At 45.5% G+C, this 72,089-nt stretch overlaps 1 protein-coding gene across 2 annotated transcripts; it reads right to left on the minus strand.

The window, feature by feature from the left end:
* Positions 1–31,293: 31,293 nt before the first annotated feature.
* On the minus strand, positions 31,294–58,887 carry B3GNT2 (UDP-GlcNAc:betaGal beta-1,3-N-acetylglucosaminyltransferase 2). 2 transcript variants are annotated; one of them, XM_050753503.1, is made up of 2 exons: positions 58,653–58,887; positions 31,294–33,809 (listed from the first exon to the last, which is right to left on the minus strand). In XM_050753503.1, exon 2 carries the CDS (start codon positions 33,798–33,800, stop codon positions 32,607–32,609), a length of 1,194 nt encoding a protein of 397 aa, XP_050609460.1. In that variant the 5' UTR covers positions 33,801–33,809; positions 58,653–58,887; the 3' UTR covers positions 31,294–32,606. The 2 variants fall into 2 exon arrangements, with proteins under 2 accessions (XP_050609460.1, XP_050609461.1); XM_050753504.1 differs by lacking the exon at positions 58,653–58,887 and adding an exon at positions 48,943–50,221.
* Positions 58,888–72,089: the final 13,202 nt, after the last annotated feature.

Consider the following 72,089-nt stretch of genomic DNA (forward strand, 5'->3'; position numbering starts at 1 on the left):
TTACATGGGAAGCACTGTCAAATAAACAATGATGTTCAGCCTTTTTTTTTTTTTTGAGTTATATTTGTAAGAACATGTCATTAATGTGCTCCAAATTTGTATGCAAATCCTAAAAATCTGACATGCTATCAACTCATCATTATGGCGATTATGTAAAATTGTTGTAGACCACAGAAAATAACTAAGTTTTAAAAATCAATTGTTTATTTAAGTATGGCCATTTTAAGTCCTGTTGTCCACAGTTAATTGCTTTACTTTGATACTTTTTTTCCTGAAAGCTCTTTGCAAATCCTAGATGTTGTATCTTCAAGGAGGTTTATGGAAAGGATGGAAAGAACTCTGACAAATACAGGTTTCTGACAACATTGAGATCATACCATTGGACTAGGCAAAAAGTTTCAAAACACTAAAAAACAAAACAAAACTAGAAAACCTGGACTCATAAAACCGCCCACCTAACATCAAGCAGAACGAGAACTAATTAGATGGGACTGAACTGGTAGAAGACTGAAATGATTTTTTACGACATTTTTTTGTTTGTCATATTGCTGATTTTTATGTTTTGTTTTCCAGAATTAAGAAAACTTTTTTCTTCTTATTTCAGGATATTTATAGCTTACAGCAATTGATTGTTTTCCAGAATTAAGAAAACTTTTTTCTTCTTATTTCAGGATATTTATAGCTTACAGCAATTGAGTAAAGTGTACTTTCATAATAGATTTAAAACATTTACCTCTCTACCTAATCTCTCTAGAATTTGGAAACTATTTGTGAGTATTCTTATTTTATGACAGTATAGTTATTTGCATAAGTTCAGTAAGATTGTTTTCATCTGCCACAAAACACAATTGGAAAAACTGGTTATTTTACCAAGGCTTTAACTAGAATATCATATTTTGAGACATGACTAGACTGCTTTGAGGGACTGAGGTTGACTTGTATGGAGCCAATAAAAAGCCCCTTGGAAAGACTGGCCTGGTACCTTGTCTACGCAGTACTCTAATAAGGTTCCTAACCTTGAAGTAAGTAAAGAATGTCACTTTCTGACAGGCCTAGGAACCTCAAGTTATTTGGGGGACCTCAGGAAGAGTGAAATTCACTCAATTTGTATTGGTCTTACAGTCTTTGGAGTAACTCCTAAGCCTCAAGTGGCTTTTAAAAGACTAATTTGACGTTTCTTATGAAGTTTCAGCAAAGCCAACTTAACAACAGTCTATATGATGAATCACTATCATTATTGCATTTTATGCACATAACCAGGCCAAGTAAATAACACTAAACTTATTTTACAAGCAAATTAGTCTTGCTATAAATATCTTTGGTAAAAATTAGAAAATGGCGAGAGAAAGCTTATGTTTCGGAACAAAACTATAGTGCACTAGATTCTAGCCCTGTCCATTTGTTTTTGAGGGGTTTGTTGTTGTTGTTATCTGGGCTGAACCCAGAATTTTAGTTTTCTCCAGTATCTGGCTGCAGCTCTCCAGACTAATCTTTCCAATTGTTCTCCCATCCTTCTGACTTGGAATCACTAGAAATTAAAATCATATTTTCCCTAATGGCATACAAGCTGAAGCTAGTCAGCCTGGCTTTGAAGAAAAATCATCACAACAGCTTATATTTGGACAAATGTTGCATACGCAAACTGCAAACCAGAAAAATCTGTGAGATTGCCGCTAATCTTTGTGACGGACTGCCCTCCAAACTCTGGAAAAACTAGTTTATAGACTACTCCAGACATTAACCTTTGTTCTTCTTTTTCCACAGAAATGCCTCTTATTAATGACCTGTTTGGCTTCATCATATAGAGGCATAGCTTTGACAACCCATCTGCAACGCCATCTTCTAGAATGATACACCATAGCTTAATTGGACTGGCCTATTCCCTGAAATGTGAGACTGGTTTAATTGCGTGTGGGAGAAAGTGCTTAGGTTTGTTCTTTTCTATGTGCTTATTCTCATCCTAATCTGTGTTATTTTCTCCCTTTGCAAATTCCTTGCCACTCAATTACTAACCTGATTTCTCTCTCCATAACTACCAATCCTATTTTAATAGGTAAAACTTCCTGAAAATAAAGTTTCAAATGGGAGACTAAAAGAAACCAAACATATTTCCATATTTCACCCCAAAATATATTTCTTTTTTTTTTTTTTTTTTTTTGAGACGGAGTCTCGCCCTGTGGCCCAGGCTGGAGTGTAATGATGCAATCTCGGCTCACTGCAACCTCCACCTCCCAGGTTCAAGTGACTCCTGCCTCAGCCTCCTGAGTAGCTGGGATTATAGGCGTGCGCCACCATGCCTGACTAATTTTTTGTATCTTTAGTAGAGACGGGGTTTCACCATGTTGGGCAGACTGGTGACTCCTGACCTTGCCATCTGCCTGCCTCAGCCTCCCAAAGTGATTGGATTACAGGCATGAGCCACCGTGCCTGGCCCCAAAATATACTTCTTTGACGTATTTTGAGATGGCTATTCAGAGGACCTGCAGAAAGCAATAGCCCTGAAAAGCTGCCTTTTGTAGGAGAGATTTGCATTTATAGAGAAAAATCTAGGTTAGTGAAATGAGCAGTCATGCTTCCTCTGAGTGCCTCCACCCATCCTTTGTCCAGATCTAGAAAAGATTATGTCCACCACAGACTACCATCTATCCTTTCTGAGGGTAGCTCCGAGACTATATTAGTCCATTTTCATACTGCTATAAAGAACTGCCTGAGACTGGGTAATTTATAAAGAAAAGAGGTTTAATTGCCTCACAGTTCCACATGTCTCGGGAGGCCTCAGGAAACTTATAATCATGGCAGAAGGTGAAGGAGAAGCAAAGACTTTCTTCACATGGTGGCAGGAAAGAGAGACCGAGCAAGAGCAGGGAAAAGTGCCTTATAAAACCAACAGATCTCATGAGAACTCACTCACTGTCATGAGAACGGCATAAGGGAAAATGCCCCCATGATCCAATCACCTCCCACCTGGTTCCTCCCTCGACATGTGGGGATTATGGGGATAAACTATTCAAGATGAGATTTGGGTAGGGACACAGAGCTAAACCACATCAGAGACGACCTGAGATACTTCCATCTGCATAATGAGACAGCCTTTGCTTGACATTCCTCTTCCATAACCTGTGCTGTCACCTCCCACAAAGCCCAGGGAAACTTGGTCCCAGGCCACTGGTCTTTGGACTCATTCATTTTTCCTGAAAATCATTTACTGCGCCTCAGAAGAATTGTCTCCCCACTCACTTATGAAGAAGGGTACACAAGCTTCTGTACCCTACTGGGTTATTGGATAATCATTCTCTCCTGTGATTCCTTGGTGCTATGCATGTTAAAAAAAATTTTAATATGCCCTTTCTCCTGTTAATCTGCTTTTTGTCAGCTGATTTTCTGCGAATCTTCAGAGGGTGAAGGATAAGTTTTGCCTTGGCCCCTACAAGAACAATCCTTCAACTATTTTTGTAATTTATGATGTTGACTTTTTGAAGAATTCAAGCCATTTGTCTTCTAAAATGTCACATTGTCTCTATGTGTGTCTGTGAGTGTGTTTATGCCTTTTGTTTTGTTTTGTTTTGTTTTGGACGGAGTCTTACTCTGTCACACAGGCTGGAGTGCAGGGGTACGATCTCGGCTCACTGCAACCTCCGCCTCCCAGGTTTAAGTGATTCTCCTGCCTCAGCTTCACTAGTAGCTGGGATTACAGGCATGCACCACCACACCGGGCTAATTTTTAGTAGAGATGGGGTTTCACCATGTTGGCCAGGCTGGTCTTGAACTCCTAGCCCCAGGTGATCTACCCGCCTTGGCCTCAGCCAAAGTGCTGGGATTACAGGCGTGAGCCACAGCACCCGGCTTGTTTTGTTTCTTAACGCATCATTAATCATTAAGGCCAAATCTGAGCAGCCTAGGAAAGCTCTGTTATATCTGAGTACACACATTTTACAGAAGAGAAAACTGAGTCTCAGAGAAGCTAAGTTACTTACCTCTGGGCTCACAGCTAATATATGGAGAGCCAAGATTCTAACCTAAGTAAGCTTGATTCAGCTTGTGTGTGTGTGATGCAATTTACTTTGTTCCTTTATCACCTGTGCTTCCTATTAAATTGAGGTTGGGGCTGGGCATGGTGGCTCGTGCCTGTAGTCCCAGTTACTTGGGAGGCTGAGGTGGGGAGGCTTGAGTCTGGGAAGATCATTAGTGCCATGATTGTGCTACTGCACTCCAGCCTGGGCAACAGAGTGAGACCTTGTCTGAAAAATATAATAATGAATAAATAACATAAATAAATAAAGGTTGGATGATTCAGGTTAAGCCATTTTGGTAAAATGATTTCATAGGTGATGCTTTATACTTCCTAGGGCATACCATGTCATGTCAGGTGTCCCACTCTTAGTGACCTACATTTGATTGCATGGTTAAAGTTCTGATCACCAGATACCTCCCTTTGCAATTAACAGGTAACTCATGGAGTGACATGTTGGCACCATGCAAATATCCTGTTCTGCCTTGTTCATTTTTGCAGCCCTCAGTTCCCAGCAGAGGCCATACCCAGTAGACCAATGACTTCTACCTTGGCAAACTATGATTGAGCACAAGCACCCAAACCTCACCAAGATACTTCCTCTAATGAATTATTCTGGAGAAATGGAGGCCCTGCAGGCCTGAGAGAAGGCAGGAGAGATCCCTGGAGCAGGTGCTGAGGGCTAACACAGCTTCTCCTGCCAATGCCTCAGGCTAAGTTCCCAGACACACTCTAAGTGCTTGGAAGGAGCTGCCTCCTTTTAGAGATTGCTGGGGGAGGCTACCCACAGCTTGGTAAAGCCAGAAAAACAAAAATTTAAAAAGCTGTCATTTCAAAGCTGGGAACAGTTTTCTGTTTTGCAATAAACCAAAGACTCAATCTCCCTTTGTACTTGGAAAAAAACCTGCCTGGTTCATTAATTTTATGCAAATATTAAGCAGGATATGTTTGAGCTAAATTGCTTTCTATAATAATGTAATAGGGTGCCTATGCTTTGCAGAGTCACATCTCTTCAGAATTTGTTTCCTTAGGCAGTGATTTTTGTTTTGGGTGTGTGTGGGTGTTGGGGGTGGGGGTTGTGCGTGTTGCCTAAATATGGTTTGAAAATTCTCTGTGCTTGAAAACTCATGCAAGTTCTGGTAGAGATGGACAACAGGGGCGCCTGTACATAGTCTCACTGGTATCACAGGTGCATCATATCTGGAAGCTTTTTCAAACTAAGTGAAAGAATCCAAGCAGACTGGTTCCTGAGTTATCTGAGTCCAAACCCTGGGCATTCCCAGAACCCCTGAAGGGACATACCCAGTGGTGGCTTAAGGCCATCTTAGCTGGCTACTGAAGTGAAATGTGACCTCATTGTGATACCAGTTGGATGTAGCATACAAAGTGTTGTTACATCACGATGCCTGCATAACGCTCCTGCTCTGAGAAAGCAGTGTGAGTGCTGACAGTCTGGACACGGAGGTAAAAGACACAGAAAGAGGGGCATCCCCGTCCCCGGCTCTTCCCTGGCAGCTTTGAGAGAGATGATGAGAGGGGATATGTTAAGACCAGATCCTTTCCAATTTTAAACAGGCTAAGACTCTTCTTTGGCCAGGCCTGGAGGGTGGCTATCTACGCAGTGTCATTAAAAATGGACCAGTGCAAGTTCTGTCACCTGCTGACCTGGATCCATCATTCATGGGTCAGAAATGGGCCACACTGAAGTGGATCTCTTCACTGGGATGAACATGTTATCCAAAGTTTTTTGATTCCTTAAATTCCTAAATACTGTAAACCTCTTGGCAATAAAGTTTGGGAACAGCCCACCATTCTCCACTTATTATTATTATTATTATTTTTTAGACGGAGTCTCGCTGTGTCACCCACGCTGGAGTGCAATGGCTCAATCTCAGCTCACTGCAACCTCCACCTCCCGGGTTCAAGTGATTCTCCTGCCTCAGCCTCCTGAGTAGCTGGGACTATAGGCACGCACCACCATGCCCAGATAATTTTTGTATTTTTAGTAGAGACAGGGTTTGACCATTTTTGCCAGCATGGTTTCGATCTCCCGACCTCGTGATCCGTCCATCTTGGCCTCCCAAAGTGCTGGGATTACAGGTGTGAGCCACCACACCCGGCCCCACTTATCTCAAACTAACCGTAAGCCCCTTCCCAAGTCACCAGGGGCAATGCAACCTGAGGATGTGCCCTCTTTGCAGTCTTGAGTCGCATTGAGACAGATTATCCGTGGAGAGTGGAGAGCGGGCAGGTGTGATTAAAGCGCAGGGCCTGGTCTGCCAAGGTGGCTCACACCTATAATCCCAATGCTTTGGGAGGCAGAGGTGGATGGATCGCTTGAACGGAGCAGTTTAAAACCAGCCTGGACAACACAGAAATCCCATCTTTACAAAAATAAAAAAATTAGCCAGACATGGTGTCACATGCCTATAGACAGTCCCAGCTACTCAGGAGGCTGAGGTGGGAGGTCAGCTTGAGTCCAGGAGTTTGAGGCAGCAGTGAGCCATGATTGTGCCACTGGACTCCAGCCTGGGTGACAGAGTGAGTCCCTGTTTCGGGGGCAGAAAAATGCACAGGGCCTAAGACCTCAAAATCTTAAGCCCCACCTCCACCCCATTGACTCCATCCACAAATGTTTACTTCTCCAAATACCCAAATAATCAGTGAGTGCTGCGCCTTCAAATTGATCCTGATTTCATCATAGATGCCAAGCATTCTTCATGATTGAGGTTTCAGATTGTGCACATTTTCTAGTTTTGTAGAAGACTGGGTTTTCTACATATTTTCCTCAAAATTTTTTTGTTTGATTTTGGAGTGAGATCAAAATAACTTTTTAGAGACTTTTAGTCGTCTTTTTCTCCATCTTCAGTTGTTTTGTTCAATTGTTTCCAATTCTTGCCCTTTTGTGAAAAGCTTTTGAAATGACTAATTGTCTTCCAATTGATCTTTAATTGCCTCCCACCAATTTAGATAAAAAGTATTCTCATTGTCATTAATTTTCTAAGTACTTTGTAACTGTAGTTTTGATTATCTATTTAACCCAAAAGTTATTTAAACGTTGTTTTTAGTTTTCTAAGAGAGTAGGGGTGGGTTTTGTGTTTTGTTTTGTTTTGTTTTTTGGCTATTCTACTGGTTGTTCTCTTTTAACTTTATTGTATCATGGTGTAATGGAGTCCCTGTAATTTGTTTTTGTAATTTGTTTCAGTTTTCTTGATAGCTTGATGATACAATCAAGCAATTCAGATTTCTTTCTTTCTTTCTTTCTTTCTTTCTTTCTTTCTTTCTTTCTTTCTTTCTTTCTTTCTTTCTTTTTTTTTTTTTTTTTTTGAGACGGAGTCTCGCTCTGTTGCTCAGGCTGGAGTGCAGCGGCGCGGTCTCAGCTCACTGCAAGCTCTGCCTCCCGGGTTCACGCTATTCTCCTGCCTCAGCCTCCTGAGTAGCTGGGACTATAGGCGCCCGGCACCACACCCGGCTAATTTTTTGTATATTTAGTAGAGACGGGTTTTCACCGTGTTAGTAAGGATGGTCTCGATCTCCTGACCTCATGATCTGCCCACCTCGGCCTCCCAAAGTGCTGGGATTTCAGGCGTGAGCCACTGTGCCCGGCAAGACTCCTCATCTCTAAAAAGCAAACCAAAAAAGCCTTTTCCAATAATTGTACACATTCTTCTTTGATACTAAACTTCTAAGTGCAAGTGGTAGTTTCTTAAAAGTTATTTGCAATGGGGAATCTGAAACCTAACAATGAATATTTTGTACACTGTTATCGTGAAATCTATAGGTCTCGCTCTGCTGCCCAGGACAGAGTACAGTACTGCAATCACGGCTCACTGCAGGCTCCAACTCCTGGGCTCAAGTGATCCCTCTGCCTCAGCCTCCCAAACAGCTGGGACAACAGGTACTTGCCACCACGACTGGCTAATTTTTCAAATTTTTGTAGAGATGGGCAGGGCAGGGCAGAGATCTCCTTGTTACCCAGGCTGATCTGAAACTCCTAGCCTCAAGCAATCCTCCTGCCTCAGCCTTCCAGAGAGCTGGGATTACAGGCGGTGATTCCTCCCCAGGCCTGTTTGTTTGTATGTTGATTTCCCCATAGTGTGATTGTAAATTTGTGAATATATATTTCTATCATTTTGCTTTATATGTCTTGAATATACGTTGTTAGAAACCTAAGTGTTTATGGAAATTTGTTATCATCTTCATGGATAGTATTTTTTACCAATATACAACATCCCTCTTTGTTAATTGTATGTTTTTGCCTTGAGATTATTTATCTGATAGTAATATTGCTATACTTTCACATTCACCTGCTACGTTTTTCTCTTTTAATTAAAATTTTATTCTTATGAAAGTAATACATATACATAGTTTTGCTTTGTTTTTAAGTATAGTAATAATACTATAAGACCTCCAACAAAAAACAGCAGGACCTGCCCTATCACTCTCTACCAACCAACCCCATTCTCAGAGGCAACCACCCAAATGTTTGTATTTATTCTACATCCCTAAATAACATGCATATACCTTCACTGACTATATATACTTCAGTTTTTCTCCTTGGAACTGACTTCTTCATAATGCTTGTTGTCTCATTAGTGAGCTAAATGACAAATAATATTGAGCATCTCTTCTTGTGCTTATGTGCCATCCATATATCCTGTTTGGTGAGGGGTCTATTCAGATTTTTACATTATTTACTTATTTATAAGATGGAGTCTCGCTCTGTCTCTCAGGCTGGAGTGCAGTGGTGTAATCTTGAACCTGGTGAACCTCCCAGGTTCAAGAGATTCTCCTGCCTCCGCCTCCTGAGTAGCTGTATAACTACAGGTGCGTGCAACCATGCCCAGCTAATTTTTGTATTCTCAGTAGAGACAAGGTTTCACCATGTTGGCAAGGCTGGTCTTGAACTGCTGACCTCAGGTGATCCACCCGCCTAGGCCTCCCAAAGTGCTGGGATTACAGGCATAAGCCACCGTGCACAGCCTAAATTTTTCCCATTTTAAGTTTGGGTATTTTATTTTCTTGTTGTTGAGCTTTGAGAGTTCATTATATATTCTAGATACAAGTCCTTTATTAGAAATATGGCTTGCAGGCTGGGCATGGTGGTTCATGCCTGTAATCCCAGCACTTTGGGAGGCCAAGGTGAGCGGATCACCTGAGGTCAGGAGTTCGAGACCAGCCTGACCAACATGAAGAAACCCCATCTCTGCTAAAAATACAAAATTAGCCAGGTGTGGTGGCACATGCCTGTAATCCCAGCTACTCAGGACATACCTCCTTTTGGGCTTTTTATTTATTTATTTTAGGACAGGGTCTCACTCTGTCCCCCAGGCTGGAGTGCAATGGCACCATCACAGTTCACTGCACCCTCCATCTCTTGGGCTCAAGAGATGGAGGCTGCGGTGAGCCGAGATTGCGCCATTGCACTCCAGCCTGGGCAACAAGAGCGAAATTCCATTTCAAAAAAAAAAAAAGAAAGAAAGAAAAGAAATATGGTTTGCAAAGATTGTGTCTCAGTCTGTAGCTTGTCTTTGTTCTTTTAACAGCGTGTCAAAGAGCCAAAGTGTTTCCTTTTTGTTGTTTTCTGAGGTTCATTGAAAATTACTGACATGAAGCTGATTGATAAATAGGAGAAAAGGCACACAAATTTATTTAGCATGTATACACAGGAGCCTTCAGAATGAAGACCCAAAGATACAGGAGAAAATGTTCATTTTAATATTTAGGTTCAACAAAGTGTAGACAGCTGTGAGGAAGTATGATTGGACAAAAAGAATATGATCTAATGCTAATAGGCTGAGTTAGGGAAACCCAGTAGCGCCTGTCTGGCTACATTCTTCTTGGCCTCTCTGAGCATGCATTCCTTCCTCTCTGGGATGGGGCGGGGGGCGGTCTTATGAGCTATAGTCAAACAAGGTAGGCCAGATAGTTTCTTTATGACCAGCTTTTACACAGAAAGGTGGATGGAAAATGAGAGTATATTTTTAGGTTTTATGAGTAGCTTTGGGGAGAAGAGGTTCTGCTTTCTACCACCTGCTTTAGGGAAGAGATTTCTAGTTTCTATGGCTAGCCCCAGGAGAGAATGGGACTGAGAGATAAGAGGGAAGAAGAAGGTCAGAGAAAAACTTTTGCTTCTGAGGCTGCTGCTGAGGTCTACACTTTGGGGTATTGTTTTCTGAGCCCCAACAGATGAAATTCAATTTATCAATTTACTCTTTGATAGATTGTTCTTTTTGTACTGTTTCTAAGAAATCTTTGTCTAACTCGAGGTCAAAAAGGTTTTCTTCTATGTTTTCTTCTAGAAGTCGATTCATAATCTTGGGTTTTACATTGACGTCTATGATTCATTTTGAGTTAATTTTGATACATGGTGCAATGTATGGGTTGAAGTTCATTTTTTCTGCCTTATGAATATCCAATTGTTCCAGCACCATTTGTTGAAAAGATGATGCTTTCTCTACTGAATTGCCTTTGTATCTTCATTGAAAATCCATTTCCAGTCTCTCTGTTCTATTCCATTGATCTATTTTCTTTCTTAACATCGGTATCACACTGTCTTGATTATTGCAGTCGCATAAGAAGTCAACATTGAAAATAGTATTCAGCCATAACAAAGAATGAGATCCTGTCATTTGCGGCAACATGGATGGAACTGGAGATCATTATGTTAAGTGACATAAGCCAAGCACAGTAAGGCAAATATCGAATGTTCTCACTCATACTTGGAAGCTAAAAAAGTGGATCTCATGGAGACAGCAGACTGATGGTGACCAGAGGCTGAGAGGATGGGAAGGGAGGGATGAAGGGAGATTGATTGATGGGTACAAAAATACAGTTAGATAGAAGGAATAGGCCGGGCGCGGTGGCTCAAGCCTGTAATCCCAGCACTTTGGGAGGCCGAGACGGGCGGATCACGAGGTCAGGAGATCGAGACCATCCTGGCTAACACGGTGAAACCCCATCTCTACTAAAAAATACAAAAAACTAGCCGGGCGAGGTGGCGGGCGCCTGTAGTCCCAGCTACTCGGGAGGCTGAGGCAGGAGAATGGTCTAAACCCGGGAGGCGGAGCTTGCAGTGAGCTGAGATCCGGCCACTGCACCCCAGCCTGGGCGACAGAGCAAGACTCTGTCTCAAAAAAAAAAAAAAAAAAAAAGAAGGAATAAGATCTAGTGTTCAATAGTTCCCTAGGGTGATTATAGTTAACAATAATGTATATTTCAAGATAGCTAGAATAATGAATATTCTCAACTTAAAGAAAAGATACATGTTTGAGGTGATGGATATCTCAAATGCCCCATCTGATCACTACACATTGTATGCATGTAACAAAATGACGTGTAGCCCCCAAATATATACAACTATTATATATCAATTTTTAAAAATATATATTTAGTATTTTTATTTCATCTTTTCAAGGATCATATATTTTCATGTCATTCTTTTTTTTTTTTTTTTGCTTTTTATTATTACATACCAATTTTTTAAAAAATAAGTCTTGAAATTGGGTAGTGTTAGTCCTTCAATTTTGTTCTTCTCTTCTAAAATGGCTCTTACTATTCTAGGTCATTTGAATTTCCATGTAAATTTTAGATTCAGTTTGTAATTGTCTGCAAAAAAGCCTCTTGGGATTGTATTCATAATTGCACTGAATCTATGGATCAATTTGATCTTTCCATTCATTTAGGTCATTTAAAATGTGGCTCATCAGGTCAGGCGCGGTGGCTCTTTCCTGTAATCCCAGCACTTCAGGAGGTGAAGGCAGGCAGATCACTTGAGGTCGGGAGTTTAAGACCAGCCTGGCCAATATGGTAAAACCACATCTCTACCAAAAATACAAAAATTAGCCAGGTGTGGTGGCAGGTGCCTGTAATCCCAGCTACTCAGGAGGCTGAGGCAGGAGAAGCACTTGAACCTGGGAGGCAGAGGTTGCAGTGAGCCGAGATCATGCCACTGCACTGCAGCCTGGATGACAGTGAGACTCTCTCTCCAAAAAATAAACATAAAAAATAAAATAAAATAAAATTTTGCTCATCAGTGTTGTGTAGTTTTCAATGTACAGGTCTTCTTATATCTTTTGATAAATATATCCATAAGTATTTTTTTGATGTTGCTATTAGTGGCATATTTTTAAATTTTTATTTATTTCCAATGGCTCATTGTTCATACCCAGAAAAGCAATTTATTTTTGTTTTTGTTTTTTACTGAGAAGGAGTCTCACTCTGTCATCAGGCTGGAGTGCAGTGGCACCATCTTGGCTTACTGCAACCTCCACCTCCCAGGTTCAAGCAATTCTCCTGACTCAGCCTCCCGAGTAGCTGGGACTACAGGCACATGCTGCCACGCCTGGTTACTTTTTTTTTTTTTTTTTTTTAGTAGAGACAGGGTTTCACCACATTGCCCAGGCTGGTCTCGAACTCCTGGGCTCAGGCAATCCGCCTGCCTTGGCCTCCCAAAGTGCTAGGATTACAGGCGTGAACCACCATGCCCAGCCAGTTTATTTTAATATATTAGTCTTGTATCTTGTAATGTTGCTAAACTCATTCATTAGTTCTAGTAGTGTTTTGTTTTGTTTATTTATTTATTTATTTATTTATTTTTTGAGACAAAGTCTCGCTCTGTCGCCCAGGCTGGAGTACAGTGGCACGATCTCAGCTCACTGCAACCTCCGCCTCCCAGGTTCAAACGATTCTCCTGCCTCAGCCTCCTGAGTAGCTGGGAGTACAGGTGTGTGCCAACACGCCCGGCTAATTTTTATGTTTTTAGTAGAGAAGGGGTTTCACCATGTTGGTTAGGCTAGTCTCGAACTCCTGACCTCGTGATCTGCCCACTTCGGCCTCCCAAAGTGCGGGGATTACAGGGGTGAGCCACTGCACCTGCCCCAGTTCTAGTAGCTTTTAATAGATTTGTCAGCTTTCTGTATAGATGCTCATGTTGTCTGCAAATAGTTTTACTTTTTTCTTTCTTTCATTGTTTTTTTGAGACAAGGTCTTGCTCTGTCACCCTGGCTGAAATGCAGTGGTGTGAACACAGCTCACTGTAGCCTCAACCTCCTGGGCTCAAGTGATCCTCTTGCCTCAGCTTCCTGAGTAGCTTGGACCACAGGTGCACAACACCAGCCTGACTAACTTTTTAATTTTTTGTGAAGACAAGTTCTCACCATGTTGCCTGGGCTGGTCTCAAACTCCTGGGCTCAATTGATCCTCCTGCCTTGGCCTCCCAAAGTTCTGGGATTACAGGAATAAGCTACCACACCCAGCCTACTTTTTCTTTTATCAGATGGCTATCTTTTGTTTCTTTTTCTTGCCTAACCCCACTAGCTGGAAACCTCAATACAATGTTGCCTAGAAGAGGTGAGATCTCACATCCTTGTCTTATTCCCAAGCATGGGAGGAAATCATCAGTCTATCACCATTAGGTATAATTTTGGCTGCGGGTTTTTCATACACGTCCTTTACCAGTCAGGTTGAGGATGTTCCTTTCTAGTTATTCTTTGCCAAAAGAGTGAATGCTGGATTTTTGTCAATGTGTTTTCTGTATCGATTGAGGTTATCATCTAGGTTTTCTGTTTTGTTAAAATGACTATATTGATTCAGTTATTTTTATTTTTTTCAGACATGAGGCCTTGCTGTGTTGCCCAGGTTGGAGCACAGTGGCTATTCTACGGCATGATTACAGTGCACTGCAGCCAGAAAACTCCCGGCCTCAAGCCATCCTTCCACCTCAGCCTCCCAAGTAGCTAGGACCAGAGGTGCACGCCACCACACCCAGCTTGATTCTTTTTTTTTAATTTGGAAAAATTTCTGGAAGATTGATTCATTTTTGAATGTTGAACCAGCCTGGTAACACTAGGATAAATCCCCTCCTTATTTATGATTGAATTCACTTTGCTAAAATTTTGTTTAAATTTGTTGGTCATTATGAGTATTGGTCTGTAGTTTTGTTATAATGTCTTTATCTGACTTTAATATGAGAGTAATGCTGGTCTCATAAAATGAGTTGGAAAATGTACCCTTCTCTTCAATTTTATGGAATAATGTATGTGAAATTGGTATTATTTCTTCTATAAATGTTTGGTAGAATTCATGAGTGAAGCCACGTGGGCCTAGATCTGTCTTATTGGGAAGGTTTTTAACTACACATTCAACTTCTTTAGCAGATGTAGAACTATTCAGGTAATCTACTTCTTGAGAGAACTTTGGTAGTTTGTGTCTTTCAAGGAATTTGTCCATTTTGTCTGGGTTGTCAAACTTATTGGCATAAAGTTGTTCACAATTGTGTAGGGGAAACTCTATCCGTGCTTTCTTTTGCTCTCACACCATGACAGTCATCAACACAGAAGCCTTCGGTGACCAAATGTGTGGGGGCTTTCCTCCACACACCAAGCAGCAGACACCAGCCAGGTGTCCTCTAATCTAGTTCTGACACCATCTACCTGGAGATAGTGTCAGATCCCACAGGTTGGGGGTTCCCACACTCTCAGACACCAGTCATAAATCCAGGCCTCTGGAACTTCTGACTGGCTTCAAGTCAGGGTTCCAGTGACCCCCTCTTTGGGTTTGACTAATTTGCTGGAGTGGCCCACAAAACTCAGGGAAACATACTTAGTTTACCAGTTTATTATATAAAGCATAAGGCACAGGATACAGATGAAGAAACACGTAGGTTGAGGTATGGGGAAAGGGGTGTGGAGCTTCCATGCCCTCCCTGGGTGCCGCTGTGCAGGAACCTCCACATGTGCAGCTATCTGGAAGCTCCCTGAACCCTGTCCTCTCGGTTTGTAATGGAAGCATTCCTTCCCCCAGAGTACAGGGTGCAAGTTCATATAGGAGGGTCTTAAGACCCACAAGGAGAGAGTCCTGCCTTGGAGCAGGTGAAGAGGGCAGGTCAGAGGCCTGTCCCTGAGGCCTAATACACCCAACAAAAGACTGTAACAAGGGCTATGGGAGTTATGTGCCAGAAACTGTGGAGGAAAACCAATATACATCATAACACCACAATAATGTTCCTTATGTTCCTGTTAATATTCGCAGAATGTCTAAGGAAGTCACCTCTCTCATTCCTGATTGATAATTTGAGTCTTCAAATGAGTCTTTTTTTAAAAAATAATCTGGTAGTAAGTTTATCAATTTTATTGATCTTCTCAAATAACCAGCTTTTGGTTTCATTCATTTTCTCTATTATTTTTCTGTTTTCTGTTCCACTGATTTCTGCTTTAATCTTCATTATTTCCTTTCTTTTGCTTAGTTTGGTTTAATTTGGTCTCTTTTTTCTAGTTTCTTAAGGTGTAAGCTGAGGCCATTGATTTGAGACCTCCATTTTTTTCTCGTATGGACACTTAATGCTATACATTCTCCCCAAATGGCTGTTTTAACGATACCTCCAACATTCTGATATGTTGTGTTTTCATTTTCATTCAGTTCAAAGAAGACTTTGTAATGTCCCTTTGATTTCTTCTTGACTCATGGCTTATTTAGAAGTGTGTTATTTAGTTTATAAGCATTTGAGGATTTCCCAGAAGTCTATTATTGATTTCCAATTTAATTTCATTGTGGCCAGAGAAGATACTTAACATGATTCTAATCTTGTAAAGTTTATTGAAACTTGGTTTATGATTCAGAATATGATCTATCTTGGTAAACTTTCCATGGGCACGCACTTGAAAATGTGTGTTCTGTTCTTGGGTGGCCTATTTTAGGCCATGCTGGTTGATAATGTTGAAATCTTCTATATCCTTAATGATTTTTCTATTTTCACGCTCTACCATTAATTGAAACAGAGGTATTGAAATCTCCAGCCATAATTGGAAGGTTCTTTATTTCTCCTTACCATTCTATCAGTTTTTGCTTCATGTGTTTTGAAGATCTATGTGCATAAACATTTAGGATTTTTATGTCTTCCGGGTGAATTGACCCCCTTGTCATTGTGAAATGCACTATCCCTGTGAAATCAACTTTGTCTAATATTAATCTAGCCACTCCAGCTTTCTCTGACTTTTTCCAACCTTTTTACTTTTACCTTTTTTTTTTTCTTTTTCTTTGAGATGTAGCTTCAGTCTTGTTGCCCAGGCTGGAGTGCAATGGTGCGACCTCAGCTCACCGCAACCTCCACCTCCTAGGTTCAAGCGCTTCTCCTGCCTCAGCCTCCCGAGTAGCTGGGATTACAGGCACCCACCACCATGCCCAATTTTTTTTTTTTTTTTGTATTTTTAGTAGAGATGGGGTTTCACCATGTTGGCCAGGCTGGTCTCGAACTCCTGACCTCAAGTGATCCACCCACCTTGGCCTCTCAAAGTGCTGGGATTACAGGCATGAACCACTGAGCCCAGGCTACCTTATGTGTTCTTTTGGTTTTTTTTTTTGTTTTTTGAGACAGAGTCTCGCTCTGTCATCCAGGCTTGAGTGCAATGGCACAATCTTCACTCACTGCAACCTCCCCCTCCCAGGTTCAAGTGATTCTTCTGCCCCAGCCTCCTGAGTAGCTGGGGTTACAGGCACCGGCCACCATGCCTGGCTAATTTTCGCATTTTTGTAGAGACGGGGTTTCACCATTTGGCCAGGCTGGTCTTGAACTCCTGACCTAAGGTGATCTGCCCGCCTTGGCCTCCCAAAGTGCTGGGATCACAGGCGTGAGCCACCGCACCCAGCCTACCTTATGTGTTCTTATATTTAAGCGCACCTCATGAAGGCAGCATGTAGTTGGGTCGGGCTTTGATATCCAATCTGATATTGTCTGCCTTTAATTGGGAGTGTGAGACTATTTTTATTTAATGTGATTACTGATATAATTACGATTAAGTCTGTCATCTTGAAATTTGTTTTTTATTGGTCGTACATGTTTTCTGTTTCTCTTTTCTTCTTTTTCAGCCTACTTATAGATTAATGGAGCATATTTTATGATTCGATTTTATCTTCTTTATTGGCTTATTAGCTCTAATTCTTTGTTTCTTTAATGGTTGCTTTAGAGTTTATAGTATACATCCAACTTATCAGAGTCAACTTCCAAATGGTATTATACAATTTCACATATCATCTAAGAACTTATGATATGTTCCTGTTAATATTAGCAGAACATCTAAGGCACAGGGTCTGTGAGACCAGGCTCCATCCTGCCCCAGTGTCAAGTCCGACCACCAGGTACTAGTCCCTCCTGTGGGGCCTTAACTGCTCCCCTCAGCATCTAGGTGCTGAAAGGGGAGACTTCAGGTACCACGGAATCCACCTGCCTGCCCAGGCAGTGTTGCCAACAGAAGGTCGACTATGAGAAAGGTGTTTCTCTCAATTAAGCGAAGTCTCTCTGAATGTGACTTCCACCACAGTTCCGGCTCCGACGTCTTCTGAATTCACACAGGACTCCCCTACGTCCCCCCCAGCCTGGCCGCCTTTCTGATGAAGGACACCTTGGGTCATGTGTCCCCTCTGCCTCTCTCCTCAAAGTGAATGAAAATCAGAAAAAAGCAAAACAAAACAAAACCCAATGAGCTCTCCTAAGGACATAAGACACAGCTGGAATGAGAGGTAGAAAAGCAGAAAGAAGGAACTGTGACTCCTGCATCAGGGAATTTCCCCACCATTACTCAGAGGGGACTGGAGTAGATCCAGGCTGTGTGGACCCTAAAGCTACACAGTTTTGTTCCTCTTTTTAAAATTTACTTATTTATTTATTTATTTAGACGGAGTTTCGCTCTTGTTGCCAGGCTAGAGTGCAACGGCGCTCTCGACTTAGAGGGGATTGGAATAAATCCAGGCTGTGTGGACCCTAAAGCTTATGCAATTTTGTTGCTTTTTATTTATTTATTTATTTATCTATTTATTTATTTATCTATTGATTTATTTATTTTAGACAGAGTTTCGCTCTTGTCGCCCAGGCTGGAGTGCAATGGCGCTCTCAGCTCACTGCAACCTCCGCCTCCTGGGTTCAAGCAATTCTCCTGCCTCAGCCTCCCAGGTAGCTGGGATTACAGGCTTGTGCCACCATGCCCAGCCAATTTTTGTATTTTTAGTAGAGATGGGATTTCACCATGTTGGCCAGGCTGGTCTTGAACTCCTGATCTTGTGATCTGCCACCTCGGCCTCCCAAAGTGCTGGGATTACAGGTGTAAGCCACTGCACCCGGCCTACAAAATATTTTCATAAACTACGACACACCTCTATAATATTTTTTCAGACCAGAGGGTAGGGTCTGCACACTGATTGCCACTTCACATAACAATCTTATGATATGATTTTCTACAGAGAGAACAGAAGGGATAATTCAATCTTTCCTCTAGCATGTTTGATCAAAATTTGCTTTTCATTGACAGTTTGGAAAAGTCTATTTCAGCTTCACAATGCATTATTGGTAATGCCATGTATATTGTTAGGAGTTTTGCAAATTTGAGGAAAATGTAACGGCAGAGGCAAATAGGAGTTGGAAGACTGGACAAGAGGCAACTCCCTCGAGGTAAGTGAGCACCCGTGGCTGCTTATCCCAGGTTGTCACTGCAGGGGCAGTCTGGGCCCAGGCAAGGGGCCAGGATGGACAGACATAAAGGATGTAATAAAGAGTTAGCAACTGTGTGGAACAACACTTCCCTGCTCTTCCTGCCTCCCCTCTCTGGAGACCTTTTGATTGTCACTCTGATTTTTTTTCCTACGACAAATGTTACTGGGTTCATTTATCCATTCATTCAACTACTATCTATTGGACACTTATTACGAACAAGGTGTGGAGGTGAACGCAACAGGGAACAGCCCTGCCTTTGCAGAACTTGTCACATAAACACTGGAAGAGAATGAAGATTACATTTATATTGTCAGTTGATTTGATGAGTACAAAATCTTATCAGAAACACTATGGGAATCTGAAACTATTATCTATTCACTCACATACTTCTTCAACAACTACATTCTACAACTACTTCTTTTTTTTAAGACATGCGGTCTCACTCAGTGACCCAGGCTGCAGGCTGCAGTGCAGTGGTGCCATCAGAGCTCATTGCAGCCTCAAACTCCTGGTCTCAAGTCATCTTTCAGACAGGGCGCGGTCGCTCGCGCCTCTAATCCCAGCACTTTGGGAGGCCGAGGCAGGCAGATCACCTGAGGTCAGGAGTTCAAGACCAGCCTCGCCAATATGGTGAAAATCCTTCTCTACTTAAAATACAAAAAAAGTTAGCCAAGAGTGGTGGTGCACATCTGTAATCCCAGCTACTTGGGAGGCTGAGGCACGCGAATCACTTGAACCTGGGAGGCAGAGCTTGCAGTGAGCCGAGATCGCACCACTGCACTCCAGCCTGGGTGACAGAACAAGACTCAAAAAAAAAAAAAAAAAGAAAAAGAGCAAGTCTCAAAAAAAAAACATCTTTCCTCCTCATTCAGCCTCCTGAGTAGCTGGGACTACAGGCAAAAGCCACTGTGCCCAGCTTACAACTGGGCAAGGCACAGAGGTGAACATGAGAGACAACACGCCCCTGCCTTGCAGAACTTTTAGTGAGTGGGAGACAATGTACAAAGTAATACACCCTTTGAGTGCAGTAGCAGGACAGGAGGCACTGGGACTCGGGAGTGAGTAGGCAGGTCTCTACCTTGTGTGAGCACCTAATCCGATGGCATGACATGTGAGGAAGGGGAGTGACTGTGCCCAGTAAATTACAGTCCTTCACCCCAGACTGCACCCTGGATTCCAAGCAACCAGCTCACAAGCAGGAGGGGGCTCATGGAATCATGAATCAGTGATAAAATTTCAGTATCAGCAGAGTCCCTAGGCCTTTATTCATCATCAGAACTGTGAAGGACACTTCAGGGACGGTCCACCCTCACCCTGGGCATGGGTAGGGGAGAGGAGGACATTAAAAGGAGACTTCTGGTAGGCATCATATGAAGGTCCTCTCTGTTACTGATATTGGAGGGGCAGTCTGAAATTGCAGTGAGCTGAGAACACACCACTGCACTCCAGCCTGGGCGACAAAGCAAGACTCCTTCTCAAAAAAAAAAAAAAAAAAAAAAAAAATTTTCACTGAACCTAAAAAAAAAATTTAGGCAGGGCCTCAATTCCAAATCTTATAATAACCAGAACAAACCGAACAGACTGCCCCTCCAATATCAGTAACGGACAGGACCTTCATATGTTATCACTGTTATCTCTCACCCAGGAGTCTTCGGACCCACACTGAACACAGAACAGCTGGAGAAAGGGGTTCCCTGCTTCCTAAGTCTTTTTTTTTTTTTTTTTTTTTTTTTTTGAGACGGAGTCTCGCTGTGTCTCCCAGGCTGGAGTGCAGTGGCGTGATCTCGGCTCACTGCAAGCTCCGCCTCCCGGGTTCACGCCATTCTCCCGCCTCAGCCTCCCAAGTAGCTGAGACTACAGGCACCCGCCACCACGCCCGGCTAGTTTTTTGTATTTTTAGTAGAGACGGGGTTTCACCATGTTAGCCAGGATAGTCTCGATCTCCTGACCTCGTGATCCACCCGCCTCGGCCTCCCAAAGTGCTGGGATTACAGGCTTGAGCCACCGCGCCCGGCCTCCTAAGTCTTTCCACTTAGATTTTTGGCCTAAGGTAGGTACATCAAGTTTCTTCCCCAGCTGCCTACTGGAAGCAATTATCACAGTCTTAAAATTGGGCGTTTCAGGGCAGGAATCTGGAGGCACCTGCAGCTGGGCTCACCCTAGAACTCAGGGAAGGAAGCAGGCCTTCTTGGTATCAGTCAGGACCGACTCCAGTCAGCTTAAGCAAAAAAGAAAAGGCTCACGTGGCTGGGAAGGCCGGGATGGAGGCAGGTGAAAGGGGCTCATGGGCGCTGGCACCACTCCTGGCCCCTCCTCCTTCCACATGTGTTGCCCTCACTCTCACTGTGGCAATGGGAGGCTTCCTTTGGGTAGTTAGGAAGAGGGCCAGGCAACTCCACCATGCCCATGTAGCGACACCAGAGGAAGAAGAGCTTCCTTCTCCCAGTCCCTGGGAGGGTTCCAACAGGCCCTGTTTATCACCCCACAGCCCCGGGGCACAGCCCAGAAAAAGGAGGATGGAAGGACAGGCAACAACAGGAGCTACCATAGTCCTCTGCATGGCAGCTATTTTCAAACATGGGAAACTTCTCCTCTCTGCATAAAAATAGAGCTCAAATGATCCAAAGTTGGAGAGGAGTCTGGAAGGCTGAGATTGCTGCCAACAACAGCCATTCTGCAGATAGAGTTCTGTGTGCCACACCAGGGCACGAGCGCCCCGGAAAGCAACTGGAAGCAGGTGGGCCTGGAACACACTGGCATCTCCCAACCCCCACTGAGGAAGGAGGGAACCCCTGCTCTCATCTACCGCGGGAACTAAGGTTGCTTTAACTGGTACTGCCTTGCCCATCGCGGGCAGGGGAGGCCTCCCACAGTAGGCCTGATGCTCCCTCTGCCCCCGCCCTGGGTCTCCTGCCCCTGGAGATTGCTCAGCACAGCAACCCAACTGCTCCTTGGAGAAAACTCCACCACCTCCCCCAGGAGGAGTTTCACCTCTGGCTCATTTCTGCCTCTAGGCCTCAGCCAGGTGGGTTGCTCCTCCGACCTGTCCCTCCAGGACGCGTTCTGGTCCAGGGATGTGGGCCAGGTGGGGTCCCCCGCAAGGTCACCTCGGAAGTAGGCACAACTTGCAAAGACAGAGGCATCTGTTGTGTTAGCACAGCTTTGTCCCTTACCTTTGAGTAATAGTGGGCTCCTCCTCCACCCGACCCCATACGCTGATGAGAAGCACGGAGCTCTTCTGGGCCCTGCTTAAGGCCACAGACATTTTGAGTAAGACAGTCAATCCTCGCGTAAGGAAGCGACCGGCCGGAGGAGGAGCAGCCCAAGAGGCAGAGGACAATGAACAGAGAGAGTCAAAGGACTGAACAGCAGAGGAGGGAGGCTGGGACAGAACTGGCATTTGTACAATTTACATATACAAATGTCCCCCAAGATATTTTTTAACATATACAAATGTCCCCCAAGATATTTTTTAACTACAAAGAGAAAGACAATACCTTACTGTGGAGGAACCCAGTGCACAAGGTTAATAGGACCAGGAATAGGACACAGTGACATCACGAGCCCCCAGTGTGAGGCCTCGAGACAGACAAAACATCATGTCTGTGGTATTCTTGCCAAAAATATATAACCTCATTCTAATCACGCAAAACACCATACAAGCCCAAATGGAAGGACATTCTACAAATAACCAGTACTCATCAGAAGTGTTAAAGTCATGAAAGACAAGGAAAGATTGAGAAACAGATGGGAGGAGACCAAGGAAAAATAACCAAATGCCATGTAGGGCCTTAAATAGCATCTGGGAACAGAAAGTGGGCATCTTAGCTGGGCATGGTGGTGTACACCTGTAGGATCACTTGAGCCCAGGAAGTCAAGGGTGCAGCGAGCCGTGATCACACCACTGCACTCACCCTGGGTGACAGAGTAAGACCCTATGTCAAATAAAAGAAAGAACAAAAAAGAAAATGGACATTAGTGAAAAACATTGGTAAAATTCAAGTCAGGTTTGCAGTGCAGATAGTAGAATAATAGCAATGTTGATTTCATTGTTCTTGGTTGGTCTAATGTTGATTTTGATAATTACGATATGGTTGTGTAAGATGTTAACATTGGGAATACTTCGGTAGAGGCATATGGGTACTCTGCATACTTTTTTTTGAGACTTCGTCTCGCTCTTGTCCCCCAGGCTTCAGTGCAATGGCATGATCTCAGCTCGCTGCAACCTCTGCCTCCTGGATTTGAGTGATTCTCTTGCCTCAGCCTCCTGAGCAGCTGGGATTACAGGCACGCACCACCACACCTGGCTAATTTTTGTATTTTTAGGAGACACAGGGTTTCACCATGTTGGCCAGACTGGTCTTGAACCCCTGACCTCGTGATTCGCCCACCTCGGCCTCCCAAAGTGCTGGGATTACAGGCATGAGCCACTGCGCCTGGCCTCTGCATACTATTTTTAGAACTTCTCAGTAAGTCAAAATTAATTCAAAACTGAAATGTTTACTTTTTAATTTAAAGCTTTCTAAGTGAGGCTGGGCACAGTGGCTCTTGCCTGTAATCCCAACACTTTGGGAGGCTGAGGCGGGAGGATCACTTGAGGTCAGGAGTTCCAGACCAGTCTGGCCAATATGGAGAAACCCTGTCTCTACTATAAATACAAAAAATTAGCTGGGTGTGGTGGCGGACACCTGTAATTCCAGCTACTTGGGAGGCTGAAGCAGGAGAATCACTTGAATCACTTGAATCCAGGAAACAGAGGTTGCAGTGAGCCAAGATCGTGCCACTGCACTCCCCTAGCTGGGGCAGCAGAGTGAGACTCTGTCTCAAAAAATAAAATAAAATAAAATAAAATAAAATAAAATAAAATAGCTTTCTAAGTGAAAGTTTCACCCAACACATCAATGTTATCTCAGAAAAGTAATTTATTGGGTTGGTCTACCAACAATGAACCACGCCAAAACCTGGGATAATGCAGAGAGTATTTCTAATTATCTGCCATAATAAACATCTGCCACAGCTGGGGTTTTTTGACTGCCATGGCAGCCCCTATTTGTTGAGCAGGTACTCAGTTGCAGGGACAAGTGCTAAACACTCAGTAAGATAAGCATCTCTCCAACTTCTGGAGGCAGGACCAGCGAGACAGGCTGCCCCCAACAATGAAATGCTCTCCCCCGGCCTCCAGAGCCTGCCTCGGTGGGGTGGTTTTGCATCTTCTGTTTGTCTTGTTCTACAAGACAGTGAGTGGGAAAGTTCCCCAGCTTTCTTGACAGTCCATCACAACCCCTCCTTCTTCATTCCTTCCATGGTGACTCACTTTTACAGACTTTTGCAATTAAATAAAGGCATTTCCCACCAACTTTAAGCCCAACAACTTTATCTTCAGTGTCTACCACTCATTTCTCATGTCCCACAAGAGGAAAGATTCATGTGATATTGTTGCTATTTAAGACATTTGAGCTTGTCCACATTCAAGTTTTTGTCTTTGTTTTTCTGAGGTTTTCCCTGGGTTCTCCCACCTCCCCAGCTAGGAAAACAGCAGCTGGCAGCTGCTGCTGAGGCAGTCACAGCTCTGGCCTCCTGGTTGACTGCAACTCGGAAGCAGGTAGGTCTGTTCTCAGTTTCCAATAGCTGAAATGACAAGGCAGGACCCAGGCTGGGTCCCTGTGCAGCGCCTTGGCACCTGTTGCCTGATTCCCGAATCTCCGCCCAGTTAGGTTTCCTGCAAGCTTTTCCCCACTGCAGTCTTCATGTTGTGTCAATAAAAGTCTACATTTTCATTCCCCTCTCTCCATGCCAGACTATAAATTATCCACTGATGAGTTAACACCTCATTACTACGCCACATTTTGCAATGAGATGGGAAAAGTAGAAAAAGGTACTCTGACCCCAGTTGCCTCGAACCCTTGAACGAGAGGAGGAAGAGCCCCAGAGGATCACTGAGTCAAAAGGACGTGAGAGCTGGGACTTTCTCTAGTGTCCAGGGAGGTCTTGGGTAGAGCCAAACTGAGCCTGGAAGGGCCTGGCTGCTTCCTACCCACCCACCCCGGGAATTTTGACAGCTGAAGGGATGCCACCTGGGCACGGTTGAGTGTCTGTGGACAAGCCCCAGAGGCCCCTTCCCAAGGCCACCTTCCCACTACTGAGCTCGGCAGAAGGGGCAAAGGAGGAGGATAGGGCAGAGGGAGACAGCTCTGTCTCAGGTCCTTTCCGCTCTGTTCCCGTAGACAACGGGCAGGGGCCTCACCCCAAGGCAGTCAGAGGAGGGGAAGCTTCTACATTTGAGTGCAGGAATGTGGGGGCGCTGACTCTGACCACAGGGCAGATATCGACAAGGACAAGCAAAATAGAATGTACTCTGATCCTAATGACGATGGAGGCACCGACCTTAGATACTCACGTTCTTGCCTTGATATGAGGGACATTCTTACTTCCGTCACACTCCTGGGCAACCCAGAGCCACTTGGAAGGGAACTGAGGGCCTGTCCCAGAGCTAAAAGCACTTAAAAGGATCAGGAGCCAAGCAACAGTCCTTTTATTTTTTTTGCAATAGAGACGCGTTCTCACTAAGTCACCAGGGCTGGCCTGAAACTCCTGGCCTTAAAGCAATCCTCTTGCCTCAGCCTCCCGAAGTGCTGGGATAACAGGCATAAGCCACCACACCCAGTTGACAATCCTTTTAAATCTGTGGAAAATACACCTTAGAAAACATAAAATGGAACCCCTTCCATTTCTACAAAACGGACCTCCCTCAGGCCTGGGGCCTCTGAAAGAGACCCATTTCCCCAGGAAGGGGATGGGGCAGGAGACTTGCTGGGTTTGAAGCTGAGAAGTGTACACAAATGGGCAAAGGGACCCTGGGAGTCTGTGCTGGCTTCAAGGACAGGGGGACTTGCACATCCAGGGAGACACTGAGGGCAGGTGCTGGAGAGGTAGAACTGTTTGAAAGGGAGGGTGGATTGGACTCCAGTGAAAGAGAAGGGCGAGGGCACCGACGCTGGGAATGGGTGAGCGAGGAGTAAACCTGGAAGGGTTCTCTTGGTATGAACGGCCAACAGCCCCTTCACGGAGGTAGACTCAAGAGTGGGCTTGACTCAGAAAGGAACGAGAGGCGGAAATATTTCGGGGAGAGCGCCCACAGAGATAACCCTGAGGACTGAGCGGGGAGGCCAAGGAAGGAGCCCAGGCAGAGGCTGTGGGGGCAGTGTGGGAGGCTCAGGCCCAGCACTTAGCAGCCAAAGGAAGCTTTCAGGCAGAAATTCCAGAACCTGGGCAACGGATGCCATATCCACAGCAGGAAGGAGAATTTCCAAGTGTGGAGATCAATGTGGTGAAGGCCTCAGGTCTGGGAAGACAGGAAAAAATGCTGGGGAGTCAAGCATGGGGGTGCGCGCCTGGAGTCCCAGCTACTCAGGAGACTGAGACGGGAGGGTCACTTGAGCTCAGGAGGTTGAGGCTGCAGTGAGCTAGGATTGCATCACCGCACTCCAGCCTGGGTGACAGAGACCGTATCTTTAAAAATTATAAATAGGCCAGACACGGTGGCTCATATCTGTAATCCCAGCACTTTGGCAAGCCAAGGCAGGAGGATCACTGGAGGCCAGGAGTTCGAGACCAGCCTGGCCAACATAGCGAAACCCCATCTCTACTAAAAATACCAAAAAAAAAAATTAGCCAGGCATGGTGTGGTGGTGCACACCTGTGGTCCCAGCTACTCGGGAGACTGAGGCACAAGGATCACTTAAACCCAGGAGGCGGACGTTGCAGTGAGCCTAGATGGCACCATTGCACACCAGCCTGGGCAATAAAGTGAGACTTTGTCTCAAAACAAAAAATTAAATTAAATTAATACATTTAAAATGCTGGGGGCTCCCAGGTTAGAATAGTGGATGGTCAAAAATGTTTGTCTCTTTCCCTAAATAACAAAGGATATAATAAAGAAGCCCAAGGCAGCACTGGCAGTGAAGACAATACCACCAAGAGAAATAATTCATTTTGTGAAAGATGGGAAACATCCGGCATCGTATTAATGGCCAAACTGGAAAAGGAAACCGCAGCCCAGCACATGACGGGGAGAAGGCTGCGTGGGATGTGGGTTATAGGAAGGCTTCCCTGGAAAGGCTCCCAGCTTGGAGGAGGCAGAAGGGGTGACTAACGGGGGGGCTGGCTTCACCAGCTCTTCCTCCTAGAACTCATATGCACACGCACATGCGCACATGCAAACACACAGGTTAAGTGAGCATGAGCTCAGATGCTTACCTGCTAAGGAATGTTCCCTAAACTGCGGGGGAGGTACAGGGTTCAGGGTGAAGCAGCTGAGTAGAACACCGCGAAACAGACCCGAAGCAAAGGGAAGAAAGGCAGCTCAAACATTCGGGGTCAAGTCTACCTGCCCCCCACCTGCTCAGTGCCTGAAAGGAAGCCACAGTGACCCTCACCCAGCCTTCCAATGTAGGAAGTGGCCTTGTGGGTTAACAGTCCAGAAAAAGAAACACCTCCTAGGAACTTCTACAAATCAGTTCAGCCCTTCATTAAAGGACCAAGCATCACTTAGAATTTGTTCTTCTCCATAAGAATTAGAAGAATTAGGGTGAACAACAACTCACCTAATCCCTGAGATAACTAAGAATTGTTAAAAAAAACAAAACAAAAAAAAAACACAACTCTAATTCATTTTCTTATAAACAGTCCTTACATCCATGAAGAACAGGCTCCTATGGAAAGAGAGGCAATCACAGAACAAACTGTTTAGGAAATTTTGTACAGAAAAAAAGATGACCAAAATAAAAAATTTCTAGAGGGCAGGTAGAATCATGACTTAAAACCAAATTGGCTTTGTAGTAGAGTGGAGTGATGGTCGCAGTAGAATTCTACAATCTACTAAGGCCAGACACGGTGGCTCTTGCCTGTGATCCCAGCACTTTGGGAGGCCAAGGCGGGCAGATGACTGGAGGTCAGGAGTTCAAAACCAGCCTGGCCAACATGATGAAACTCCGTCTCTACTGAAAATACAAAAATTAGCCAGACAGGTGACACGTGCCTGTAATCTCAGCTACTTGGGAGGCTGAGCCAGGAGAAGCACTTGAACCCAGGAGGCAGAGTTTGCAGTGAGCTGGGATTGCACCACTGCACTCTAGCCTGGGCAACAGAGCGAGACTCCATCTCAAAAAAAAAATAAAAAAATAAAAAAATTAAAATTAAAATAGTTCAGGCCGGGTGTGATGACTCATGCCTGTAATCCCAGCACTTTGCTGAGGGCGAGGTGGGTGGAGAACCTGAAGTCAGGAGTTCAAGATCAGCCTGGTCAACATGGCAAAACTCCATCTCTATTAAAAATACAAAAACTAGCTGGGCGCAGTGATGGGCGCCTGTAGTCCCAGCGATTTGGGAGGCTGAGGCAGGAGAAATGCTTCATCCTGGGAGACAGGGGTTGCAGTGAGCTGAGATCGTGCCACTAATTGTGCCCACTCCAGCCTGGGCGACAGAGTGAGACTCCATCTCAAAAAAAAAAGGAGTTCAGCTCCTTCAAGCCTCAGAGAGGCGCATTCTGAGGCACGTATTCTGCACCGTCCTCCAGATTCCCTGTGGGGCTGAGCTCCAATCCCACGGTGGCAGTGGCTTCACACTCCTCATCTGCTGCCTTTCCAAGGGCCGCTTCCTGCCGAACTTTGTACCTGCACTTCCCCCAAAAAAATCTACCCGCACTAGAATCCCTGTCTTAAAGTGTGTTTTCTGGAAAAACCCAAACCAAGGATAGGATGATGTTTATTTTGTACTTGAGATTTTTTTTTAAGAGGTGGTGGAAGTTGGTGCCCAGTAGAAGAGCTAGGAAAGCCAACTTCAGGAAGGGCTGAGGTGATGAGCAGGAAGAGAGGATGTGAGTTGAAGACAGGCTGGGAAAGGGCGAGTCACAGGATGGTAGGCTTCGGATGGTAGGTTTCCAAGGCAGTGAGGTGAGCTCTTACTAGCACTTACAATACAAGTTCTCCATGTGGCTTATTGCCTGAGGAGCATCAGAGGCCCACCCTTCAATCCCACGTGGGGCAGCTGTCGGGAAGCTGGAAACACCTTTGTTCAACTGCCAGGCCCTTGACTTAGAAATAAGCCCTTGGATTACAATCAAATTAAAACTACTCTCGCTGCTTCAGTGCAGTTAATATATCCCCTTTCACCATGAACAACAGCCAAGAAGAAAGCAACTGGCAAAGCTTAAAAGCCACCAGGGTTGCTTGGGATGAGAATTCATAAATACAGGTCAAAGGGACAGAAGCAGGAAATGTACCTGAACAGGACTCCATCTTTCAATTTAAGGGCTTAAAAAAATACATAAAGACAGGCTGGGCACGGTGGCTCACGCCTGTAATCCCAGTATTTTGGGAGGCCAAGGTGGGCGGATCATGAGGTCAGGAGATCAAGACCATCCTGGCTAACACGGTGAAACCCCGTCTCTACTATTAGCTGGGAATGGTGGCGGGCGCCTGTAATCCCAGCTACTCAGGAGGCTGAGGCAGGAGAATGGCGTGAACCCAGGAGGCGGAGCTTGCAGTGAGCCAAGATTGCACCACTGCACTCCAGTCTGGCCGACAGAGCGAGACTCCGTCTCAAAAAAAAGGAAAAAAAAAAATACATAAAGGCTCATGCTGTATTTCAATTATTCTATGATGTAATATTTAATTAAGATGTCACATTTTAGTATCTCTGTAATTGAGGCACAACTGATAAAAATCATATTGGCAGTGCTTTTAGTAGTATATAGAAAGTTGCACATTTATAACCAATATGGTAATTCATATCATGTGAGCAAACAAGCTTTTTTAGGGCTCTTTAAAGACAAAAGTCCTTCATCCTTGGCCTCTACCTTTCAAGATATGATATTAAGGGCAAAACTTTTTTTTTTAGTGTATTACTTTCAGACCTTCATGAGTCGCAATATTTCAATTTTTCTTATTAATGCAAATGAAGTTCAGTTCAAGAAATCTTATTTGGCAAATGTTTCTAGCAATTGGATTTATGTTAAGGAAAATCTAACTTCATAGCCTCAATAGCCCAGCATGTAAAGTATGTATTTTCCTGTTCTAGGCAAGAAACAAGAATTTTCACTCCATCTTGCAAATCATGGGGAAGTTAAACTTTTGACCCAAGTGAAGGCTTCATCTCAGCTTCCCATCCTTTGCATTAGTAAAGTCACCCTTTTTGCATCTGAGAAAGTCAAGATGACCCAGGACATCAAATATTCCGCATCACCACCAGTCAGGAGTTGACAAATAGGAGATGGCCCACTTTGGGTGTCTTTAATTCTTGACTCAACTTCCAAGTGTAACAAAGCCACTCCCACAACTTCCTGTTCTTCTTTCCGGCCTCTCTTGACCATCTCAAGAAAGGAGATAGGTATAACCAGGATCAGGAATGGGAATGAGCCATTCTTGTCTCTTGCATCCTTTTCTTAAGACCTGCTTGGGTTCATGAATAGTCCAAACCCTGGCAATGCTCTTTCAGCCTTCTTGACCTTCAAACCCAAAATCAACATGATTTGGGAATAGCCAAGAAAAGGGCCCAAAATGCCAGTTTCCCTTGAGGCCTAAATTGTTAAGCAGTTCTCAAAGAAGAAGTTAGACTTATAGCAGTTCCACCCGTGAGATGGGGGATCAGGTGAGAACCCACATTGTGGGCACCAAGAGAGGCCTTCCTGGATTTAAGGGTCAGCGCCATAACGGAGCCCAAGCATGTGTAACGCTCTAAAACCTAATGTGCTCTGCTGAAAAGTCCATGAGGTCCATGTCACAGGGCAGCAATGACCAGGTGGTGGGCTGGGGCAGCCATTGCACAAGAACTTCTGCCAAATGAAAGGCCAGAGATCATCTCATCCAAATGTCATCAGCACCAAGAACTCATATTCAAATAACAGCACACACGTGGACTGAAGGCTCAGAAAAGGCCCCCCAGTGGCCTTCCACACCTCATTCAAAAACCTGCTCCATCTCTTCTTTCTCTACAAGAGACTTGAAACCTCAGGGAAGGGGAATCCCTAACAATAAAAAAATTGAAATTCCTCTGAGAGGAGGAACCTATTACCTGAGAATGCGTGGTCAGGTTATATGGACAAATGCAAATGTGATCCAATTACCTGTGAATGTTCTCAGAGCTTCTTTACTTCTTTACTCTTCTCTAACCATAATGTGGCAATGTGGCCGTCTGGGAGGTGTGTGCTAGCAGCCACAGGAGTAGAAGGCAGATGCAGGCCCCAGGAAACCTTCAGGAAGACCAGGCTGAAAATAGTCTTCAATCTCAAATCAAGTACCTGTGTCCTCATACTTGCTCAGAAATGGCTTCCATATTCCAAACAGGAGAAGACAGTTTGCTCTTATAACACTAACCCTTCTGTTTTTTGAGCTTCATCAATCGTCTACTCGTTTCCCAATGGACGTTAGTAGTGTCTTCTCAACATGGGTCTATGAAAGGAAATCAAGTAGTCAAGGCTGCCTCTGTATTTCATCTTTGTGGCTACAAACTCCAAAATAGAAATGGCTTAGGATAACACAATCTTTACAACACCACACCACTCCCTAATTAAATTACTTATACTCACTGAAAAGGGAAGCATAAATAAATATTCTCACTTTTCTTTAAAGACTTTAAACGGGAAAGCACTTTGGGGATTTTAAATGCAAAGATGGATGACGCACTGAGAGACAGCGATAGTTCAACACCACTGTAATGGTTTTTGGGGGGAAACTGGCCTCTTTCAGGGAAAATGTTTTCAAATATGGGAAACAAAAGGATTATAGATTACACATTACACAAACAATTAAAAATACAGTGGCTTTATTTCCATTGTTTATAGTCCCCAGTATCCCATCTGATAAAGAACCTTCAATTCTATAAACAAAAATATTTCAAGAAAGTATGATACACAATAGTACATATAATAGTTTGGCAGAATTTTAAACTCTAGTAGTTCATACCCCCAAAAAACAAGTTTTAAAATTCAAAAATAACAGTTTTATTTAACATGTTATATCTTAACATTTAAAATATCATGCTCTAGTTAAATATTTCATCAACAACACTGTATACAAATAAAATATTACATAAAATATATTTAAGAAAATGTTTTGGTCTTTGATCTGAACAATAAATAAAAACAGGCACTTCTACATAGACAGGGAAGCAATTACTACTCAGAATAATAATCTTGTATAAGCAGCATGTGGAAATATGGCAATAATAAATTCTGGAGTTTTAAATTGACAAACCATCTATGCAAAAGTCTGCAACTTCAATCTTTTCACTCAAGTTCAAAAGTTACATATGCTTTCCTGGTCCACATTGAAAATTCACTAACACAATACGGTTGTTAGGGGCAATTCAATCTTCAGCTGGCCATTAAGGAATCATACTCATTTTCAAATACTAAAATTAGACTATGGTACCACCCAGCAAACCAAATACAAGAAAAATTAAACCCTCTTTCTCCTTATTATGACCATAAGATCACAACAAGATAAATTAGATGAGTGTCACACAATGATTCTTATTTTGCAAAATTAATTAACACACGAAAATACTGTTGGGGTAGCAGGAAATTTCCACGATTGAAAAACTGAATTCCACAATTGATAACTGAAAGTTCAGTTTTCTGGACAATTTAAAATTTACCCAAATCCCATAAAAATAAACATAATTCCATTTCACGAAAATCACCGGATCACGTTTAACAAAGTCTTTGTAGCCAATATGTTTATAAACACCTGAATTACGAATAAATCAGTCATTATTATGGGAAGTAGGAATATTATAGAAGAGGGCAAGCAAAATAACTTAAAATGGTCAAATTCCAGAAACATGATTTCAGATAAGAGGGTACAAGTTTTTCAAAAATGACCACTAGCTGGTAAGATCAGAACCAATCATCCTGCCATATTATCCGTAAAAAAATGACCATCTTCCGCTTTCCCTCTTCACGTGAGTACCACATTGAAGGGTTTAGAGGCCCTCAAATGGTTATCACTCGTAAAGGCAATTTTCATGGTTTAATATAGAAATTACTCTAATGTGAGAACACAACATGGAAACTATTCAAAATACACCTTTCTATGCAAAATTGAGTTTGTATCTATTTTAGCATTTTAAATGAGCACTCTGCAACTGAGACCAAATATCAATCATCTCTTGAGGTTTTCTACTATGTACTAACATCAGATCTACATAGGAGCAGATATTATTTTTGTTTTTCTCCTCGATATCAAATGTCCTGAAGCCTTTGTGTTTCTCTGGAACGAGGCCGAGTTTCTGAAGGCACATTCCAGTATAAACGTCATCGATGGGGTAGAGATGGACCTGGTCAGTGATATGGTACAGCCTCAGGGCCAGATGGCCGGAGTAGAGGAACCCCCCTCCCCCTGCATAGGGTGGGTAGAGGCCAGAGTAAACAACTTCAGGGATGTAGTACTTCAGCTTCTTATCCCGATGAGGTCCAGCATTGTGGATCACATCACCTATAAACAGATCTTTGGCTTTGCTCTTGGATAAACTATTCAAGTAATTCAGGATGTGATGGGTGTTCACAAAAACATCATCATCGCCCTTGAAAACAAACTCAGTGTCTGGGCAGGAAGTACTTACCCACCTGAGAAACAGCACTTCCTTCAGAGACAAGTTGAAGAAAGTGTCTCTGTAATTCCACATAAGAATGTCTTGGTGCTTGTCACTCTCAAATTTCAGCATATCTGAAAGGTCGGGGTGGTTGTCCTCTGGGGGTGTCTGGCCCAGCAGGAAGACTCGCACCACGGTTTGGTTCCCCGTGTTGCTTTCTTGGCCCCAGGATTCCCGAATTGCTTGCCTTCTGGCAAAATGTGGAGTGAGGGACTTAATCGCCAGCAACAAGAAGGGTTTCTTTGCACACTTATCCGGCTGATCTATAAGCAGTGAATAATTGCGGCATCTCAGATACAGCAGAAAGTCTTTAAATCTGTCCGGCAGGTTATTAAAACCTGTAACCACTGATGTGACCCTCAGGTCAGGTTCACAGTAGTTCAGATGGCTTATATTGGAGAGCCTGCCCGCCTCCCCCGTCTGGTTGGCTAGCATGCTCAGGATGGGGTTGTACTGCCGGTTCAGCTTCTCTTGCTCTCGGTTCCAGTATGCCTCAGGAGGGGTAGATATCTTCCAGAACTTCTCTTTGGGTATTATTACTTCCCCTTTTCCATCTTTTTCTTGGCTACTGCTTTTGGAGACTTCCATAATCAAATAAATGAAGACATTTGCCATCATTAGGATACCCAACAACTTTATTCTTCGACGTCCAACACTCATTTCTCATATCTGGAACAAAGGGGTGGAGTATTGCATCAATTAACTATCAATATGCATTTGCACATACAATTTATTTTACTTGTCTCCCCGGGAATAGTAGTTTATAGCAAAGACTCTACACTTGCACTGCCTAGGTTCAAATCTTGGCCCTTCCTTTCCAGCTTTGTGACCATGGGCAAGTGGGATAGTCCATGTTTCTGCTTCTCCATATATAAAATGGGAATCAAGTCCACTTCAAAGGATGGTTGTGAGGAGTATATGTTGTTATATGGAAAGCTTTTAACATAGTACCTGGGCTCACAGCAAGCACTATGAAAGTGATTGCTGTAGACATGCTGAAGCTAGAGATACCTGTTACTACATAACCTCAGGAGAGTTCAACTTCCTTGCTTACAAAGGCACATACAGTGCTTGGCAAACTGATTTGCCTAAGTCATAACAAATATATTTTACAGTTTAGTATACACATACACACACAAAACTATTTACATGTATGATGCACTGTGTGCAGTTCCGTGTCATTCACTCTCAAGTTCTATTTTATTTGAAAAACTTCAAGTTTTTAAAATGTAGAAACAGGGACTGGTTACGTTGCTCAGGTTAGGCTCAAACTCCTGACCTCAGGTGATCCTCCCACTTCAGCCTCCCAAAGTGCTGGGATTATAGGCGTGTCTGACCTTATCTCTCTTTTTTTAATGCTAGTCCCAACCCTGAGTTATTTTCCAACCTACCATTTTACAGATGAGGAAACCCAAGCAGAGAGATTAAGACACTTGCCCAGGGTTGCAGGGCTAGGAAGCAGGAGACACGGAACCACAGAGCATCTCAGAGAGAGAAAATGAAAGCGGATGCAGGACAGCTTTATCCCAATAGCCAAAAACTGGCAACAGCCCAAGTATCATCAACAGAACCAATGCAAACTGTGGCATCTGCATACAACGGTATATCCCTCGGCAACAGAAAGGGAAACTATAGTGAATGAAACATTACAACATTACATTGTGAATGAAGGCCAGAACCAAATTTTTATTTATATTAACTTCAAGAACAGCCAAAATGAATTTAGGTTCTAGAAATCTGAAAGTGATGGAGGTGGTGGGCTTGGAGAAGGATAGGAGGGAACTTCCTGGGGTACAGAAATGTACCATGTAGGTCTTGATTCTGACGAAGGCTCCATGGATGTATACATTTGTCAAAACCTAAAGTGTATACTTAAGATATCTATTGTTTGTAGCAAAAAGAAAAAGGGAAATATAAATGCTCTTTTAGTGAAATATCAAAGGATTTCAGGCTGTGGGCAATGGAAGAATAAAGAATGAGTAATGAGATGGTTTGCTGGGGATATCCAAGGTTTTAACACTATTGACATGGATGGCCTATATAAGAAAACATTTAAGCCAAGGTGACATTAAAAGACAGCCCAAAAAACTGGAATGGCAATGTTCTATAAAGAGCTGAGGATTTTCTTATCAGGTTAATTCAACGGGGAATTTATCCTTAGGTACTATTACTCATTCCCATTTTATACCTGAGGAGGTACACATTTAGAGAAGGGCAGACTGGAATACCAGCCAAGGCAAACAGATTCCAAGACTGTACCATGCCAAAAGGTAGCTACACTTCTCCAACTTCTAGAAGAAAGTTTTGTGACTATTTTAATCTAGTATTTGGTTTTTAAAAGAAGATTTTTAGGTTCACTGGATTCTAACAAACAGTACTAAAGTAGAAGAATATCTGTCATGCTGAGAATGCTGTAAAACGTATTAGAGAGCCCAGATGAGATCAACAAGGAATTCACAAGCTATTGTGTGTCTCTAAAGATCTGTCTAGCAGATCTTAATCTGGTTGCTTGTATTTACTACTGCTGAAACTACCTTTGCAAAGATTATGGATAGTGAGAAATCTAGCATGGCTGACTCCATATCTTGCGTCTACACTCACAGGCTGGCTGTCTCCCCTCATTCCTGGGCATAGGCCAAGCTAACCACGGGAGAAATTTAGTTTACAGTTTAACTTGGAAGCACAGATGTTACTGTTACAGATGGTAACAGTCCCTCCATAAAACTGATCCCTTCTTTGTTCAGGGGGCTGAGGCTAATGAAAGGTCACAAGATTAGGATTGAGAGGGACCTGAATTCTGCTAAAATGTAAGCACAGTTTTTATAATCCCTTACTGCTCAGGAGTCATGCGGCCAGAGGCCACAGGATCTTTGACTTCCCCAAGTGCTCCTGTAGTTAACACCACTATTATAGAACCTCAGATTGGTCTTTTGAGATGTTTTGCAGACTTACCCCACCCAGACTAGAGACTCCTGACTCCCCCGACCCCCACAGACTCAGCACATGGCCTTGATTGCATCTGCAGCCAATCAGCGGCACCCACTTCCTGGTCCCCTGCCCCCGAAACTATTCTTGAAAAACCTAACCTCATGCCTCTGGAGATTTCAGTGATAACTCCAGTTACTTCTCAAATACTTCTCAAAAAGAAAAGGTTCTAACTTGGGACAATTCTCCTAATGCTAAAGTGAGCCCTTGACCCAGTACTGCTATCTCTAGGTCTCAGGCCCTTCCTAGGCTGGAAGGAGGGCAGCAGGAAATGTGTGATGGTGAAAAACTACAATAAAGAGAAAGATTTGCAAAGGGGCCAGGCACAGTGACTCACACCTGTAAACCCAGCACTTCGCTTTGGTAGGCCGAGGTGGGCAGATCACTTGAGGCCAGGAGTTTGAGACTAGCCTGGCCAAGATAGCAAAACCCTGCCTCTACTAAAAATACAAAAAAGGAGCTGGGCATGCTGGTGTACTCCTGTAGTCCAAGCTACTCGGGAGGCTGAGGTTGCGGTGAGGCGAGATCATGCCACTGCACTCTAGCCTGGGCGACAGAGCAAGATTACTCAGGAAAAAACAGCACATACTATGAACAGCTAAATACCCGGAAAAATTTAACTCAGTAAAGGGATTTAAAACATTGATAGACCTTTACCAAAATTTCTAGAGTAAAAGAGGACAGCTTAGGGAAGAAAAAAGGGAAGCACAGTACTTTACATAGGGGGTTGTGAACTTCCAGAGCTAATTCTCCTAGGAAAGATACAGGGTGAATAATATGTAAAAGTGACTCCAGGTAATTTAACAAGTTTATACATCTAGATTATAGGGGAGGCCATGAATAACTGGAATCCAACCACAGACACGTGAAGCCTCTACCACGGAAAACACCATTCTTTTGAGGATGCTTTGAGGAATAAGCTTGCTGATCCCTGGCGAGATTTCCAATTTCACCTGCTACAATTCAGCCTTTTATTTCCTCAGTCAAGGCCATGCCAAGGTACAGTTCTCATATCATCTTGGCTCAAGACACAGGGACTAATCAATGGCCTTCCCGGGAACACGACTCTCACCTTTCATTTAAGTGCTCAAGGCCTCCAGCCCGCAGGCCATTTTCCTGCTCATTTCTCATTCTCACCCCCTAAGGGAAGCAGATGGCATACCACTTTACCAGGAGAAAATGGAAGCTCAGAGGGGACTGATGATTTGCCTGAATATTATGGAAGAGTTCAGTGACAAGGCTTAGACAAGACCGCCTTCTGGATCCCAATCCAGGACTGTCTGGATCTCTTATTTTTTTCTATGAGGCTCAACCACATTCTAGTTACCTGGTCCAGGTCAGCAGTGAAGTCCCACAGGGTGACTATGGCATGGGATCATGGAAAACTGATAGTTACGAAGAGGCTCCAAAGAAAGGGAAATGGGGGCACCTACGAGCTCCCAGTCCCCCGTCAGGAAACAGATCAGCCTTTCTTGTAAAAGACTTAAGATTCCCAAAGGCTCAATTTGAGGCAATTCTTCCCATTACTTGCTAAAGGGTATTTCTTTCAAGCCAATCTGAAGAAGAAGGTGGAAAACACAAGATTCTCAACTGCACATTTCCATCAAGGTTAAATGTCATCGTGCACTTGTGACCTGAGCACAGTGTCTTGCATGAGAACTCGGCTTCTAGTAGGCTCTTAGAAAAAAGCCAAGTTCATGGAAGGGAAGATAAAGCAGTGACCCCCATAAAAATATCTGTGGGAAAAAGCTCTCTAAATATCTGACTAAATATTCCCATCGCAGACAGAAAAGCCAATTCCAATGTCTTTCTTCAGCAGGAAGTTACATTGCGTAAGAAGAATTTAAGAAAACTTACCCCAAAGCTGGGGGAAGATGTTATAAACTCTTGCTGTGAAACATAGACTTTTTATTGTAACAGAAATAAGAGAAAACCCCATATACAAACACAAAGCGAACTTAGCTTTTTACCTTGTCCCCAACAGGGACGGAACAGTTTTCAAACTTCAGTTGGCTTTGTTTAATGAAATTAAAATATTTAGAAAGACAGTATAACAGAAAACCTTAGCTGAAAAATGGCTTACAAAACAGTACAGACATGATGCCGAAACTATGTGACAACCTAGATAAAATACCACACAAAAACAAAGTGGGTTTATTCAGGGTGGTGGGATGAGAGGGTGTTTTCACATCCTTTACCGCTGCCCAACTGTCTGCCCTGTAAGCAGCCTCTTCCGCACGCTGGGGATTGGGACACGGCACACGGCCCCATGCGGGGTTCCCTGTTCCACAGCCCACCCCGGCCTGTGCCAGCATTGCTGTATTCAACCCCTGCGGTGCTGCATGGAGGCTCTGTCACAACACCTATCCCTATTACCTGCACACCTTCCCTTGTGCCTGTGCCACCTCCTAAGGGTTCCTACATGAAAATAGTGAAACATGAACACACCTGCCTTAACAAATATGTCCCAGGCACCAGCAGTCCTTTGAGGCAGATACTCTAAACTCCCACTACTTATTTCGCTGAGGTATGGGGTGGGGGACACTGCGGGGGTGGACAGGTAACTGAACTTGTCCGTCATACAGCTGGTAAATGGTAGAGCCGGGACTCAAACCCAGGCAATGATACCTCCAGAGTGCGAGTTTTCAAGCATCACACAATCACGGAAGCAAATGCTGCTGCACAGGGTTATGATTGCAGGAACTGAAGAGATCTGGGGCTTATTTTCCATGGTTAATCCTCTTAGTGGTAATTTTTTAAAAGCTCTATATTTATACATTTTAACCCACAAAACTACGAGTCAACAATCAGATGTGGGAGGCAGTGTACTATCCTAAGTAACATTAGTGACTCTACAGGTTACACTCTGGGCAAAAGGCAGCCTCCATTCATCTCTCTCCTAAAAGAAAATGAGAACAAATGAGGCTTTGAGAGTCCCAGGTTCCCAGCCAGTAAGTGATGGAGTCAGGGCTTGCGCCCAGGCCTTCTAGTTCTGGTTTCTTCTACACACTGCACTGGAACATGGGAAAGATTACCAAGCTGTGAAAACAGACAGTGACTCACGTGGACTTTCTCCATGACCCTGGGGAAGCCAATTTCTCAAGACCTTAGTTTCTTGGCTAAGAGGCTGTTTTTTTTGTTTTTGTTTTTGTTTTTTTTAACTTCCATGCAAAACCATTGTGTTTTCAGAGGCACCCATTTTCCTATTGTCCTACTGTTCTAGTAATCAGAAGCTATGGGCTGGGCGCCATGGCTCACGCCTGTAATCCCAACATTTTAGGAAGCCAAGGTGAGAGGAATGCTTGAGCCCGGGAGTTCGAGACCAACCTGGGCAACACAGCAAGACCCCATGTCTACATTTTAAAAAAAAATTAGCTGGGCATAGTGGCATGCACCTGTGGTCCCAGCTACCCAGGATGCTGAGGTGGGAGGGCTGCTTGAACCCAGAAGATCCAGGCTGCAGTGAGCCGAGATTGTATCACTGTACTCCAGGTTGAGTGATAGAGTGAGACCCTATCTCTTAAAATAAAAATAATAATAAAAATCAGAAGCTATGATCCCTCCTCCCCCAGGCCTCCCTCCCACCCATCCACATGAGATGACCTTCAGTTAGTTTAACTCTGACCAAAGCAAAGGTCTTCAATACCTACTTAGCTCACACAGGCTATTTTCCTTAGGGCTCAAATACTGAAACAATTCCAATGTTTCATTCATAGACACTAGACTGGGAATCGCAGAACCCAATAACCCTAAAAAGGTTCCCTTCAATTCTGAGAGCCCTGTAGCACTGAAGCAAAGTTGCTGGCCAGAAAACATTTGAATGTGACCACCAACAGCCATGAGGACTCTCTCCCAGAACTCAGGCAGGGTCTGACTCCCCCACCAATGGGCTCAGGCAAGCTAAAGAGATGCCCGACAGTAACTAGCCAGGGCTAGAACAAGCAATACGTCCAAGCCAGACCCAAGACCTGTGCCAAGACTGCCCTGCACTTTCTCCTACTACCAAGATTAAGGATGAAAGAAAAGCAAGGCCTCCTTGTAACCATGAAATAAAATGACCAGTCACCCCCACCCACTCAGGCTGAGAGAAAGGGGCTGGAAATCCACGCTTCTGACTACACCCCAGCAGTGTCAGAGCTAGCAGCCTCCGTGTCTAGGGGGCATCCTGGTTCCTGCTCACTTTCCTGCTCAAACGGGACACACGAATCCTCAGAGGGAAAGAGCCCAAGCCCCCTGTCATATCGTGAGGCCAGAGGAGCATGTTCGTTCTGCCCTTTGCCCTCCCCCGCCACATCTGGGAGTCTGGCAAGCGTGGTTTACCTAAGTCCTCACCTCTCTGGCTATCCCATCTGTTGCCTGGTCCTTGCCAGCCCTTTCCAGGTTTTGCTTGGAAAAACAAAGACAGAGACAGTTTGCAGCTGAGTGGCTCTAGGGGAGAGAACAGCTCCTAGCACTGCTGGCAGATGGTAGGGTGATAAGGGTGTGAGTGGAACAGCTCAGTGGGACCAGAAGAGCTGGGCCACAGCTAGAGCTTGTTCCTTGATTGGAGAAAGAGGCCTGGCCGGGGTTCTCGCCGGGGCAAGGAAGCCTCAGAACTCCACGACTCCCTCACCAAGAGGCTGGCACTAAGCTAAGAGGATGGTTTGCCTCCGCTCTCCAGTCTAACTAACGGAACAACTGTCAGCTAGATTTAAGCAATTTGATTCCCAGCCATTACTTTTAGCCTTCATGTTCAAAATTAAAAGGGAAGCATATTTATAATGAATCTACTCACCTACACAGTCCCACAGGCGACATTATACATCAAAGCATCTGGCAGGACACATTCTGGTCCCCACTGATTACAACCCCCCAAAAGCCCGGTGTGGCCGATTTACTCAAATGATATTCATCATTTCAAATCAAATTAGCCACCAGATGTATTCTTCAAATAAACACATACAGAACTTTTGGGGAAAAAGGAGAAGGGAATTAACCCTCCCAGAGGCAATCCTGCCCTGCCTTTAGTAAAACTGAAAATGGTTTTAGGTCCTCAGATTATGTGATTTAAAAATAAGGGTAGCAGATGTTTGAGGATGGAGATGTCCCAGATCCATTTTCAGATTGGAAAACCAGTTTGGCATCTGGAATGAGAGGACCAGAATTAAATTCTGGTTATGCTACCTACTGGTTGTGTGACCTTAGGCAAGTTACCCAACCTCTCTAAGCCTCACTTTTCTCCTTTGTAAAATAGGATGATACAACCTCCAATAGCTCTTCAGGGGTCTGCCTTCTCCATCAAACCCTAAATGAAGCACATTTCTCAAAGTTCCATCCTTCACTGCCTCTTTAGTAAGTCTTCTCTCTACAAACTCATCCATCCAATGCCATGAGCATCACCTCCAAAAGGAGGGTTCACGGGTCAACCATCTAACTCCAGATATTAGCTTCCACATGCCTTATGGAGTCCCTCTTCCTCAGGCCCCTCTGTGCAATGGATCAAGTTCCCAGGCACCTGGTGAAAACCCCACATTACCTTGAGTTGCTTCCTGCTCTGCACATTCAGCCAGGAGCCAGGTCCTGGGTTCCTACTTCTATAACGCCACTGGTAGCTCCCTCCTCATCTTTCCTCTATTCCACAGAGCCTGCAATAGCCTACAGCCTCATTTCCCACTATGCTCCCAAATACGTCCTATTTCCCAAGTCTTCAGTCCCCTGCACACACCCTTCCTGCTCATGCTGTTCCCCAGTTCCCCCAGACCACCACCAATATGCTACTGCTCCCTGAGAACCTAACTCTAGCTACGTGTCTGTTTTCTAGAACTCCTTTCTTCTCCATTCCCAGAGGTTGAACTCAGGGCTTTATCACTTCTCTCTCTCTTCTAAGAGATTTCCTGCCCAAGGGTATGCCCCAGCCTAAACACCAGCCTCACTGCCCAGGAGTCAGGCAGTCTGCTCCTGGTCAGGATGCCTCTACCTGGGCACCCTCCACAATTAAGGTCTTCACACTGCACCACCATTACACTCCAGCACATAGTACCTGAGACTCACCCAGCATTTGCTAAAGGAACAGATACTTTGGTCATCCGGCCAAGTTTACTGAACACAGTGTTCAGTAGAAACCAGATTAATTAAATATATATACACCCTTTCTCCTAAGAGATGACCATGGAAAAACCACATGTGCTGAATTACAGACATATTTATAGAAAACTCTCACTTATTAAGAACTAAAGGGTAACAGAAAAATTTAAATAACTTGCTAGACTTAGGGGAGACAAGAATTTCAGCCGTGCTGACTCTGTATTAGACGTGAGGGTGGGGACAAGATCTGAAGAGGTGAACTGGGGTGAGAAGTACAGCTGCCCCCTCATTTCCCAGTCAGCCCCAGACCACCAAAGGCAGCAGACACATGGGTGTGCAGCAGTGCAGGTGTGTGGGATTCAGCAGGGCTTCCAGGTGAGGGTGCCATCTTCCTCTGCAGCAGACCCGTTATCCCTCCTGCACCCTATTCCAAAATGGGGCATCTCTACCTCCTTTCTGGAGAGGGATGGACCTCCAGCAATTGTTACCTACAAGGCCGTGACAGTCATGGTAAGCATATCTAGAGGAAGATCCTTAGTACAGATTTGCAACCTGGGGGCATCTACTTACCTAAGGTGGAACAATCATTTTTTGTTTTTGAGACGGGGTCTCCGCTGTCGCCCAGGCTAGACTATAGTTGCCCAATCACGGCTCACTGCAGCCTCAACCTCCCAGGCCTAAGTAATCCTTCCATCTCAGCCTCTCGAGTAGCCGGGATGCACCACCACACCCCACTAATTTTAAAATTTTTTTTGTAGAGATGGGGTCTCCTCATGTTGCCCCAGCTGAGTCATTTTAGAAAAGAAATGCTGGGGCCAGGCGCGGTGGCTCACGCCTGTAATCCCAGCACTTTGGGAGGCCGAGGCGGGCGGATCACAAGGTCAGGAGATTGAGACCATCCTGGTTAACACGGTGAAACCCCATCTCTAGTAAAAATACAAAAAATTAGCCGGGTGCAGTGGTGGGCACCTGTAGTCCCAGCTACTTGGGAGGCCGAGGCAGGGGAATGGTGTGAACCCAGGAGGTGGAGCTTGCAGTGAGCCGAGATTACCCCACTGCACTCCAGCCTGGGCAACAGAGCAAGACTCCATCTCAAAAAAAAAAAAAAAGAAAGAAAACAAAAATGCTGGAATGCAAGCAGTCCCTTCCCGGGGAGCTTAATGCATTTTGGAAGCCCTTGGTAAGAGCTTGTACATGGCTTGGTAAATGCTTCCACTCCAACCTCTAGGACCTGTGTACAAGCAAGCGTATTCTGGCAGGCTCTCAGTGAGCCCTCGGAGAAATTTCTAAACACTTCTCTCTGATTCATCCTTCTGCCTGCTTAGGTGAGCTGCACAGAATGTTTTTCAGTCTGGGTTCAACTAGCAGGTAGAAACCAGGCGGTAATCTAAGCAAGGGAAGTTTAATACAACAAATATGATACCTGAGTAACTATAAAGATGGAATAACAATCTAAAGGATGCCCTGAAACAGATGAAAAATATCCCCCAAAATTAGGTAGGGCAGGGGTTTTTTCTGAGTTTGTTGAAGAAAGTAAAGATGGCAGAAAAATTCCTGGGTACCTAGGCCAGAGATCACCCACAGTCACCAAGCAGCAGGAGCAACCTTCTAGGGTGCAGGCAAGCAAGGCTGGGTATATAGACAGTCAAGCAGGCAGAAGGAAGGAGGGGCACACACAGGGAGTCATCGGGTGCTGCTGGACCCGGAGTGAAGAGGCCTCCCTCTGTAGGAGCTTGCCACATCAATGCATATGCTAGGCCAGAGCAGCTCAGGGTTGTGCTCAGGACAAAGATCAGGTGACTAGCTCACCAGACGGCCAGCACCAGAGGGGGCTTGGGGTGAGGTACATACATGGGGGCTGAGAGGCTGTAGGGAGTAATGATCTGGGCTGGATGAAGTCCACCCAGTCTTAGGCTCCTGGTCCCACCACTGATGCCAGAGCTGTAGAAAACAGAGCAGCGGATGCTGGAGAAAGGTGTGCCCTGCAGGAATATAGGAGTGCAGGAAAAGCACGCGCGTGCGTACACATGAAATCAGGAAGAAAAATCCCTTCCTCCTGCAAGGTCCCCTTCAGAGCCCTCTACTTACAAAAGGCAAAGAAAAGACATTTAAAGGGCCCAGACCCATTTTCAGAGATCAGGCAACTGAGGGTGAATTTGGAGCATAAAGGCAATACTTAAAAACTGGCATAAGTTATAGATCTCTACATCACCAACCCAGAGTCATCTCTAACAACATTTTTATTTAAGTCTGTGGAAAAGGGGGTATAAAACATGTGTCCTGTACACTGAATTGGCAGAGGTAATACGTGACAGCCCTTTAGTCAACAGCAGGGGACAAGGCAGGACCTGAGTGGGGCTTCTAATAGGGCAAATTTCAGAAAATGCAGGGAGAAGCAGGGCAGGCAAGAGATGGGGTAGGGGCACAGAGTGTCTCCAGGCAGAGATGGACACAGCCAGTTCATGGACAGACAGGTTCTGAGGCCACACTGGAAGGGCAGGTAGGAGCTGGTGGGGCCCAGGGCTGCTAGGAAGAGGACATGTGCAGCTGCGGCTAAGTGGACAAATGTTGCTGCTGGATGGACCGGAGGAATGTGCTTTCTTTCATATCCCATCTACTTAAAACAGAAAACTGACCACATCACATAGGAACATGAAATAAGGGAAAAAATGAAGAACTCCAAGTTGGATGCCCATGATTACAACTTTAGTTGGCTTTGTAGTCCCAAAGACTTAATTTCTCTAAAGCAGATTCAGTTCACAGGGGGAAGAGTGGTTTGTCTTCTGTCATCAGATCTCTAACTCACCTCTGACAGAATACAGGTATATGTGATTTGTCTTATCAAATTTTGGGGGGAGCGAGGGACAGGGTCTTACTCTGTCACCCAGGCTGAAGTGCAGTGGCGCAATCACAGCTCACTGCAGCCTCAACTTCCTGGGCTCAATCGATCCCCGACAGCTCACTTCAGCCTCCTGAGTAGCTGGGACTACACGCATGCCACCACACCTGGCTAATTTTGGTATTTTTTGTGGAGATGGCGTTTCGCCATATCACCCAGGCTGGTCTCAAACTCCTGGCCTCAAACGAGCCACCTGCCTCGGCCTCCCAAAGTGCTGGGATTACAGGCATGAGCCACCCAACCCAACTGCTTTACCAATTGCTAATCAATGAGATTATGAGTTGTTTCTGATTTTTCCTGTAACTGAAAATACATAAACACCCTCCTAGGCACATCATCTGGTTATTTCCGGAGGAAACATTACGAAGGGAACCCAACCTTTTAAAGTCAGTTAGCAGAGAATCAAGCTATCCCCCTCACTCTCACCCTTAACCTCCCACCAAAAAGGTCAGACTGATTTATCCTCTCATTGTATACCCAAGAGCACGGAGTCATCCACGCTGACAGTGAATACTATACTCCTCTTTTATTCATTTATTTATTTTTTTAGATGGAGTCTCGCTTTCTTGTCCACACTGCAGTCGGTGGTACGATCTCAGCTCACTGCAACCTCTGCCTCCCAGGTTCAAGCGATTCTCCTACCTCAGCCTCCCAAGTAGCTGGGACTGCAGGCGCCCACCACCATGCCTAGCTAATTTTTGTATCATTTAGTCGAGACGGGGTTTCGCTATATTAGCCAGGCTGGTCTCTAACTCCTGACCTCAAGTGATCCGCCCACCTCAGCCTCCCAAAGTGCTGGGATTACAGGTCTGAGCCACGGCATCCGGCCACCGTCCTCCTTTTTAATCTTTACCAAAAAAGAACATCTCCCTGTTTTAATTGATGCCATCTTTTCATACGCTTCCTTCCTGGTCTTCCTACTCCCCCATGCCCTTTGCCCATTTTTAACGCTGGGATGTTCTCATCTCATTTAATCTTCACAACAAGCTAAAAAATGTGAGGCAATTAATTTGAGGTCACAGAGCTAATCCCGGTGGAGCCAGCGTTTGGACTTTGGCCCCAACCTTGGGTCTAAGCTCTTATACTTTCTACCACACAACACTGTTGCTCGAGGAGGATTGAGAATCCCTGAATAAAGTTGTACTTTTAAAAAATTAAGGTACCAAAATTATTGCATTTGTAGATACCCACCCAGGAAAATGTAAGCCATTCCAAGGAAAGCCACAGGAAATCGAATTTTTTTTCCCCCCCAAATTGATAAGAGAAAGTAATAATGTAAACAAAATGGCCGCTTGGGAACCACTCAATGGGTTAACATATCCAGGGGCCCTGGTCTGGTAATACTTCCGCACCATAGGCAGAATCCCCTGCAGATATGTTTTGTGATGAGTTAGTTTTAATTAGTTATTTGTATGAAAGGATGAGAGACTGCTGGGGCTTAAACTAGCCTCATCTTAAAACACCTGTCAGAGCTGGCTACAGGTGGAGAAAATCTGCCTTTCCTTCCCTCCAGCATCACAGCCTGAAGTGAAGGGAAACCAGCTCAGCTTTACAACCTGCCACAGGGTTGGGACAGTGGCACAGGGCTGCCCCAAACCCCAGCTCTCCCGGCTCTGAGAGGAAGAGCCTGTGGCAGAAAAGGGATCAAAGAACCAGCGTTATCCACCAACTGTACCGTCTCACTCTCGGTGTGTGTGGGGAGTAGGGGTGGGGGGGGGTAAAGGGTCTGCCTGTATTCTGTGTTGCCCCGTCTGGTCTTGAATTCCTGGGCTCAAGTGATCCTCTTACCTCAGCCACCAGCTCGTAGCTGGGACTACAAGTGTGCCACCACGCCTGGCTTACCTCATTCTTTTACTTGTTTTTTCAACAACATGCACACGAATTCATACACAGATTGCGACCCAGTTTCATTACCAGAAAGAAGCTCCAAGAATTTCTTTCCCAGGGCCTTACAGACCATCCACTCTAATACCTCTTTTACAGCAGAGGAGACCAAGGCACAGGGAGACAGAGCCTTGCCCAAGGCTGCCCTGGGGAGGAGAACCAGGATTTCTACCATGTGTCCCAGGGGACTGGGGAGTCCAGCAGTCAAAATTATCATTAGTAACAAAGTCTTTTTCTCACAGTCTGTAGGTTCCATTCTGGGCTATCAACATAAAAACAAAAGAATGGATGGCCCCAGATTAGCGGGGTGTGGTGGCTCATGCCTGTGATCCCAGTTACCGGGAAGGCTGAGGCGCTTGAACCCGGGAGGCAGAGGCTGCAGTGAGATCGTACCACTGCACTCCAGCCCAGCCCGGGCGATAGAGTGTGACTCAAAACAAACAAACAAAAAAAGAGCCAAAGCATCACCTCTTCCTCCCACCCCACTGCCACCACCCAGGTTGGGCTGCTTTTATTACTTCCCCCTTGCTGTCAACACCACCTCGCCCACATTTATCTGACTTAGCACATGGTGTGATTAACAGGTCTGACACACCAAGGACTTCTGGGCAGAATGGGCCATATTCACTACTGCATCTCTAGTGCCTACCACTCAACACACAATTTGAGAACAAGAAGGGGAGGGACAGTAAAGGAACCAGGACCTAACCTAAGGACATTTTGTATTCTTTGACCATTTTGATCAAACATTTTAAACACTGCTCTAGCATAAGTATCCTAAGCATCTATCAATTCCCGAGATTTCCCCTCTAGGCCTCACTCAAGACAGAATTACGTGGTGTCATCTCAAGGCAGTACATCACCTAAAAACATGGCCCAGGAAACACATACAATTAAATAAATCTATAAACAAACATAGGCCTCAGGGATGGGGGAGGTGAGAAAAAAGGCAATTAAAAATTAATAGAAATGCACAAGCATAAATTACATTTACTGGACTAGAAACAGAATCCCATTACATAAACTAAGTTATCAAAGTGACCTTGCACAAGTGCTTCTGGAAATAAGTAGGCCATCAGCCCTGTCTTGGCAGTCTTGGTGTACAGAGATGGGGAAGGGAGGGGACATCTGTTATCTGTTATGTGGGCTCCGCATGTCTACAGACACGAATGCAGAAAAGGAAACTATTTTCACGTAGGTATGAAAAAGTGATTACTGTCATTTTACATAGTAAAATGCACAAGAATTCAACCAATGACCAATTTATAAAATTTAAAGATGACACCTCTCAAACTCATAAGATCGACTTTCCAAAGTATACCACTCCCCACCACTTAGTTCCATTGCTGTGATAACAGGCCACACAGAGAGAAATGGAAATTTTAAATGTTAAAATAAGCACTTTAATATTAAGCACTCAGGCAATCAAATTCAATCCACTATTTTCCCTGGCATAAAGAATCATCTATGGCAGGGGTGCCCAAACCCCGAGTCATGGACCCCTAGTGGTGCATGGTCTGTTAGGAATGGGCCGCACAGCTGGTGGTGAGCAGTGGTGGGCAGGCCTGCAAGCTTTACCACCTGAGCTCTGCCTCCTGTCAGATCAGCTTGATATTAGATTCTCATAGGAGGGCAAACTCTATTGTTATCTTCGCATGCAAGGATCTAGGTTGCATGCTCCTTACTAGAATCTGATGCCTGATGATCTAAGGTGAGACAGTTTCATCCCGAAACCATCTCGCATGTCCTCCCACCCTGAAGTCCGTGGAAAACGATCTTTCACAAAACTGGTCCCCAGTGCTAAAAAGGTTGGGGACCACTGATCTACCTCACTTCCAACAGGTACTCGACAAACTTTCATGACCACCAGCACCCCTTAAAAACAACTACTGTCCTCCCCACCCATACCTCTGCTCAGCCTGGCTTCTCCTGGCTTAAGACGTCCCTTATCTTGTTTCTGTCCATCCTTACCCCCATCCTTGAAGGCCCAGGTTCAAATCCTGTCTCCTCCTCCATGAGGACAGCCTCGATTCCCCAAGTCCATGGATTTCATCCTCTCCTCCTGGCACTCAGGATCCCCCAAAAGGAGTACCAAGCCCTCATTGCCTGGAATCCACTCTCAGCTTCGATGCTTCCCAGGAGAAATGGTTCCAGGTGAGCCAGGAGGCTGGAACTAAGCAGCCTGTCCCTCAAGTGGCAAATGATAGCCAAGGGCTGGCAGGCCCCGCCCACAGCACCCAGCCACTAAGTGCCAGCGCCCCTCCTCTCACACTGAGCATCCAGTTAAATTGGGCTCCCTCTGGGATGCTGCCTCTTCTCCACAGTCAGAGATCATCCTCCTCCCAGAGGACAACACTTCTAGTGACATGTGGCCCTGGGTGGCAACTTCAGAGCAAGGTGGCAAACAAGCAAACCAGCTCCCTGCTCCATCTCGGATTCCTGTCCCGCCTCTTCTCCCTTTCTCAAAGGCACATTAAATCCCAACACATTACTGACGAGTGTTTCAGGACTGTTGTTTTCAAGTTGTTTCTTTTTAAATATCAAAATAAACCATATACATTTTAAAATACATATCCTCAAAAAAGTAACACTTTGGCCTTTTATCCAAGTGTTCTATAAAAGAGGAGGCATCACTGAGGCCTTCAACCAAGACTTGTTTCCGTATTTAAAGAAGTGCAATAGTAACATAGCTTTCTCTGGCCACCTTCCAAGAAAAGTTTTTGTGGCCACAGTAAAAGAGAATATGCTTGCTCGATATGTGGGCACCCTACTGAACTGCTTAGAAACTGGGCCTCTTTTACCAAGCAATTTAAGTTTTACGCGAGTAAAACTTAAGTTTCACCTCAGTTTTCAGCGAGTCTCTGCATAGGTGATCAGGTATGTGGAGGGACCAGGGACCACAGCAATCCCAGTGCCTCGGGCTTCCAAATCTCCCCTGGTCTGCGTCTCACTCTCCCTGGGGGCGTCCAACCCTCTCCCCCAAGCCTCCACTATCTCTAAATTGAGGGCTGCCCCCTCTGCGGTCCAGTGTGATCTTCCTCTCTCTCTGGATGGTGCCCATGGGCCCCTAGTCGTGAGTGGGGTAGGGATGAAAATAGAGAATCATCACCCTGAAGCTGCTGGTGGCTACCTGAAGCTTCATGATATGCTCTGTATCTGCAGTGATTTCAAAATTTCCATTATAAAGAGTTAAAAAAAGACGATCCATCAGAACTTTGAGGAATAAAAGTTTTTTTAAAAAAGAAACATTCAGTTAAAAATAGGAGTATTCATGAGAGATATTTTAAGTTCATTTGAAGAAAATAATTCCTTATGTGGTAAAGGAAGAGAAGAAAAATATAATGGCTGCATCTCAAGAATAAAGTTGCATTAAGTTCTTTATAAACAAGCTTCAAATACAACCATAAAATAAAAACACATCTCACTAATTCCAAATGTTCACTGCTTAGAAAGGATAGCATTTGTAACACTTTGACCCTTTCATTATTAGACAAATATATTTGAATCTGAAAATATCATCCGGCTTACCAGTGAACAATCTAGAGCCAGACCTGAAGGGTTAAAAACACACATGTGCACATAAAACTCCCCACAATTGTGTTATTTCCTGATCAAGACTCAAAAAAAGAAGTACTTTGGAGAACCAGTTGGATGTTAAGTGCTTCTCAAAGAAAATAATTTTAAAAATTTCTACCAGGCACTTTGGGAGGCCCAGGCAGGCGGATCACCTGAGGTTGGGGATTCGAGACCACCCTGACCAACATGGAGAAATACAAAATTAGCCAGGCGTGGTGGCACATGCCTGTGATCCCAGCTACTCAGGAGGCTGAGGCAGGAGAATTGCTTGAAACCGGGAAGCCGAGGCTGCGGTGAGCCAAGGTCATGCCATTGCACTCCAGCCTGGGCAACAAGAGGGAAACTCTGTGTGTGTGGGCGGGGGGCGGGATTCTGAAGCACAAATAAACTGCAGCAAGTTTATGGTCCATAGACGTATCTTCCCAGAGTATTAACACTTTCATATTCATGAATTCAATGGATTCCAATAATAAACATGTGAAGTTGGCTGTGCAGGTTTCACGCTATTTTGCAGGGAGGTGGGAAACAGAAGCTAAGTAGGTTGCCATAGTTACAAAGACGTTTGATGTCAGCTCTGGGACCAAAACCTACTTTCAAGTTCTCCATCCACATCAGCCAGTCCCCAACCCCCCAACTCCCAGATCTCCACTCCCTGTGACAGCTCTTGCTGCTTCTGGGGTCTTGCACCAATAGCAATCTCCACTGTTTCCCCCATCTTGAGCCTCTCCCCTCTCCAATGGCTCCGGGCACATGCTCCTTGTCATGCCCATTTGTCCTGCCTTGACCCTCCCAATCCCCCTCACCTTCTAGAATCTTCACAGTCCTTGCACCCTCCTGACTTTCTAGGGTACCCAATACTGCTGGCCACCATGTCTACCCCACCCCAACCTCAGGAACCCCCAGGGTTCTCCTGCATCTTGGCAGCCTTTGCTCCTTGGCCCCATCCCACAAAATGGACTCTCTCCGCAGTTCTGAGCCCAAGTCTACTGCTAGGTTTTCCCTTACCCCATATTCTTGTCCCCTAGACATCACCACAGACTCCCACATCCCATATGCTAAAAAATGCCCCAATGTACCTGTGTGATGGCCCTTCTCCTAACCTCCCTTAATTGGTTTCCAAATTCCTTTACACCCACCATGAGTCTTTTTCTCTCTCCCACCTCTTCCAAATAAAACACACACACATTTCAATCTTGTACCATCCTGCCCTGGTTTGAGCCCTCAGTTTCCTCTCTACTAAGACTAATTTTAATGAAGTGGCCTAACTCAAATATCAAACGCCTACTTAAACCAAGCAGTATTGAAAACAGGCAGCAAAGAATCAAGTCAGAGTTGATTGTTGTAAGATTGATAAACACTTAGGTGAAATATGAAGCACTGCACAGGGGATAAGGAAAGGCTGCTTTATGCAGGGTGATCAGAGAAAGCCTCTCTTCTCAGAGAAGAGGTGAGGGATAGTTCCAGGCACGGGGGAGCAGTCACCACAAAGGCCAGAGGCAGGAAAGCTGGGGGCCTTGTGCCTGGAGTGAAATGAGCGGTAGAAGCGAGGTAGGAGAGGATAGGAGAGAAGGGCAGATCACCAACCCTGGTAGGTGACATCTGAACTCTGGCTTTCTTCTGAAGAAGACAGGGAGCTACTGGAGGATTCTGAGTAGAGAAGTAACCTCAAGTCATTCAGTTTTTAAAGGATCCCTCCAGCTTCTTTCTGAGAGACTGGTAGGGGGCAAATGGGAAGCAGAGAACAGAGGGACTGCAATGACCTGCCCCAGGTCAGGCTGGCCTCATTCACGCTCAGGCCCATCTTCCTCAATGCAAGCCCAGCCATAACTTGTCAGCACAGTCAGCACACCATCTCTCTCTCCCACCTGACCACAAGAACTTTCACTGATTCCTCACTACCTCCATAACTATTAACTGCCCCATCTCTGCACGATTCCCGAGGTTGCATCATGGCCTATTACACCTTTCTAAGCACCATGCACTCCAAACCCAAGGGATCACCTGCTGTTTCCCCAAAAGACCTCTATGAGCCTTTCCACTGTGTCCTGTTTTCTCAGCCTACAATCCCTTGAGCACTTCTACCTTCCTTTCTCTGCCCCTGAAATGTTATTCGCATCCTTCAAGACCAAGCCCAAAGGCCACTTCCTTAAGAAGCCTTTCTTGGCTGCCTCCAACATGTAATTTGCTTACACCTCTACCAAGGCAATCTTACCAGTTCCTGGCTGTCTCCACCACACTGACCACTGAGGGCAGCAATCATGCCTGACCCATCTATGAACATGCACAGGCCAAGCACAGTGCTAGGCATACACCAAGTGCTCAATCAGTGCATGTTTGGTTGGAGAACAAACTGCCCACTTCACCAAACATCTTGAGGTCTTAAGGGAGAAGTATTCCAGGGCAGGTTTTCCATCTTGGCTACTGTAATCTGGAGACCAGGGGACCCTCTGATGGAGCCTCGGGGGACTGTCTACTCAGCACTAACAAAGGTACAACCACAAGTAGGGACCACAGTGTGGACAGATTTGAACTGAGGCCTGCCAAGACTCTTGCCTTCTCTGGTAGAGATCTCTAAGCAGGCCCATATTCCATTTTAAATTTCCGTAAAAGTATTGGAAGTATGTTTTTCCCAAGGTCATTCTAGAAGTGCACAAAAGAAGAAACAAGCACTTAGAAGGACCCACATCAAGTTAACTGTAGTTATAGTGGTGAGAGAGGGTGGAATTATTTTCCTTTACTGTATCCTCAATATTTTTGCTAAATAAACATCTAATGAAAGTCATTTAGAAAGAATGCCAAGTACTACCCAACTTACATTTGAAGAATGGGTCCAAAAATGAAAAGTACCCAACAAGGAGACATGAGGCCATGGAATTATGTAATACCACTTACACGGTAAGATTACAAGAGTTGAAAATGTTTTAAGTGGCTTGTCTGAAGCAAGCAATTAAAATAATTGGCCCTGTGCTTTCACCTCTGAAATAATTATTTCACTAAACAAAGCAGATGTTGGGAGCATCTTGGGCACTTGTCGATGACTCTTACCCAAACTAAACTCTTCCACAAGCTCCATCATCAACCATAGACCAGTTCTCATCACTGCATCCTAGCTCATGTCACACAGGTGGACAAAGAGCTCTGATGGGACATTTCAATGACTGTCTTTAGAGAGGAAATGTCAAAAATAGGCAATCAACTAACAAATAATACATCTTAAAGCTAAAGCTATATCAACAAAGTATTACATAAAGATTTGTCTTCTTTCAATAAAAGACCTACAGAACTGCTAATAAAATAGCTCATTTAAACACAAAAGATCTAGTTGCTTTAGTTATGACCCTGTTAAAGAAATAAAAAGTGGAAGAGGAAACTGTAGTCAGGCACAATGCTAGGTATTTTAGGTGTAGCTTTATATTACTTTCCCCAGTAAATCTGACATAGGGCTTTATCTTCCCCATTTTACAACTGAGAAAATTTATCCTGAAATAGTTTGTGTAATTTTAACTTTAGACATTCCCATACGTCACTGAGACTCAGATTAAATAACTATTATGACTATTGTCCGTAGTCACACAGGAAGTGGTAAAAATAGAATTCAAGTCTATTTCACAAAAGACTACATGCCACACTGCATGACTGACTCCACTTACATTAAGTTTGACAGGTAAAACCCATCTATGATGATAGAAGTCACATCTATGATGATGTAAGAAATAACAGTTCCTTCAGGGTGAGAGGGTGGGAAAATGGACAAGACGTGGGCACAGGAACCTTCTGCAGTACTGAAAATGTTTATTTCTTAATCTGAGAGCTTACATACATGAGCTCATGCTTAACACTTCTCACACTTTACTGCATGTTATACATGAAGTTAAAAAAAAAAATCCTCATCTTATGGACTCCAAGTTTATGCTCTTAACCACTAAACCACCACATGGCACTCAGACAGAATGTAGTCACATGCTAGAATTGATTTCCTTGGATTATCAATGTTTTTCAAACATTCTGGTAAGCAAAGTACATCCTACTCATATCAGAATGAAGACACCTGAACCCTTTGTTTTAAAAATGCCACAGAATGAAAAGAATGAAAAGTAAAAAGTATCAATTTCCTGGCTACTGGGAATTTCCCCCTCTGTAGCCACATCAGAAAATGTTTTTTTAAATTTAACTTATAGATGCACAGAAAATAATGTGTAACATATTCTTAAAGTTATATATGAAAATACCTAAAGCTAAAATTGCACAAGATACATGTTATGACTCTCAAAAGACATCTGAATTTTGTTACAAAAATTAAGACAAGGCAAAAAGACAAAACTGGTAGGCAGAGGTCGTTAATACAGGGCAACACAGAGGGCAAAATCTCAATTCTTAAAATTTGTAACAAATAGAAAACTCAGTACAAATAACTTTTTCCAGCAGCAAAGTAATTGTGCCACACAAGCCCTCATAAATTCTCCACCAAGTATCAAGTTCTCCTTGTTGAAGCTTTGTTCAGCCTGGCAAAGCCTTCTTACCAGTGAGTGATGATGAAATCGTTACATCAATTCTCCCAAAACCTTATCCCACACATACATACACCTCTTATTCAAACAGTAATTGCCTCTCTAGAGAGAGGAATGTATTCACTCTATAATTTGCAGACATATTTGGCAAGTATCTAGGAACAGCAATCCCACCTTAGAGAGTGGAGAAAAAAGACAGCTGGGTCCACAACTTTGGGGTGTTTGTGCTGTTTTCTTTACTGGATGCAGCCAGGAAACATTTACCACTTCAGAGTCTAGTTTAATTCATCTTTTAATCTTCTGTACACACCAAAAATACCAAGCAACCAAATGACTTTAGTTTCCCTTGGGCACTTACATAAAAGACCAAAAGGTCTTTATGAGAATCTTTCAGTGTTGTTAATGTATGTACCACCATCAGGGATGTTGCAATAGATTATATAACCAAGTATTATCCTAGCTGCAAGATCTCAAGATCTCAATGTTTATAAAAGTAACCATAAGCATTTATTTTTAAAGTCTCTAACAGACTTTCCAATAAAACCATCAAAAAAAAAAAAATACAGAAAACTAAATAGAGTCAGATACTGCATCCATTAACTAAGTTAGAAAGAATGAAAAGCACTGACCCAGTATGTCAGGAACATTAACAGCTGTGGATCAGCATCCCTAAATTAGGATTTTCACGAAACCCCAGCATTGCTAGAAAACATTTAAAGCTAAGGCCGAGCGCGGTGGCTCACGCCTGTAATCCCAGCATTTTGGGAGGCAGAGGCGGATGGGATCACGAGGTCAAGAGTTCGAGACCAGCCTGGCCAACATAGTGAAACCCTGTCTCTACTAAAGATAAAAAAATTACCCAGGCATGGTGGCAGATGCCTGTAATCCCAGCTACTCGGGAGGCTGAGGCAGGAGAATCACTTGAATCCGAGAGGCAGAGGTTGCAGTGAGCCCAGACTGCGCCATTGCATTCCAGCCTGGGCGGCAGAGTGAGACTCCATTTCAAAAAAAAAATTTTTTAAGCTAAGTTTCAAAGTTTGAGAAACAGAGGATTCATCTTTTCTTTTATCCCTGCATCAGCTGAAAAAGTCCCACATATTTCTCTCCAGAACATCTTAGCTTATACCAACGATGCCTCACTAATGCAACTATTTAAAAAAAAAAAAAAAAACACACATTTGAACAGTATGGTGAAAATCAACTATGAATTATCAGTTCCACTTTGCGATTTTCAGCATAACTTTGGTGTATCAGAAACCTAAAACATGACTTCTTTAAAACAAGAAAATCTTCAAAACTACAAACCCTTCATTTACTCAGCCCTTTACCAGAAGCCCAGAAAAAACTTCATAATTTTTGAACAACAAGCAAATCATGTTTATTTGCCTCAAAATACTACCTCATTACTTAGGTTTCAAGAATCTTCTGATGTGCATCTGCCAAATATGGCCGATTTCAGTCTCAGGCAAATCTGAACGGCTACCACAGGGTTACTGTTTTTGGTAAGGGGAAGTCGATGCCAGGAGGAACTTCTCTACTGATTACAGCAATGACCAACACTTATTAAGCACTTAACTCTCCCCGTGCAGTGAGAGGATTTTGACAAACATCCTATTTGTCCTCAGACACAATCTTGTAGAGCAGACATTACCATCCCCAAAAGCAGATATGTAAAATGAGGCTCAGGTGAAAAATAACTTGCCCAAGATCACTGAACTAAATGTGGCAGAATCAAGTCTAATGAATGGTAAGGGTGAGAACTGGTCAGTTTCACAGAGAATTAGGCCTTCATCATACAAATGTCATCTGCACAAAAACTAAACGAAAAACAGTGAATTCTTGCTGTAGGGAGAAAAAGCAATATTCCGAACTAAAAAAGTAGTTTCAAACAGAAGATCTAATGATAAACACATTTGTAAAGGCTGGGCAGGGAGGAAAATGATTACTCAAATTACTCAAGTACAGCCCTATGGGGCTCCTGCACTTCTCCGTTCTTACAAACTAATCTGGTTTACCAGCGCAAGGACTCTGAGTAAAACTCTCCCAAATTCCTCCAGGCTTAACCACCCTCTACTCAAAAGAACCAGGAGCAGGAGCTAGGATAGTGGGAAGTGACCGCCCTGCCTTGCCCGGCCGGTCTTCCCTCCGGGTCAACTGTCAGATCCGCATGGGTGCGACCATAAGCCGGCGCGGGAGCCCCGGGACTGGCTCGGCCAGGGTACCCGCTTTTCCACTCCCAGTCCTGGCCCTGTCGGCCACTTCGTTTACCACCTCCAGAGGCACAAATAATTACACCGGAAGAATTTGTTTTAACAAGTAGAATTCTATATTCACCAACTGGCTTCGCCATCAGATATTACGGTAGGGTTCCAACAAGAGAAGGGCAGAAGAATATGGTTTAATTGTTCTAAATAATCTTTCTGCGAAGTTGGGGTGGCTGAGGCGGCCACGGGGGATACAGCTCAGGCACCTGTGAGCTAAGTACACTCAACAAACCACCCGTACGTTTTGGGCAGGAGAGCGCCTCCTCGCCAACCCAGGCTATAAACGTACGTATTTTTAAAGATGAGCTTCGACGCTGTGACACTTGTGGGGAGTCTCTCGACTGCTCCTCCACTTGATGGGGGAACAGGGAGTTCTGCGGCTCCCCAGCCCCGAGTGTCAAATACCATGGCCTGGAAATTAACCAGGTGACTCGGTTTATCGCCTCGAGAAGGGTCCGCCTACCGTGCTGGAGTAGCCGCCTGCCCCGCGCCCGCAGCCGCGGCAGGGACCCCCACGCCCACCTTCCCACGAGGGGTGTCTGGCAGAGTCCGGCTTCAGGCGCTCCCTGGCCTGGCAGCACCCACCCCACCCCGCCCCACCCCACCCCCACGACTCGGGCGAGCAGCCTGGTTAATCATTCAACGCAGGCGGCGTGGAATATTTTTTTAAAGGTCAAAGCGAAAGATTCTCCCTAAGTTTGGCAGAAACCAGTTTTGGGGGAGCCGGAGACAGAAGTGGCAGAGGTTGGGGGTGGGGAGCGGCTGCCGGCGGCTCTTTGGCTCACAAAACACCTGATCTCCCCATGCGGCATGGGAGGCCGGTGCAGTGCGAGGGTGCAGTGCGAGGGTGGGGTGCGACGGTGGGGTGCGAGGAATCACGCGCGCCCCCCTCCCCGAAACGCCCGTGCGCCCCGGATGAGGCCCGGCCCCAGATGCCCCTTGCCAAAGCCCGCATCGCCCCGGCGCCGGATCCCCCGGAAGTTGGGGTGCAGCGGGGAGGGGGAAGGTCCCCGGGCTCCCGGGCGAGGTGGGCACGGAATGGGTTGGGAGACTCCTAAGCCCCGCAGCGGGCGGTGTCCCTCTCCTCTCCCTCTGGACTGGGGTTGGGTGGCTAGGACGGCGGGAAGGTAGGGGAGGCTTAAATGCGGCAGGAGCCACCTAGGGACTGCTTCCTCCACCGGGGCGCGGGTACGAAGCCGGAACCGGAGAGGAACCGGGCGGGGGTAGTAGGGGGTCCGGAGGGCGGAGCCGGAGAGCAGGGAGGCGGAAGGGGACCGGTAGAGGGGCCTGGCGGGGAGGGAGCCGGTGGGGGTGCTCACCGCCCGGGCCCTACCTTGTCCGGGAGCAGCTCCAGCTCGGCGGGGCGGGGGCAAGGGCGGGAGATCGCGGCCACATCCACGTCCCGGCCGCTCCGCGCGGCTCAGCCCGGCGACCGCCGCAGCTCACGCTCCATGCGCGGCGCCCCGGACGGGCGGCCCGGCAGTGTCGGCGGCTGGGACGGCTCTGGCTCGGCTCTGCTGGCCTCCGGCACTTGTTGCCGCCGCCGCCGCTGCGCCTCACTCCCCGCTCCGGTTCCAGGCGCAGCAGCCTCCCGGAGCCCGCCCCGTCCGTGCCCGCCCGCCAATGGGGCCCGGCCCCGCCCCTCACGTCACCGCCTGACGGCCCCGCCCCGCACCCCAAGTTTTGGGAGGGCTTCGCTCTCGCACCCGGCTCCAGGACCCACCGGGCCCGCGCTCTCCGCGGCTTTCAGCGACCCTGCAGCCCCCACGCACCCGCCTGCAAAGCCGAGGGTTAAGCTGGGGAAAGGGGGCCTTTAGGAAGGAAACCCCCCTGGAAAAGCCCGGCAGCTCCAAAAACACGAATGAAATGCAGCTCCAGCCTCCGCCCCTCCAGGTGCTGGTGGCCCCTCTTGCGGTTTGTCTGAGGCTAGGGGACTAGGCGCATCGCCTAGCGAGACCCCAGTGGCCTTTCTGGCCAGTTTGTAACCGGAACTAGACCGACCCCAGTGCTGGAGCGGGTGAGGAATGGCCACGCCGGGGAGGCGGGGGAGGGAAGCCTGGGCCACTGTGGGGCCTGACCTTTGCTCCGCCTCTTAGGTGCTCACGACCCAGAGTGGTGCCCTGCTTGGCACTGCCACTGGATCCTCTGGCTTATGAAGCCGTCCAGGACAGGACTGGGGGGTGGTGGTCCTTAGTTCTCTGAGTGGGGTCATGCAGAGTGGTTTCCTCGAGGTCCCACGCCCGTCTCAGGAAGCCGGAAACGCAAGATGCCGGGCGCTCGGCCCGAACCCGTGCCGCGGCCCAAGGGGCAAGGCGGATACCCAGGCGAGGCCTAAAGGGCCGGACTCTGACCCCCCCACCTCCAGACACTGCAGGGCTCCGCCGGCCAGAGGCGGCCTTGGCGCCAACTACACCTACCAGCGAGGGCCCCCGGGCCCACCGATGCGCCCTCCTAGCCCCGCGCTCCTTCGGGGAGTTCCGAGGTGACTCAGAGACGCAACTGACACAATTCTGAGGCCCCCAGGTAAGCCTGGCGCTACGGGATGGAGACGTTACCTGGTTTTGAAAGGCCCAGCTAAACCAGCGAGACCCGCGTGCGCTCCGCGGGGAAGCAAGCCTCCCCAGGGGCGCACCTGGAAGCGCTCCCGCCCCCTGGTCCTTATCTCTGAATCGAAACCGAACCTGGACCCATCTAGATAATTGGACTGAGCAATTAAGGACGCTTCACTCTCAACTGTTAGCACTTTTTCCTAAGGCTCTCGGAGGCGGAATCAGCTGGAAAGGAACATTGCTAAGTAGGAATTTCAGGCACCTGTGAACTGAGCCTACTCAACAATCGGCCCTTACTCTTAACCAAACTCAGCAAAGGAAGAAAGACCAAGTTGCTGAGGATGCACAGAGCCACATGGGTGCGGTCCTTTAGAAACAGGAATTCTGAGTCAGTAGATATGGAAATGTTATGGTTTGCAGTCTTCAGAACATGCTGCTTTTATGCCGTTCACATGATTCTCCTTGGACTGCGACGTAAAGTCCAAGAAACAAGTCGAATGTTTGTATATTCATAGAAAAAACATCTGTAAGGGTGCACACCGACTGTTAACCACGGTTTCGCGGGTAGGGGAAACAAGGGAGTTACATTTTTTTACTACATTGACTTTGGATTTTGTATTTTTCCAGTTGTATTTACTTTCATAATTTAGAAAGCTAATAAAACATGTTTAAAGAAACAGAAGCTAGAAATTCTTTAAGAACTCTAGGAAGTATAGGCCGGGCGCGGTGCCTCACGCCTGTAATCCCAGCACTTTGGGAGGCCAAGGCGGGCGGATCACAAGGTCAGGAGTTCGAGACCAGCCTGGCCAATATGGTGAAACCCCCATTTCTACTAAAAATACAAAAATTAGCCAAGTGTGGTGGCAGGCGCCTGTAATCCCAGATATTTGGGAGGCTGAGGCAGGAGAATCACTGAACCCAAGCAGGCAGAGGTTGCAGTGAGCCGAAATCATGCCATTGCACTCCAGCCTGGGTGACAGCGTGAGACTCCGTCTCAAAAGAAAAAAAAAGAATTATAGGAAGTATAAATTAATAAATGAAGTCTATGTCTTCATTCTGTATCAAAATAATCTTGAGCCCTTGTTCCTGGGTTTAAATAAAGATATCTCTAGGCTGCTGTCTGATATTTAAATGCAGTGATGAGGCAAAGCCGACATCTAAGGAAGATTTTCTATGCCATCAGATTGGTATATTTTTTCCATGCATATGTGTCTTCCCTTTAAATGCACCCCCTGTAGCCACAGATATGCTTGCAAGGATGGCCAGCCAAGGAGTTTTTAGTAAAGGAACTGCTACAATGTCAGCTGGCCACCAACTAGGAAATTAAGCTTGTGTCCCACACAGCTGCCCAAGGCTGCCCAAGCCATGAAATTTAAAAATAAGGGTATTTTTGGGCTGGGCGCAGTGGCTCATGGCTGTAAGCCTAGGACTTTGGGAGACCAAGCCGGGCGGATCACTTGAGGTCAGGAGTTCAAGACCAGCCTGGCCAACATGGTAAAACTCTGTCTCTACAAAAAATACAAAAAAATTAGCCAGGTGTGGTGGTGGGCGCCTGTAGTCCCAGCTACTTGGCAGGCTGAGGCAGGAGACTTGCTTGAACTCGGGAGGTAGAGGTTGCACTGAGCCGAGATCGTGCCACTGCACTCCAGCCTGGGTGACAGAGCAAGACTGCATCTCAAATAAGTAAATAAGGGCATTTTCTCCATGGTGGCTTTAACACAGTTGGGAGTGTATCTGCAACAGTTACATTGTATCTTTTGGCGAGTAACTCAATGCTAGATTCTACATGGCTTGGCTATAGTCCCTACTGTTAGGTTGGGGCCCAGGTCCATCATCAGTAGGCAGAGATGTGTTATTCACTTATTCAACAAAAATGTGCCGGCCATCTAGGTGCAGCACAGGACTAGGCGCTGGAGTGGTGAACATGGCAAACACACTCCCTGCTTGGAGCTCACAGTCTAGCTGGAGAGAGGGGCTTAACAATTAAATGCACTATCAATTAATTACAATTGTGATATGGGCCAAAGGGAGTGCAAGGTGGTGAGATCATCTGGGGAGTCCATGGGGAGTTCCTAGCTGGTTCAGACTACAACGGAAGAAGTGGTTGAGGAGAAAGTTAGAGAGGCAGGCAGGGGTTAGATCACGCAGGGCCAGTACACCACATTACAGAGTTTGGACTTTATCCTGAGACATTTGAAACAAGAGTCATACACTCGATTTTGCATTTTGAAGTAGATCATTCTGACTGCAATGTGAAGAAGGAATAGGGAATTGGGAGGAGTGGAGTGGAGGGACAGTTAGGAGGCTGTTGCTATAATGTGAGAGAGGCCATTTGTCTAAGCAGTAGAGCAAACGCAGAGAAGTAGACACCAACAAGACTTGGTAATTGCTTAGGGGGGATGAATCAAGGAAAACTCCCAGATTTCTGCTGCTTTAAAAAGATGGATGGTGGTGCCATTTTGAGTTGGGGAACCCTCTCAAGGTTCACATTTGGTCAAAGTAGGTTTGAGGTGCCTGGGTGGAGATGTTGAACAGGCTGCAGGGTCTGGTACTCTGAGGAGAGGCTGGGGCTGGAATAGCTGGTGTGGCAGTGGTAATGAAGTCACCAAAGGCACGTGGGCTACCATGAGAGTGTACAGTTAGATCAGAAGAGGACGTACCACTGAGCCTTGAGGAACTCTTATCTAAGGGCCAGACAGAGGCAAACCTCTGGCAGAGGAGGTGGAAGAGCAGCCAGAGAGGCAGGAAGAAAACTAGGAGCTTGGCCGGGTGCGGTGGCTCATGCTTGTAATCCCAGCACTTTGGGAAGCCGAGGTGGGTGGATCACCTGAGGACCAGGAGTTTGAGAGCAGCCTGGACAACATAGTGAAACCCATCTCTACTAAAAATTAGCTGGGCGTGGTGGCAGGTGCCTGTAGTCCCAGCTACTTGGGAGGCTGAGGCAGGAGAATGGCATGAACCTGGGAGGTGGAGCTTGCAATGAGTTGAGATCGCACCACTGCACTCCAGCCTGGGTGACAGAGTGAGACTGTCTCAAAAAAAAAAAGGCTAAGTGACCCAAGTGAAGTGAAAGTTGAATAACGTCCACTGGAGTTAGTGACCTTGATGTCATTGGGGCTTTTACAGAGCAGTAGCTGGTGGAGTGAAGGGGATGGGAAATCGACTGGAGTGGATGGAGGCATGAGTGAGAGGGGAAGAAATGAAAAGCACAAGGTGCAGACAATTCTTGAAAGGTTTGACTATGAAAAGTCAGAAAAATAGCTGGAGGGGAATGTTATGCCAGCAGTGGGTTTATTTTGGTTTATGTATTTTAATTATTTTTAGGATGGAATTACTTGAGTATATTTAAATGTAAATAAGGAGGATCCCACAGAGAAGAGGAAGATGAAGGTACAGTAGAGAAAGGACAATGGAGCACAAAGTCTCCTGTGCCCATGGGAGAGATGGAACCAGAGTGTGGGTGGAAAGGCTGACCTCAGGCAGGGGCCACCTTCTCTATTATAACAGGAGGAAGGAGGCTGGAGGAGGACTGAGCCAGGCTGCTTTCACAGAGGTAGTTGAATCTTTCCACCTGATGACTTCCTCTTAACTCTGTGACATAAAGGAGGCTAGCGATAGGGCAAGGAGACATGACAGATTTGAAGAGAGTGGAGAAGGTATGACACAGTCATTGCAGGAGTTTGGGAGGGTCGTGATGACCAGAGAAACAGCCAGATAGCAAGGCAGCATGGCAGTCCACTTGAGGCTGGTGCCTGTGGACTTCTAAGGTACCCTTTGGCCCTCCTGTGCGGTTTCTTCCAACAGCTCAGCTGCCCACTGTGGTGCCGGCTCAAACGAGGAGATTACCAGGGCAGAGGAGCAAAGGAATTGAGAGCCTTGGCAAAAGTGAGGTAGCACGGTGAATGATCAGAGAGAAAGGACAGGAGCCAAAGGACTGGAAAAGTCAAGGGGTCAAGACTCAGTCACACCAGAAGGAGAGGAGGCTGGGTCAGAGATCTGGATCTGAAGTAAGGGGTTCAGGAGGTAGAGAAGTTTAGGGCCATGACAATGCCAGGACATGATGGGGGTGGCATAGAGGAGAAAGTCATTGGAGAATACGAGGTCAAGAGATGAAGAGGGCACTGGCTAGATCATCTGTGTGAACAGGAAAGGCATACAGGATGTGAAGAGGAACGGTAGTTATGGTGTGAAGGCCATGGAGCCAGGAGCTAAAGTTTTAAGAGAGTGGGGAAGAGGGAATGACCAGGAGAGCAGAAGATAAAAAGCACCAGGCAGGGGAGAGGCAGTATGGCTGGGCAGCAGTCTCCCCAAAGGAACAACAGCGTTTGTGGGAGGTGGAGGAGAAGTGATCAGGTAGAGGAAAAATTAGTTAGGGTTGGGAAAGTCTGAGAGGCTTCCTGGAGAAGGTGAAGTGGAAGGCACCCAGGCTGCTCCTTTATCCCAAGAAACACATTTTAAGTTATGCCCATTCTTTTGTGGCTGCAAAGACTGGGACTGGAGGGACACAGTCAGCAGTGTCATCCCAGTGTTTCAAGGAAAGCAAAGAAGGTGGGAATTTCATTCTGAGCAAAGGTGAAGGATGGATGGACAGACAGATGCACAAGTTGATGAACTGACCTTTGATTGAGTTTCTTTGTTGAAGTCTGCAGTTCCAGAGGAGCATGTAAAAGTATTTGGAGAGGGGTAGGTGAGTAGAGGGGGTAGGTCAGGTGTCAGGAGGAGCAGAGCACTGTGGGACGACAGAGGATCTGTAAGGGAATAACAACAACAACAACAAAAACAAATGAGTGGTACCGTGGGTTTTGCTTCAGTTGTCTCTTTATGAAGCCTGACCCACTAGCTCTACAAACCAGGGCCACATCCCCCTTGCTTTCTTTTCCTTCCCAAGATTTCCATCAGGGAAGGGTATGTGGAAGCCTCCTCCTCCCCCCTCTTCTCCACTGGGCGCTCTGTTGTCACCAAATGAGCCCCTGTGGGCCCTGTGTGGCCATGCACCAAGAATCCCAGGCTTATCCTACCTCTGCTACTCATCTTCCTTCTTCTTAAACAGGTTGTTGACCTCTTTGGTCTCAGTTTCATTATCTGTAAAATAGGCCACCTCTCAGAGCTACTGTAAGGAATAGAGATAAGTACAAGCACTTTCTAAACTGTAAGGCCCTGTAAGAATGGGAGATATTTTCTTCTTTAGAGACCCCCACATACACCCACATCCCTCTCAGGAGCTCTCCCAAGAAGACTGTAGTCCCTGTCCCAGAGGAAGTTGTAATCTTGCCCCAGAGGGACAAACAAACCCAAAACAATTACAGAGGAATTCACAGCTGTGTCTGATTAAGTGCTAAATCATAAGGAGCAGACAATAAGAGCTCAGAAAAGGAGAAAAGGGACGATGAGCCAGGGTTGGGAAAGTCTGGGAGGCTTCCTGGAGAAGGTGGAGTGGAAGGCATCCAGACGGCTCATTTATCCTGAGGACATTTGTGAATGTGCCCATTTCTTTGTGAATGTGAATACTGTTGATCTGACAGTCTGAAGTAGGTCTACAAAAAGTTTCTAGGTCATAGATTTCTCCCTTGGCACTCCTGCTTCCCAGAGTGTTGTCATTCCTGTAGCTCTGCCCCCTCTCAGTCACTCTCATGTGCTCCTCCCAGGTGGACAGGCAGCCCAGGCTACACAGTGAATCCTGTGTGCTTTGCCCTGGGCCTCTCATGTTTGGCTTTTCCATGTCACTCATTTTTCTTTTGCTTTCTTTCTTTTTTTTTATTTTTTATTTGTTTTAGACAGAGCAAGACTCTGTCTCCCAGGCTGGAGTGCAGTGGCACAATCTCAACTCACTGCACCCTCTGCCTCCCAGGTTCAAGTGATCCTTCCACCTCAGCCTCCCGAGTAGCTGGGATTACAGGCGCGCACCACCACGCCCAGCTAATGTTTGTATTTTTAGTAGAGACAGCGTTTCACCATGATGCCATGCTGGTCTCGAACTCCTGATCTCAAGTGATCCGCCTGCCTTGATCTGTCCTCCCAAAGTGCTGGGATTACAGGCATGAGTCACAGCATCCAGCTTTGTCACCCATTTTTCTGGTGAGGAAACGGGCTAATCTTAGCAAGTTTCCTGTGTCCCTTTTGGTGCCAGCATCCACCTGGTATTTTTACCCAGCCAGACGGCAAGCTTTTGGGCAAGCAGACCTGAATGGCCCTCCTTTTCAGCCTTCGAGGTCTGCGGTTTGCCTCACTTCACCTGGCCAGCCTAGGACATCTGCATGCCCACAGAGCCACAACCGTGGTCCACACCCACCTCCTTTGTTCTTTACTGCCTCTGCCTCACTAACCAGGAGCACCCCAACAACCTGCCATTCAGGTACAGACCCCATGGAGCTGCCACCCCAGAGCTCAAACATCTATAAGCCCAGAGCTGGCTTCCACCTTCTTAGTTCTGTTGGAATGAACTCCTGCAGCCCTTTGGACATGGTTCAGAATAAAAGCCGCTTTCCTCGGTGGCAAGCCCCATGGACAGATGGGTGCCTAAGCCCTATATCTCCCTCCTCCTTTCAGCACAGATCTAGAAAAGTTCCCAGCCTGTCTAAGGGCCAGGCACACACACATAGCATCAGCAGCAGAAATCCCCAAACTTTGTATATCCTCCAATTTAGGTTGTCACAGAAAGATGGCAATGTTTCCTAGTCTGTTAATCAGTCTGAAGTGGAATTATGAAAACAACAACCACCTCTCTCAATGGCCAAAATATTAATTATTGATGGAAAGTGTGGAAGCTTGGCACTGAAATTCTTAGAATTCTAGTCCAATCCCTTGGAACTCACAAATGAGTCCCCAAAAGTAGCTTTCTGGAAGCCAAATACCTAATACCAGAGATAATATCTTGAACGTTGGACAATTAAATCACAGGTTAAAAATCACCTGGCTCTTAAAGCAGGCCCTTTGCTCCCAAGGTTACCATGACTTTGGACTTTGTAACAGTAGAAAAACACAAAGCCTCATTATCAGATGCAGATATAGAAACAAATGTCATGATTCCCAGGGGACTTGCTCCATATCCCACAGAGTCCTGATGCTGAAAGAACTTAAAATTCCCAGGTTAGTAAAGTCCAGCGTGTGTAGGACATTGTGGTAGTACCTATGGTCCACAATTTGGAGGGGCATGAACAGCTGTCTCTATTACAATCATATTGTTTTGGGAATGAAATTCTCATTAAGGAGAAATGCAAAATCATAGTCTTAATTATCATCAAACTGAAAAATTATATTCAAGGGGAGAGGCCCATAATGGCAGCATCAAGCATGAGACAGTGCCATTAATATGATTATCAGGACATAAGCCTATTACAGAACTTAATGCCTTTTTGCTGGCATCGCCCTTTGTTATGCTTCTCAGGGTTTAGAAACCATCTCAGTTGTAAACATAACTGTTACAAAACAGTGATTTCCAGGGGGCATAACAAAGATCTGCCGACCTTTACCAAAGGTCAAAGCTGCCTGGCTACGGAGAAAGAGAATATTTCTAGAAAATGAAGACCAATCTGCCAACTCTAGGTGGCTCCTATTGACAGAGGAAGAAAGGGAGTGTATCTGGCTCCAAGTCTTATCTAGCTTTGTGACAATCCAGCTGTGGACATAATTGTGAGGTTTAACCACCACGTGGAGATATGCATGCAACAACTCAGATGGATACAGCGGCCTAGGTCTTGGCTGCTGCTAGTGAAAAACCATGGTATGGAAATCCCCAATTCCAGGTTCAAATCCCACCTTGGGAAGAAGCCAAGTGTGGTCCACATGGGGATAGTAACATCTAAAGAGTTCTCAGGAAGAGGAAATTAGGTCATTTATGATCAAGTACCTGTAAACTTTTGGGGCTTAATAAATGTTTGTTTCCCTCCTCAGTCTTGGCCATGGAACCAAGTCCCCATCAGGATAAAGTACGAGTGGTATCTTGGCATAGAATGCTTGGCATTCTCAACATTCGTCCTGGGCCCCTCACTGGAGGAAGTGCCATTCTGTCCTCATTCCAAAGGGTTCTGATGCCATCATCATCATCATCATCAATATAATCATGTAGAATGGAAAAATCAATTGGCTGTCCCTGGAAGGAGCCACCTGCTCGATCTTTAGGATCCAGTGACTTACGAAACTCACTTGGCAAAATCATCTCACAGCAAAATCATTGCCAGGAAGGGCAGGGCCTCCTCCTCAAACACGACAGTCGGCAGTCAGGGAAATCAGAGAGCAACAGATCCCATAAATAGTCTGAAAGTGAAGCAGGATCCATGCGACAGCACGGATGAATCTTCCAACATTATCCTGAGTGAAAGAAGTCATACGCGAGAACATGTGAAGTTCACGAACAGGCAAGAACTTATCTACGGTGGCAGAAGTCAGAACTCGAGTTGCTTCTGGGTTCAAGAGAGAATTAACTGGAAAAAAGGCATGAGGAAATTTTCTGGGAGAAGAGAAAGATTCTACCACTTAACTGGAATGTTGCTTACATGGGAGCATACCATTGTCACAACTCTTTACACTGTAAACTTCATATTTGTGCTTTTCTTTTCTGGAAAAAAATAATTTTTTATTAGTTAACTGCTCGAAATATGTGCATTTTATTATTTGTAAATTGTACATCCACTTTAAAAAAAAAAAAAAAGGAAGCAGCAGTCTTTAGGCAGAGGGGAGTATGGGCAAGTGGGAAAAAAGAAAAGGCTTCTCCATCCATCAGTCCCACTGCTGTGTTAGGCAATTTTCCCAGTGCCAAACTCTACGGCAGTTATGAACTGACATTTCAAAATCAACTACAGAGAGGCGGGAGGCATTTTCTAAGAATATCCTAGTCTGTACTAACCATTTAGGTCCAAGTCCCATTCCCTTACATTTTGAAAGCTTTTCATCACCATTTCCTTCTTTTCTAATCTAAGGTCATCCCAGGAAAGGATTTTTTAGAGTCAGCAGCCCTCCACCCCCAGCACTGCATACACATTTCATAACATTGGCCCTATAAATTTTACACCCATAAGGCCATGGAAAAAGGAAGCAGTTTAGTCGATCAATCAGACATGTTAACGGTCATCAAAAATCAGGAAAAAACAAGAGTTTGGATCACTAGAAAACTTCCAAGAAGAAAAGAATCCTGACAACCAAGGATTTCAAAACGCAAAGGCCCCCAAAGGGTGGGAAAATGAAATGGGCAGTTGGAACTGGAACAAAAATTGCAAATTTGATGCAACTTCGTCATTAAGTACTTGTGTGACAAATCCCTTCTGTGCTGTCAAAGGGGATATATCACACATGACAAGAAAATCACAGGCAGAGTAGGCTCCAGCCCAGCACGTCGTGGCTCTGCTTCAGTCTGACTTCTCTGCTGTTCTCTTGGCTCCATCTTCTTCTCACATCTATTGCTTTCTACAGCTATTTCAGGCATCTCAGTCAGAGCCAATATCGACAGAAGAGGGACTCTTTCTTCCCTTGTCTCTTGTTATGACCCAGAAAACCCTTCCTACAGTTCTCTACCCAAGTTCCCTTCTCGTCTCATTGGCTAGAACACAGTCACATGACCCTTCCTAAGCCAATCACTGGCAAGAGTGTATAGCGCCATCCCGAATCGTTTAGACCAATTTGAGTTTTCAAAGGATGGCGGGTTGGGGTGGAAGGGGAGGGCAGCAGGAATCGCATGAAGAAGGCGTGGTCCCCTAGACACAGGGCTCTACCCCCACGATAAAGGGAGTGCTATAGGTAAGGTTTCCAAGCTCGGACACAGAGGTTGGCCAGCAGGAAGTTTATTGAAGGGTACAGCATCAACGCCTGAGGGGAAGTGAGGTGGGCAGGAATGGACAAAGGGAGAAGTTGAACTGCAGTGCAATCACGGTAAAGGCCTCAGCTGATCTTTCGGTGAGCTCTGGTGGTGGGATGGCTCAGAGTTATCACAAACTGGGGTGAAAGGACGAAGCCTTTTTACTCCTGCGTCCCCCAGTCATTAGATGTGGGCTGCCCGTGGTCAATGTGAGCTTCATCTTAGGCAAGGTGGCTCTCTCTGCAGCAGAGGACAAGTGTCAGAGAGGAACTCAGCAGACAGTTGCCGCCGTCAGCACTCCCAGTAGATGGGGGCATGAGTGCTTCAGTCGTGGAGGGGGGATCTGGGTGACACATGTCATCCACTATAGGGAAGATGAATTTGCAAGGGCAGTCCCTCAGGTCTTCTAGAATCCAACCTGAAGTCTACATTCATGTTCAGAGAAAACATTGCAGCCTTGACCAGAGCCGTTTCTGGAATCCTCCACTTCCTTGGGGAGAGGGAAGAGGAGAGCCTCCAAGAGTCAGCACAGCACTACCTTGGTCGCTGCGAGTAGGACAGCTGAGAGACGGCTGTGTGGACTGGGTCTGGGTGAGACCCAGCGGGACCCAGCCCTCAGACTTAAGGGGCACGAGGCCCACAAGAATGAAAATCCACAGGATTAGTCTTGAACAAGCTGGGAGCCTGCAAAGCCCTGGCATCTGCTGAACTTCCCAAATCACACACATTCAACTGTTCGGTTCCACATTTCCATAGTGTGCTTCCTGCCAAGCTTTCCAACACAGTGTACACAATAGGAAAATTAAAATGAGCAGTTCCAGCAACTATGGATATGCAGGTCAAATAAATAAGTCTTTATCTAGGACTTAAGCAGACATGGTCAACAAGGGTCTAATCCAAAACTGAGCTTTGGAGAAAGAAAGACTTTACAAAACAAAAAGAGCGGGAGGGAATAGAACTGTTTGCGTGAGTTTCTTTCTGTCTCACTAAAAATACTGAAATATCATTTTATCCAGCCTCTCCATGCAGCCCTGCCTTCTCCACCCCATCCCACCGTTTTTTGAAAACTCCCAGGCTGTATTCCTACGCTGGCTGGAGGGCCAACTCATAGGAAGTGTTACGCTAGGGTATGTAAATAGTTGTCATGGAAGGGAGCTGGGGAAATTACTTTGTGCATTGTTATATATCTAGTTAAATACCTCAAAATTAAAGCCATACACATGGATGTTTGTGTGTCTATTAAGAAAGCACAGGGAATATGTGTTATAGAAACCTCAAGCACTTCAGCTAAGTGAATAAGAGCAGGAACTTGAATCTTATACTTCGGGCAGCACCTACTGTAGTGTGGAGCCAGATGTGGTAGAAATTTTTTTTTTTTTAACAAGAAAAACTATTTACAAGTTTCTTGTCACTCCTCATTCTAGCAGTAGATATACTGACTCTCCTTGGAAAAAAACCACTGGAGGGACCTTTGGTTATGTAGATATAAGGCCAAGGGCTGTTGGTTGTTTTGGGGAAATGGAAATGAACAGTTTCATTTTCCTTTTTTCCCTCCCCGCGCTGACAAAGGCCACCCCTCCTCATACAGGCCCACAATCTTCTCTGCAATTCCAAAGTCCATAAAGGTCTGGAAAATGGCCGGGCGCGGTGGCTCAAGCCTGTAATCCCAGCACTTTGGGAGGCCGAGACGGGCGGATCACAAGGTCAGGAGATCGAGACCATCCTGGCTAACACGGCGAAACCCCGTCTCTACTAAAAACACAAAAAATTAGCCGGGCGAGGTGGCGGCGCCTGTGGTCCCAGCTACTCGGGAGGCTGAGGCAGGAGAATGGCGGGAACCCGGGAGGCGGAGCTTGCAGTGAGCTGAGATCTGGCCACTGCACTCCAGCCTGGGCGACAGAGCGAGACTCCGTCTCAAAAAAAAAAAAAAAAAAAAAAGGTCTGGAAAATGAAAGAGTTTTTTTCAGAAGGTGGCACTAAAACTAACATGGCAGCAAAATCTGACTGGAACTTATGGGAGGGCATAGTTTTTATTTATCCTATGTTTCACTACAAATATGTTAAGGTGTTTGATCACGGAGCTGCTCCAAACACATTCATATATCTGCAGTGAAACATGGGGTGTTAGACAGACTATGGTATATATATGACATTACTTCCCAAAATCTGGAAAATTCTAACTCCTGGATAAGGATTGTGGGCCTGCACTAGAATCCGATGGATGGAGTTAATCCCAGTTGAGGCCAGTGTGCAGGACAGAACCCTGGGTCATCTGGACTGGGGACCAAGGTTTAGCTGAAGGGCTCATGTTGGCAGGGAAGCAGTGCATGCTACCACTTCTGGGCACAGTGAGGGGCTGATGAGGATGTGAGGGAGCCCCTTCACATCCAGCCACCTGTATGCTGGAAAAGCAACAAAATCATGAACCCAGGTC

The sequence above is a fragment of the Macaca thibetana genome, chromosome 13 (assembly GCF_024542745.1).
Source record: "Macaca thibetana thibetana isolate TM-01 chromosome 13, ASM2454274v1, whole genome shotgun sequence".
Taxonomy (NCBI): Eukaryota; Metazoa; Chordata; class Mammalia; order Primates; family Cercopithecidae; genus Macaca; species Macaca thibetana.

Excerpts from the sequence above, each read along its gene's own strand:
- B3GNT2 (XM_050753503.1), bottom strand. The coding sequence starts at position 33,800 with ATGAGTGTTGGACGTCGAAGAATAAAGTTGTTGGGTATCCTAATGATG.